At 37.8% G+C, this 65,192-nt stretch overlaps 1 protein-coding gene, 1 non-coding gene and 1 pseudogene across 3 annotated transcripts; all 3 read left to right on the forward strand.

The window, feature by feature from the left end:
* The first annotated feature begins 6,040 nt into the window (after positions 1-6,040).
* On the forward strand, positions 6,041-24,607 carry LOC117794644 (interleukin-7 receptor subunit alpha-like; annotated as a pseudogene).
* A 3,117-nt stretch (positions 24,608-27,724) lies between these two features.
* On the forward strand, positions 27,725-52,142 carry LOC114093442 (interleukin-7 receptor subunit alpha). Of its 2 annotated transcripts, XM_071612660.1 has the most exons (8): positions 27,735-27,897; positions 31,836-31,986; positions 40,127-40,284; positions 44,143-44,300; positions 46,021-46,189; positions 47,038-47,131; positions 48,193-48,268; positions 48,641-52,142. In XM_071612660.1, exons 1-8 carry the CDS (start codon positions 27,816-27,818, stop codon positions 49,142-49,144), a joined length of 1,392 nt encoding a protein of 463 aa, XP_071468761.1. In that variant the 5' UTR covers positions 27,735-27,815; the 3' UTR covers positions 49,145-52,142. The 2 variants fall into 2 exon arrangements, with proteins under 2 accessions (XP_071468762.1, XP_071468761.1); XM_071612661.1 differs by lacking the exons at positions 47,038-47,131; positions 48,641-52,142 and having other exon boundaries at positions 27,725-27,897; positions 48,193-48,272.
* On the forward strand, positions 47,517-47,589 carry Trnaa-agc (transfer RNA alanine (anticodon AGC)). Its single transcript has one exon. It is a non-coding gene; the product is annotated as a tRNA-Ala (tRNA).
* Positions 52,143-65,192: the final 13,050 nt, after the last annotated feature.

A 65,192-nucleotide genomic window follows, 5' to 3' on the forward strand; every position in this document is an offset into this window, starting at 1 on the left:
ATACTTCAAATATGTTAAAACATACAATATGGTACAATTTTTGGAATTATGTGTTTGCTACTAATTCTCTTTTGTGTTATAACAATAGGATGCCACATTTTCTAGGGAGAATTATGACAACTCTAAATAATAGCTCTTCACTTGCATTTAAAAAATAAAAAAGGGGGAGATGTCAGAAGTGGTGATTTAAATTACCGTCTCTGATTCTCCTGCAACAGGAGTATGCCTGAGCTGGGAATTCCCGATGCAAAGGCACAGTTGAGAATGCTCAGTTGCTATGGTGATACCCAGTTCAAAGGAAGTTCTATGTTTCCCAGAGAACTATCAGTCTTGTCCCTGATTTTGGACACTAGCTGCTGGGTGGAGAATTATGAGCACAAAAAGATAATAGCAATTGGTTTCACAGCAAGTCAACCTTGGTCCTGTGTACTTTGAAGAAAGTTTTTCACATAAAATCTTTCTGATGTTAAAACCTATATAATAAGCGTGCAGAGTAAGCTCTAGGTCATTACATCTCCATCAAGGTTTGAAGAATTACCTGGTCTCAGCTTTCTTTTGTGTGTCTGTTTGTCTTTTCTAAACAACCATTGCCTCTCACCAAATATCTGAAAAGATGGCCCTGAAGGGCGAAGCACCCGTGTTGTCCACCTTCCCTCATACCTCGATTCTAGGAGTATTAATTGATTGTGGGATGCTCTCTGAGGCCCTTTGGCATCTCCCACCCTTTTCAAAATGGGTGAGCACACCAGTGGAAATCTCCTGAGCAAACTAGCACATGCTGTACCAAAATATTGTGTCTTCATTTTGTTCTTTTACATCTTTACAACTAAATAAAAGATATACTATCAAAATGACAGCCCACTTAAGTGATAAACAAGAGAATTTAAAGAGACATCACCCAATTATTCATCCACCAACTGAGAATCTAGGAACATTTTATGACATCTGGATTAGTGGGAAGATAGAGTTTGTGATGTATCCTTAAACATTTGCTTAGTTCATGGGAATTGCAACTAGAGCTTTCTAAAAAGGGTATTCAGCTGAGTGCATAAAATCTACCAATATTTGTGAATAAAGTTTACTTAAAATTTTTCTAACCAAGTATTCTAAACAAGATTAGACATGAGGACACAAATGATTATCTGATAAAAAAAAAACATCATCACCCTTTATTTGTTTTAGGGAAGTGTTTTGAAATGCCAAAAGAAGGCCCAAACAGATGGGGGAGATTGGCTATGTCCCCGTCACTTGGATTCTTGCTCTGAAATCCCCCCTGGGTGTAGTGTCTGGGGCATGCACTAAAACTGATACAGACCATGTGTCTCTGAGTCTGCCTCAAAACTGAAGAGGAGTCTCCAGACTGGTACAAACACCCCACCGCCTCTTTCTCATTTTATTAGATCATCCCAATAACTACAATGATGAGACAGGTTAACTCATTCAGCTTTCAAATTATAAAGTGCAGAATCGTTATTTAAATCAAAACTCACCTCAAATAATCAATTGATTAGATTTGTAAGTTTATACGTTTATATTGTGATCCTTTTAACTAAGGATCACTTAGGTCTGTAGATCCCCTTGAGTCTAGATATGAAATCTACCACCTTATTCCAAAGCAGACACAGTGAGTCTGGGTCTGCAAGGAATACCAGAGAGATGCATGCAGGGGTTCTGTGTTTGGGATTGGGGTCTCTGATGAACTTCATGATTATGGCCTGCATGGTGGCTAGCAAGTTACTGTGCAAAGGTACAGAATGCCTGGCTGCTGAGAAACTTCCATGTAAAAGACAGGGATGCCTGGCCTCTGTAGCAATGTTTTTCACCAAGAAGCTCTGTGTTAAGAGTTTTATCAGTTTCCACCTTGATCTTAGGCACATAACTCCTGGGAATAAGGAACTTGATTCCTAGTTAACTAAAATGCTTCACCAAGCTCTAGTGCTCCTGATCTGCCTGCTTAACAGTAACTTTAGATAATTAATGGACTTTCTTGAGAGCTGCACAAAGCACCTGACATTGCATACTGTAATTGGGAAATGTAAGTTCAGAATAAGCAACTTTACTGATACTGTAAACAATAATGTAGTTATGGTACTAATGACCTAATGTAACCTATGGATATAAATAAAGGTGGCCGCTTGGACAAGGGGCCACTTCTTTTTCTATCTCTGCGTCTTGTCTCTGTCTCCTTCTTATTATTCCTTACAGATGCAGTTACTTGAAATGTTCTCTGTTTCCTCTGTCTCTGCTTTCAGCAGCTCTACTTTTACTCAGACTTCCTGTTCCTAGCATTAAACTTCTTTTATGCTGTGATTATACTTCCCCATCTGTGGTTAAGTAAGTATAGAGCTGTGGACTCTCTTCTCTTCTTCTTCTTCTTCTTCTTCTTCTTCTTCTTCTTCTTCTTCTTCTTCTTCTTCTTCTTCTTTCTCTCTCTCTCTCTCTCTCTCTCTCTCTCTCTCTCTCTCTCTCATTCATTTTTACACACAGCCTCACACTTCAGCTCTCTACTCTCCTGTCTCTCAGAATGACAATTCTAAGTACAGCTCTTGGTACGGTTTTCTTTTTACTTCAAGCCGTTTCCGGAGAAAGTGGCTGTGCACAGGATGGTGAGTCATTTCTTACTTTTTTTTTTTTTTTAAGGATTTTGGATTATCTCTAGCATAAGCTTCAGGTTACTCAGTTCCCTGACAAACCTGAACTGAGCACTGGGTTGGTATGGAGCTCAAGAACTTAACATGTCATCGGTCATTTTGTATGTTCTAACCACCAGCTTGGGAACGATACTGTGGGTGGCATATAAGGCTTCAGAATTGTCAAGAAGGAATGCCTTGAATCTCAAAATGCAGACCTCAAAATTGCAGGTCAAATCACATTGACTAGTACGATGCCTCTGTTCTTGGAACACTGCTGTAGATGATACAAGAGGCTTGTTAAAATATCTCTCAGATGATTTTAGTTTGTCAGGATATTGAGCTGAATTTATTTCATTTGATTTTGTAAGAGTTTCCCAAAGCATAAACTTTCCTGAAATATAATATGCAGAGACAATAGTTTTGTCTGCATTGACCAGTGCTATATCAACAACACCTCAGTGTCTAGAACATAGTAGTCAACCAAAAACATGGGAACATTTCCTCAAAATACTTTGGCTTGACAGATTCATTTAGATTCTTAGTGAGTAACATACAGATCTGAGTGTGTTGGCTCATTGAAATACACATAATTGCCTCCATGTTCAATAATTTAATCATATGGAATAATTTTCTTTGGAATGCCAAAAGTGCTCAACACCTACAAACAGATTCTGGCTTCTTAATAAATACATTGTAATGACAACCAAACTATAGATGAAATTGTCTAGCAATCACAGGGAACACCCAGGAACTTGGGCCACCAAATTTTTTTCCCAATTAAATTCTTTCACTTTAAGACTTAAAAAGTATGTTCTGTAAGGAAAAGTATTTTCCTTAAAGACAGTATCAACACATCAACCTAATGACTCAGATGTTTCTGGTCATGTTTCCTTAGTCATGCTTCCTTGGTTTAGCTATTTTGAGTCAATTTACTTAGTAATTGCCAAGGATGGAAAACCCTTGCATTTTCTCATTAAGGGAAGAGTCACAGGGGTGACATTTTCACAGCGTGACCAGTTATGAGGGATGATCATTATCAGTTTGATCAGCCCATGACCTTTTCCTATGAAGAATATTCCCTTGGGTTTGCACAGGGACAGAGGAACACTTTATTGTCCATGGATACAAAATACCCCACTATCCCTTCGTGATGGCCATCTGTTTTCACAAAGAAATAAGAACTCTAACTTATAAAGCTGAATTTTCACTTCAACTTTTTAAATTTCAGGTTTTTTGAGATATGTAACCATCCAGCGACATGATCATATGAAAATATGTGCCAGTTTGAAATATAAAGAATTCACATAATAAGGAGCTGTTCCTTATTGAAGGTCAGCTTGATCCTTTGATAACCACAAGGATGATCATGATAGAAAAGAATATTTTTAAAGGTCCAAACTATTTAAACCACTAATCAGCTAATTCCACTCAGTAGGAAGAGGTCTCTAAGTCTCACTACCTTGCCTATAATACATATTCAATTACCTTTCTATGCTTAGAAAATGTCAATGTATATCCTTAGGTACTTATTTAAATATTAATGATATAAATATTTAAAAGAATGTTAGATAACTCTGTACTCACAAGTTCTGTGGAATTTTTAAACCATAGTGATAAAACTGCTAACTTTTTTAAAAGAATTCCAACTTTTTCATGTATATTTTCAGAATCAGAATTCCAATTTTACCTTTTCATTACTTCTTTCTTCAAAAATATGACACTGGTCAAAATTAACCCTTGATGAGTGATTACAGAGTTCTAAGTATAGATAGATCCATTCAGTGACTCCTACAACCATAAGCCCACATATCAGAAGAGTGAGGCTCAGGGAGGTTGTGTGACCTGACAGAGACCACAGCTACACAGACTAGACAGGGTTAAAATCACATCTGTGCATCAATGACACCAAAAGTTTTAGCTTTTATGTACATTGCTTTTACCTAAGAATTGAAAAATTCCTATCAAGAACATTCTCTCTGCCAAATGCCATGCAATTTTACAAGTCATTGAAGGGATGTTTTGTTGTTATGGTGGTGGTGGTTACAAAGCAATCCCACCCAATTAAAGAGTTCTGTCTTAAAACATAGTCACTTTAAGTGAAGGAAAAACTGTAAACTGTAAGTGCAGTGATTTGTATATTGTGGGTTTACTATACAATAAACCTCCCTTAGCCAGACTGGATCTGTGAGGTCAGTGGAAGTCCTGACTGGTGCCTGTCAGTTACTAGTGTATGCTCTCTCTGGCTTATCTTCTATATTGAAAAATTAGAAACAAACCTGACCCCTGGATGTCTGAATCCAAACAGTGACATATGTTCTATTGTATAGAAATAGTGGAAGGACCAAAGAGAAAAGATCAAGACAGTGTGAAAACTGCCTATAAAAGTAGGTTCAAACCACCCAGAGCCATTTCATGTAGAAAGGGGCCAGCTCTCAGGGAAGGAGATCGACATCTGTGAAATTAGAAATAATCGTGGTCTGGAGTGCAAGCCCTAAATGGTGAACCACATCACTGCTTAGCACTGTCATCAGGAGGAGGACTATGGCCTGATGAAATGATGTAGGACCCTTGCTGTTGTTAGAATTGTGAACTGGACAGACTCTGGGGATGGTCAGAAAGGTATGCCTGGGGTGGTGAGCAGTACCCACAGCTCTTGTCTAGCTGGCTATTGGCGACTGGTCTCTTGGCCTGAACAGACCTGTCACTCACCTGATTGGTCCATTCCTAGCCAGATGGTTAATTTTCCCCACAGAGCTACTGGGTTATTTAAGTAGAGAGGGTACAGTTTGATCAGCCCATGACTTCTCACACTCTACCGAGGCTCGATTTTGGTAGACTCTGTACAGATTTTAAAGCCATAGAGGCATCAAATTTCTAGCACAATTAAAGTAAAATATCTCAGTCATAGACTCACACTTGGTCACTCTGGGAATGGCTCTGATAATTCTGGATTTCCTCAGGTCTTAGCGCAAGTATATTTTGTGGTAGAGTTCTCTAGCCTCACTTTTCTATTAAATATTGTGAAATATGCATACAAAGTATCTATTGAGTCCTAGGGTCCAAGAGCTAGCTTAGGATATCAGCTCTCTGACACACTGTGCTTTCCAAAAGGAGCTACATTAAAAAAAAATCCTTTGGTTCCCAAATTTCTTGCAGAATTTTGCAAATATCTCCAAGAAACACTATGAATAAAAAAATTATCTATAAGGGAAAAAGTAATACTTAGAGCATGTCTCCCACAAAAGTCTGTCATTTTACTAAGGTCATGCCATATATTAAGAGGATGCATCTATTGGCCTCATTAACAGCTGCATAATTGTCCTTCCCCAGGAGATGTGGAAGATGCAGAGCCAGATGACAGCTCACTCTTATTGTCATTCTCATGCTGTATAGTCAGTTGGAAGTGAATTGGACCCCTGCACTCGCTAACCTGTGCTTTTGACAACCCAGACATCAACAGCACCAATTTGAACTTTGAAATATGGTGAGAAACCTGGTTTCTGTAGTGCTTAGAAAAAAAGCCCTCTCTCTTTCCATGGGTTCTCTTCATTCCTTGAAAAACAAAGAATGTCTCACCATTTGTCATCAAATATTAAAGTCTAAGGAATTTCCAAAAGCCTTCTCAAATGCCTTCCTTTCCTGATAGAATGAAGCAAAGCAGTGCTTACTGTTCATGTGTCAGGTTCCAAGAAAACAGGAAATGATGCTGTGGATCTTGCAGATTCCTTATTCCTCCAAACTCCACACCAGAACTTAAATCCTGCTTCCTCTAGAATATTGCCTTCAAAAAAAATCTATTTGCCCAATATGAAGCAGTCTACTATCTTCAAGTTGCTTTCTGCAGTGAAATTGCCTGCTTCCTAATCCCAATACCAGTGCTTACTAACTTTTTGACCTGGAACAAGTTATATAACTTATGTAAGCCTCAGTTTCCTCACCAAAAAAATTAAGGTAACCAATCTCATAGGAAGTTGGGGGTGATTAAACAGTCTAAAACACATACAGCCTTCAGAGTGATCACCCAGTATGAGTGATGGATTAGAAATTAAATCATAATTCTGTGAATGTACACTTTCATCCTCTTGACACAGTTTGACATCAGATGGTTTACTCAATGTAAATTTTGCCAAAATCCACAGGAATAACTTTGGCTTTTGGATTCAAAAGGCTTCCGTTTGAAAGTAGGAAAGGAGCCCAGGGAACTTAATCTTCTTCCTCCCCAAAAAGTCATCTCCTAAGATTGAGTGTTACTATCTCTGTGACTTGAAAACAAAACAAAACAAAACTCTAATGAGAAATTCTGACTTGTGGCTACCTCCAAATTCATATCACATGACCTAATTTTTAGCTTCCTAGTGAGGAAAGTAATTCAAGATTCATCAGTAGTAAAGGAGAGTTTTTAAATGTATAGACTCAAATGACCAAATTACATTATTATATTGTGTACATATATAAATCTGTAATGACAAACTACACTATTATGCATTATTATGTTGCATTAATTAAAAAATACTTTTGTTTAAAAAAAAAAGCCCCCCAGCATAAAAAAAAATACATACTTGAGGCAGTCTCTTACCATGTATACAGTCAAGATAAACTCTGAAATTTATCTTACTTTAATTTATGGGTACTTCCTGAATCTATTTAAGAAGTCATTGGATAAATATGGTCACAGACTTAGAAAACCTTGCAGTATTCTCAGTATGCTCTTATTAGTTCACTGCTAAAACACTCTACAGAGAGAGAAAGAACCTACAAAGTCCAGAATCTGTGCCACAATTAGACTATGCTAAAACAGCCAAACTGTTTATTCAAATGATATGCTCATTTTTATGGGCAAAACTCTACCACAGAGGTTTAACTTTCAGTGCTCCAACCAGTTACTTGGTGGGCTGCTGTGAACACCTTGATTTCTCTTAACCACTCCAGGCTGACCATCCTATCCACTTTCACTCAGTGTCTGAACACTTCCTTGCCCACTTAAGCAAACCTGACCACTGCCCTCAATAAGTCTCTTGATTTTGCCTGTCCACAGCCTGCATTTGACTTTTCCAGTTGAACTCAGGTATTGAAGTTGGGAAGGGATTATCTTAAGACATGAATGGGAAACAGTAAATAATACAAACTCCTAAGTAAATAAAGTAGTGCTAAGTGAGCAGCCAATTTTTTAACAAGTATCTACACCTGAAGCTATAGATTAGTGCACCTCTAAAGTTAAGTGAAGACATTGAGAATCAGGAAAACAGAGTGGTGTATTACGGGTCAAGCTAAGTTTATGTTCCACAATTAAACTATTTTTGTAGCATTTTTTTCAGTTAATATGATTTATTAAAAAGAAATTGGTATTTACTGACAATGGTACATGCTGATGTTCTTATACCTGTGGAATTGTTGGTAGATGCCAGGTGCCATCTTTCAGAAGGCAGTGGGTCTACCACCTGCCCTGGGTGTGGCCACTACTTTCCTAGACTGAGAAACTGATTGACTTACTGTTCAGTGATCTGATCTCAGGCATGGGCTTGGATTAACCAAGCTCACAGTGCCTCAGTACCAGCATGAAAATTGACTAGTTCACATTGACAGATGCAACTCTCATAAAGATCTAAAGATTCATACAGGACTCAGAACCTATAGGAGTTGGTATTGAGGTAAAGGTTAAAGGACTAAGAGGCCCAGTAGGTGGTATATCAATATATATCTACTTTTACTGGCATGAAGAAGCAGGTAGATCCTGAAAAGGTTTTCAGTCACCAAAACTCTAGCCTGATCTCTGATGACTGAATGGAAAAGCAGAGGCTCTACATAGCAGTGCCTAGGACAGAATCCCAACAGTAACACTGAACTAGCTGTGTGACAGGCGTCACTTAGGCTGTCTCATCATGAATATTTTCTTGCATGGGGATAAGGACTGAGTGTCTGCTACATGGCAGGTGTCTGTAAGTGGTGCTTAATCTTAGAGTGTGGTTCTATTTTCATAAAGATATGATCAAAGGGTTGTTCACATAGAAATAGATATAGAATTTGTTGATTTTAGGACTCGAGGTATTTGGTTTATGTCTCCATGCAATTCTTTTTTTTTTTTAATGGGGGATTTAATCTCAGTCCTGAAGTAGGAGTCCTTCTCTCATTGACTTTATCAGATAAGACTCCATAATCATTTTTTTTGGACCCCTACACTTTCCTGTGTGCATAATTTTCACAGTCAGCTCTCCCAAAGTGATCTTACTTCCTTTATTTCCAAATTCTTGGAGCAACACAATCACTGCCACATACCACCTACAAATACTACCTCAAATATGTCACTGTTTGTTCTCATCAATTACTGTCACAGTGGCAGGCTGCACCCTGATTATCTAAGTTTAACTATCGATATCTGCCAAGGCTTGTGAATTTAGCCCTCTGTAAAATAAGCTATACTAACCCTTAAAATTGCTTAATGACTTAGAGATAGATTTTTTCTTTCAGGGCCACGTGAGGAATGAAAGCAACAGGTTTTGTTTGGGTTTTAATTTGCTTTTTTCAATATTTTGCATGTAAATATCTCTTTGCCTCAGCAGGAGATATGCATCACCTATACTGAACTATATGCAAGATTTGTAGGATTATGTAAGAGTTGTAGGATTATGGATTTGGGTGAAAAAAATCAGATCACATAATCTCCAGCAGTCTCTCCTTACTTTCAGAATAAGAAAATTTGTGCTAGTGGATTAGGGTTGATGTTCCCTCAGAAGGCCCTAGAGGATCAATTTCACCAGTCTATAGGGCTACTTTGGTATCTGTTATATTCTTTCTTCCCCCAACCCTACCCCCAAATACCCTAGAATAGTTCTGTTCAACCGAAATATAATGCACTGTGCAAATCTGTGAGCCACATCAGTAATTTAACATTTTTGTAACCACATTTATAAAAAAGGAAAAGGAAATAGGTAAAATATTAATTTTAACAATATGTTTTATTGAGCTCAGTATATTCGAAATGCTGTGGTTTCAACATTTAATCAATATGAACAAAATAGAGATATTCTAATTCTCCTTTAAACTCAATATTCAAAATCTGGTATATAGTTTATACTCAGATCTCATTGTAATTTGAACTAACCATACTTCAAATGTTGAAGAGTCCCTGTGGGGCAGTGGTTATTATGCTGAACTAGAACATAGCTCTATCATTCCTAACTCAAGCAACACATCAAGTAAATTGTTTTAACAATCAAGTAAATTGTTTTAAGGCTGGACATGGTGGTGTATGCCTGTAATCTGAGAGACACAGGAGACTGAAGCAGGAGGATCACAAGTTCAAGACCAGCTTCAGTAACTTAGTGAGACTCTAGGCAACTTAGCAAGACCCTTTCTTAAATTAGAAAATGAAAGGGCTGGAGATGTAACTCAATGGTATAGCTCCCCAGCTCAATCCCCAGTACCACCCCCCCCAAAAAAAAATTTGCCAAGTAAATTGTTTCTATTGAGTTAGACTGGATTGCATTGAGGAGGACTACTCACAGAGAAACTATTTCCTTCAATCACCTGAATTGAAGGTCAACATCACTAAACACACTGCCTCTTCTAATCTGCTGGATTTATTTAACCTCTCAGCAGGACTTTCCTTCCACATGGGGCAACTTCCAGCTTCAGGAGTTGAGACCCACTAAAAGTTTGCTCAGCCTCACAAGACAGTCATATGGTTGTCCTTTGTTGCCCATTGCCCACGGATCTTATTCTCTGAAAAGTTGCAATGAGCTAAGAATACCATTTTGGATTCTTCCTAAATTCTGAAAATACCAGAAACCTGCTGTAGATTTAGGATCTTGAGGTGTATAAGTTGGTTTTTGTTACATATATCTATTGTGAAATAATCACCACTGTTAAGCTAATTAATATATCTATAATGTCTCATTGTTACCGTTCTTTTCTTTTATATGTACATTTTGGGTAAAAGCTTTTGTCAAATAGATGAATTGCCACTATTTTCTGCTAGTTAGAATCATTTCATTTTTTTTCTTTTTCTTTTTCTTTCTTTATTTTTTTTTATTTTTTTAAATTTATTTTTTAAATTTTGAGACAGGATCTCACTCTGTTGCCAAGGCTGACCTAGAGCATGCACTACATCTGTCAGCCTCACTATGAGTACAGGGGTTTGCCACCCCACCCTACATCTTTTCATTTTCTTACTGGTGTATTTTAATAAGCAAGACCTTTTTATTTTAATGAAGTCCAATATCTCTTTTATGTTTAATGCTTTTTGTGTCCTCACAACTCCCAAAATTGGAAATATATTTTGTTTTCTTTTTTTTTCTAAATGTTTCATAATTTTAGCCTTTACATGTAGGTGTATCATTCATGTAATTGTGAAGAACTGAGTTTTCTATTGTCCACACATTTACTTAGTTTTTTCAGGGAAATTTGCCAAAAAGACTTTCCCTTCTCTCATTGAATTTATTGGGTCTCTGTATTCAAAATCATTTAACCTCATACTTGAGCATGTGGGTCTATTTTAAACTCCCCTTTCTATTCATCAGTTTATCTGTCCTTATGTGGATAGTACATTATTCTGATAATCACAGTTTGTTTTAGTAAGTTTGAATTAAGTGCTCTGAGTCATCCATATTTGTTTTATTTTGTTTCAGTTTTACTTTGGCTATTCTAGTTTCTGGTATTTCCACATAAGATTCAGAATCAACTTATTAATATTTTAAGTTTCTTCTAAGATTTTTATTAGTATTATATGGTCCAATTTAGGGATCATTCCATTTTATTGATTTTGAATTTGCCAACCCATCAGCATCTCTCCATTTATTAGTTTTCCTGTAATAGCTCTCAGCAATGTTTTGTAATTTCCTATGCAAAAGCCTTGAACAACTTTTATAAATTTTTAAGTTTTATGTTTTCATTGTTATTATAAATGGAACGGTCATTTTTAAACTCCTTTTCTAATTGTTTGATATTAACTTATAGAAATAGAATTAACTTTTGTCTAATGGCCTTGATGAATTTATTAGTTCCTACAGTTGTATTGGATGTTCTTTATAGATTTATGGGAATAAATATGCCCTGTGCAAATAAAAGAAGTACGTTTTTCCCTTTCTAATCAGGATACATTTTGTTTGATTCTCTTGTCTTAGGAACTGGCTAGAACTTCTGATATACTATAAATTGAAATGTAGACACCTGCAATCCCAGCAGCTCAGGAGGTGGAGGCAGGAGGATCCTGAGTTCAAAGTCAGCCTCAGCAATTTAGTGAGGCGCTAAATTGAGACAGTGAGACCCTGTCTCTAATAAACTACAAAATAGAGCTAGGTATGTGGCTCAGTGGTCAAGTGCCCCTGAGTTCAATTCCTGGTACCCCCAAAAAAATTTTTTTTAAAAAATAAAGAAATGTAGAAAGGGGATCTCTATTGCTTATCCTGATCTTAGGAGAATATGTAATGTTCACAATTTCACTATTATATATGCGATGAACTATATATATATTTTTTAAATGCCCTTTACTATTGAGTAAGTACCCTTCAATTCCTTGGTAGCTGAGAGTTTTTGTCATGAATGGATGTTTGATTTTTTTCAAGTACATTTTCTTCATCAGCTGAAGATGAACAGATTATTTATGTCTTTTACTCTATTGAAATGGTGTTTTATTGATTAATCTGTGAATATTGAACATATTTTGGTTTCCTGGGACTCACCCCTACTTGATTATAATTTGTTAACATCAATATGTTAATATTTTCTTGAGGAATTTTGCATACATTTTTAATTTTAATAATTTAAAAGAATTTTTGCATACATTTGTCTACCGATTTCCTTTTGTATAATATTTTTGACAGGTTTTGATTCCATGTTTAAGCTGCCTTCAAAAAGTAAGTTGATTTTTAAAAATTGCCTTAGACAACTTTGCTATTGTCTACTGTAAATTGTTTCTAAATTTGCCTACTTTTAACACACAGAATGAACACCTCTATTTTCTGGAAGAATTTTTGTAACATTGGCACTATTTCTTTCTTATACACCTGATAGAATTCACCAGCTTATAATCAACAAGCTCAGAGTTTACTTCCTAGGGAAGTTTGTTGATAAATTATAATTTATTTTAAAGAAATAGAATTATTCAGATCAATTTGTATGTAGGTCAGTTTTACTACCTTGTATTTATAAGAATTTTTATGTCGAAGTTTTACATGTATTGGCATAAATTATATATGTATGCATATATTTATATTTTTAGTTGTAGATGGACACAATACCTTTGTTTTTATTTATTTATATGTGGTGCTGAGGATCATCCCCTGTGTCTCACCTGTACTAGGCAAGCACTCACCACTGTGCCGCAAACCCAGTCCCAATAGGCATAAATTTTTAAAATTTTCTTATTATGCTTCATGAACTATAGTAATATCGCCTGTTATTTCCAGATATTGGTCATTTATATCTTTGGGTTTTTTTTCTTGATCTGTTTTGTTTAGGGTTCATCATCCAAAATTACCTACAAAAATCCCATCAGTTACCCATTAAGTGTATGTTCTTTTATGTACAGAATTCTTAGACTATTGTAGCATTTCCTTTAACTTCCCCTTTGTTCATTCTCTTGGTTAATGATTCTCAGCCCTTACATCTAGCTAGTATTTCTGGAGGACATCACAAAAGCATCTTCATATTTGCCTAAACAAAGTGTTTATTTTTCAATAATCTATTATAAAAATATAGGAATTTGGGGGCATGATTGGACTATTTCAGGTACATCTGCATCTAATGTCTAAGTAAATCATTGAGAATAATAGTGACAGGAATCCACCTCAATTTAGTTTATTCTTTTTCTCTCTTGAGTGTGCACTCACCCACCCACATCCCTATGAACAGGGAAGCTGAAACATACCTATAATATTATTCTCTTTGATACACAATTCCTAGCTAAATTAACACAGATTGCCTTTTTGTTTCCACAGTGGTTCTCTTCTGGGGGTAAATTGCCTAATTTGAATAAACTACAAGACATATACTTTATCAAGAAAAAGCAGTTTTTACTTATCGGAAACAGCAGTATATGTGTGAAGCTTGGAGGGAAGAATTTAACTTGCCAAGAAGTGAATATAGCCAAAATAGGTAAGCAGCTGTATAAGGGAATATGGTTGTCCTTTGTGGGATACCTGTAGACACTGGTTTGATCTTCCTGTGTGTTTAAAGTAGGGCAATTGTGGAGACAATTTATAATAGACAATAGCAAATTCTTTAAGACAATTTTTAAATAAATGTAAACTTGACACTTATATGATTTTTTTCTATTTGAGAATTCTGTAGATCTTCAAGATGAGCTATGAAAGGGTGTTCAGTTTCTGAGGGAAGAGTAATTCAGTATGTAGTGTCCAACTGTGGCTAAGGCTCCTGTTTTCCACCCATATATGCCCTTTACTTTTTCTCCTTGTCTTCTCCTTCTTGATGTGTTTTGCTCAATTATCCATCTATTTGTAAAAGTAAATATGCCTTCCATAATAGCCACAGTTCTCCAATGGAAAGAGAACCAATAAGTAGGTAGGTAGGTAGGTAGATAGATAGACAGACCGACAGACCGACAAGTGTTTGGATGACAGGAGACAGGTTTCTTTTAAGAAGTTGGATTACATGTGCCTGGGGATTTGGCTCTCTGGTAGAGTACTTGCCTAGCATGCATGAGTCCTGGGGTTCAATCCCTGGAACCACAAAAAAAGGAAGAAGTTGGCTAATGTGATTGTGGAGGCTGGTAAGTTTAAAATCTGCAGGCTAAACCAGATGCTGGGAAATCACATAAAGGGCAGATGTTATAGTCGTGAGTCCAAATTCTGCAGGGCACAAATCTCAAGCAGATTTTCTTCTATATTGTATTATTGAAACAGACTTACTTCCTTTTCAAGAAACCTCATTGTTTGTTCTTAAGGCCTTCTACTGATTGACTGATCCCTATCACATTGTGGAAGGTAATCGAATCAGGTCTTTTAAAAGACAATTTTACTTGGTATTTGATCAAACAATGGAGCAACATTGCCCAGCCAAAATGATGTAAGAAGTATCACAACTTCATAAGAGGCTTAATGAGGAGGGAAGCATGGAAAATCTGATTTGACACAGAATAGATATATTACATTTTGCTAAAAATGAATGATTTGAGTAAAGTTGCAATTTGAATTGGTGCAGTGGAAAATTAACTGTATTATTTCGACCTCTGGGGACTTATAAGAGAAACTCTTTCTATGTATGAATATATAAAAACATACATATTGATAAAATACATATATATGGGGTTAAATGTTCAAAATTATTGAACACATACACTCTTTTGCTAAACTTAAATGCTATAGGTCTTTATTTCCCTCTCCTCAGACACCTTTCACGAGCAAAAGGCAAATCAATGGTAAGAAAGCAGTGCTCATTAGAGATAAGAAAGAGTGACAAGCCTAGCTCAGATTTGTTTCAGTCAGGTGGAAAAATAAAGATTAAAAGCAGAAGTTCCATGTGTGAGCAATTATCTTGGGGGTGGGAGTAAATATAGTGAAAAGGAAACATTAGTAGATGGTTGTGCCGTTGTCCAGACAGTAACATTGGCCACATCAGTGAGAGCACTCTCTAAGGTGAGGATACCAAGAGGACATCTCTGAGTTAGGCATAAGCCAGCTGGGTTTTGGTCATTTGGAGACCAGACTCAAATGGATGGATATTCACTTGGTGCAGTGCACAATGGCGCCATATTTAAAGGCTCACCATTTACATCCCAAATGTGAATTGCCATCTTTGAAAGACAGAAAAGACAGAGATTCTTGGTCTTCTGACACAGGGCTCAACACCAGGGGAGAGCTCATTCTTATACAAAGCCATGTCAGCACCCAAGTCCCTGCATGCACATAAAGGCTCACAGCACACCCACATTCAGATCCAAATCTCATGTGCTCAATGCCAAAGAGTGCCACATTCAGCACAGCCCCAACAGCAGACTGCACACCTGACAATTCTCATCTGAGGAGGAATGGGAAGTATGGTGGGTACACAGCTGATAACACAGGATCCTGAGAAAGGGGTGATGTGTCTTTCTTGGGGCTTTGGAAAGTGCTCCTGGGCAAGCAGGAGGGAAAAATGGTGAAGACTTACATCTTCTCCTAGCTCCTACTGTGACATTTCAGTTTAACTGAATTTAAAATGAATGCTCCTAATTATGCCCCAGAGTCAAAGCACCTCTGTAACCACCAGCTGCCTCTCTTACATCCTTCCCTTTAGGTGTCCCACACTGAATAAGTGACAGCATTCTGCCTCCCACTGTGCTTGGCAGCATAGATTGACATGTTCAGGTTGTATAAGAATAACTTAATTTTTTAGATATTGCTTCGGGAATGAACACCTTTTCCTCCTTTGGCCATAGATCCATTTTGGCTAAAGGCAAAGCTGTCTGGAGAGTCCTTGGGGGACAGTGACCAGCAGGGCCTTAGTCTCAGAAGCATTTGCTGAGAATGTGAATGAAGGCAGGTGTAAGGGGGTCACAGGGATCCTCTGTGGGGCTTTTCTCTGCACACACTTTCTTTCCTCCTGACCCTCTCTAGGTCATCTTTGCTTTACACAGTGTAGATGAGGGTTAAATATAAAGTACCCTTCTACAAAGTCCCCAGGGTAAAGAAGAAGCCATCTGTTTTTCAGTCCCTCTAAGGCAATGTCACCCCAGTACCACAAGTTAATAGAATATCTGGGCAAACTCCACCACAAGTGTTTACTTGATTGGCCCAGGAGCCTGGCTTATCAAGACTGGCTCAGAGAGCTCCACAGTGGTCCACACACCCTCTCATTAACAAGAGGATCAGGTCATTCATGCAGGAGTAGTGGCCCCATCCTCAGAAAGCTGAATTCCCTGACTCTAATAAAGGAGAAACCAAGACACAGCAGTCTCACATCAAAGATGAGGAGGAGGTCCAATGCTGATGCTTTCCTGGGAAACCAGTACCTTTCTCTGGACCTGTTCTGCCTGAAATCATCCCTAGCGGCCTCCAGCAGCTAAACTTACATAGCACATTTGATCTTAAGAACAACTGTGTGAGGCAGGCAGGCCAAAGGAAGAGGCCCAAGAGGAGCTCAGAGTTAATGCAGCTGAGGTTGACAAAGAAGAGCTTCTGAGGCCACTCTCTAGTTACAAGCAAGGCCCAGCACGCAGCTACTTCACTCTGTGTAGCCAAGATGAGGTGCAAGGTCCCAGCCATCTCCTAGTCTTACTGGAAGAATGAAAAATCAAAGTGTAAAGACTTCTTGCTTGAGGATATTTAGTAATACCTTCTCTGATATTCCAAAGGTAAAGAGAATAGGTTTTGCAAATATAAAATTTACACTGGATGCTGTAACAAATAAGTCCCTACACATGATATCTGACACCCTAAGTCCATTGCATACTCACATCAGAAGCAAAATCACATCCCATTTTGTGAATGGTGCTCCTCTAAGCAATATTCAGGGGTACCTCCATCCTGTAGCTACACCATCTTGAACATATAGGTCCAAATGACTGAAGGGGGATGCCACACAAGAATCACACGGGGGAGGGAGAGGATGTTTCTGGGCCAGGACTGGAGCTGGTATGGCCACTTCCACACATTACTCAGTTCATACCCTGCCACAAGGGTAGCTGGGAAATATAGTCTGGATTTGAACCCAGGAAAAATAAGAAATAGCTTTGACTGGTTAACTAGTTTCCTACCTGCAAATGGTCAGAATGATATTCAGTATAGATGGATTTTTGAAATGGTCATTATTGGGCTGGTTGTCATGGTGCACAATTCCAGCAACTGGGGAGGCCAAGGCAGAAGGATTATAAGTTCAAGGCCAGTCTCAGAAACTGAATGAGGTCTTAAGCAACTTAGTAAGACTCTGTCTCAAAATAAATAAGTAAATAAATAAAATATAAATATAAATATAAAAAGGGCTGGGGATGTGCCTCAATGATTTAATTCCCCTGGAATCCATTCCTGGTTCATACACACACACACACACACACACACACACACACACACACACACACAGAGTCTCTCTGTCTCTCTGTCTCTCTCTCTCTCTCTCTCTCTCTCTCTCTCTCTCACACACACACACACTCACACCCATATATATGATTTTTATTTCTTTGATGACTCTATAGACATACTTCATTTCTTTTGTCCCTTCCCAGTTAAACCAGAAGCTCCTTTTGACATAAAAGTCATCTATCGTGAGGAAGCCAATGACTTTGTGGTGACTTTTCATACGTCACACTTGAAGAAGAAGTATGTAAAACAATACATAGCCTACTGCCAGGAAAAAGATAAAAAGGATTGGATGATATGTAGATCAATCATGTTTGTACAATAAAAACTTCTAAATGTTATATATGTTATTGTTGCAGAAGTACATTTGCTCCAGGAAGTCTTAATAATTTTGTTTTCAGAATATACCCTTTACTGAAAGAAGCTCCCAATATTGTGCCAGCTTTGGGCCCCATATGCATGCACCTTTCCTAGCCTGTCCTTCTCTTGTTCTGATTTTCCCCCTTACTCTATTTTTTGTCTTTATAACGTTTCTAACTCAGTTAGGTAGCCACATAAATGGAGACCAGATGGATCTTCACAATGCAAAGCCCTCAAAAAGTGCCATGCCTAGTACCACACTCTTAAGCAAAACACTCTTTGAATAGTTAGCAAGAAGATGTGACCACCATTTGATTTGAGAATTTGGGGGAGCATGATGAGGTAAGGAGAAGAAGGGCAGATTCATCTCTGTTTTCTTTTTATTTTCAAGTCTGAGGTCTTAGTCATTGAACTTAGTATTCATTCTTTATTATCTGGATGGTTATTTAGCCTCTTTCTTCATGGTTTTCTGAGGTTGGACTATCTGGGTGTATTGTAAGGAAGTGGAAGAAGTGTAGAAGATTCCAGGTATTAGGTTCATCTTAAAGCACTACCTAAGGATGCCTTCTCTTTCTGGGGACTGAAAGAATGCCTACTTACTGCCACTGCCCTCCTTGCTCAGGCCAGGATCACCCTTGTTTGTTTGCAGTATGCAAATAACATTGCACAAACATACTCCCTGCCCCAAACACTGGCTCCCTTCTTTTATTCACCCCATACACACATGGAGAGAGACTGAATGACATTAATCCTACAGTTTTCCATTATTCATCTAAAAATCGTACAAATGGAAAACAAATATTGTGGAGAAAAGAAGAATTTTAGATAAATGCCTCCAAGACAATCAGCTTCCTGTCTGGGGGAAAAAAAATAAGTCAAAAGTCTACCCTCTGTCATACACTTATCTATGTAAACACACAATAATAAAAATTGTAAGGCAATTTAAAACTTTGGATTATATTGCCATGTATACAGCTGATGGATCACTAAAATCTATATAAAGAGCTCTTATAAATCATTAAGAAAGAGACAAATATCACCATAGACAAATGAATTAAAAATTGGCAAATTGCATATATAAGAAATATATAAATTTGGTAAATATAAGAAAATTAATCCAACATATATAAATGTAAATAACAATGCAATATGACTTTCAATCAAATTTTTCCTTTCCTTTATTTTTCCTTCCTTAAGGATAGTACACAGTGTTGGGAATACTATTGCCTCTGTATTGCTATTCAAGATGTAAAATCTTATCTTTCTAGAAGGAAATTATCTTGCTCACTAAACTATACTGTCATCTCCCCTTGGCACATGAAAAGGGAAAGAAAGAAAAAGAAGATACTGAATTGTGAGGAGGAACTGGGAGCCTGGGACAGACCTACCTCTTCCCAAGCTTGGAGACATCACCACCTGTATAAAGACCTATTCTATCACTGTTCTCTTTGGCCGCTCATGCATCACTTATGAGCTCACAATCTCTGTCCCTAATTCTGCTGCTGAGCCCTCTATGTATTTAAGCTCCTTAGTCTGACAAATATGAGAGAACTTCAAGAGGGTGCCTATGTGACTCAAGGAACTGAACTTGAAGTGATTTGAAAGATCTAGGCAACACTTCATTTTCCATCCTAAAAATATATTGGCACATTTTTCTCCTTAGCACGTGAATTTATCCAACACAAAGCTGACTCTCCTGCAGAGAAAACTGCAACCTGATGCAATGTATGAGATTAAAGTCCTATCCATCCTGTATAGTGAATATTATGAGGGTTTCTGGAGTGAATGGAGTCCAAGTTCCCACTTCAGAACTCCATGCAGGTGAGGATGACTGTAAGGAGTCCTTGTCCCCTACAATGCTTTGTGTGTCAAAGTGTGGGCAAGAAAGTGAGATGGAGTTAGTGCAGATAACCACAGGTTAAGACTCCACCCAGAGGGTGTGTTTCCACTTTCTTTGTCCCTTCTATGAAGAATAAGGGAACAGGGGAAACTGGATCTTTAGTAGCTCAGAAATGGTACAGCTTGTCTTAATGCTACTGCCTTGGGCGTTTCTGCTAACTCCTGATATTTCTCAACAAAATACCTACTTACCACCTCCCATTTACCATTTTTGACTGGGATTTCAATGCCTGGTCTCTCTAAGACCCCTCTAGGGAAAACTTTCTCTAAGGTAGGTAGGAAGGACAGTTAAGTTGTCTCAGGTCTCCTTTCCCAGAATAACACAGTTGTCCTTGGGGTGTAGGAGGTAATATGGATCAGAAGAGTCAGAGAACATGACTTGGGAATGTGCTCAAAGCACCAATGTAGACCTTTCATTTGGGAGATTGGGGAAGCTATGCTACTAAAACACTCTTAGGCACACTGGAACTCAATTAGTCTAGCTTGATCCTTCCTATACCGCACCCTAAGTGCCATCTCTTGTCTTCCAGGACCCTGATGCTCTAGGAACACCATGGGGACGGCCACATCCCAGCATGCAGGTAATAAGTGAAGCCTGGTATTCTAGCATCCCCCAAGCCTACCTTGGGACTTGCTCCCTCTCCTCTCGCAGTGCAGCAAGATGAGGGCTCCATCTTATAAGTGCTTGTCAACATTCAAGGCTGTTCTCTGTGACCCCTTTTTCCCTCTCCCTCCTCAGTTCAGGAATACACACATGCACTTGCACGGGATGTCTTGCCTCAAACACAGTTGCCCTTGGGGTGTAGGAGGTAATATTGAAAGTTCTAAACTTTCTTTTCTTTAGAGTGTGTGGCTTCTGAACTTGAAATCCATGAATTTAAATTGCTTTCTAATATGAACATATTAGAAAGCTGTGGATACCTGGTTGGAGAAGACCAGGGTGTAAAAGTCAATGTGAAGAGGGGAACACATGGTACAATATCTTATAATGTCACTTGTCATATTTGTTATGCTCTTGATGAAAAATCAGACAGTAAAGAAACTTACATGCACTAAATCCCTGTGTAATGGACACTGAGCCATGTACTTTAATTGCAGAATATCCAGCCAAATTAAATATTCCCCACCCACTCCCCTTTTGCAGACCAAAAAAATGCAGATAAGAGGCACTGGCAATCCCAAAAATCCAAAGACATAATGTTCTCTCTGATTTCTGGATGCTAATTCACAATAGATTGAGGGGGTGGAGGGTGGAGGTTCACTGGATTGGGCAGGAAGGAGTGGGGAGCAGCAAGGGGATTGGAAATAGAAAAGACAGTCCGAGTGAATTGGGAATAACTCTCCTATATTCATATATGAATACACTACCTATGTAACTCCACATTATGTACAAGCACAAGAATGGGAAGATATACTCCATGTATGTATGATATGATTCCAGGACCATGCCTCATTCCTTAAAATTCAAAGCATTTAGAACTTACTTATTTTCCACACAAGATCCTACATAGATTACTATGATAAATAACAAATTTAAGAACTGACCATCCTCCTGGCTCAGAGTACTTCCATGCTGATTTCCTCAGTCCCTCAAGTGCAAATCCATGGTGGAGATAAGGACAAGGGAGGGTTTCCTCTGCCAAGGCCTCATTCCTGGATCACTAAATCAGGAACCATAGGGGTGAAGGGGGGTGAAGAGAAGACAAGCAGACACACGTAGAGAAAAAGTGGAGCCAGGTGGGTAGCCAAGCCCTGGTGAAGCTTAACTGACTCCAGAGCTAGATCAGCCCATTAATTATATAGGTTTTTCACCAGAAAGTTGTTTGTGAGAGGGCTGAGGCTGTGCACAGTGGCAAAGTGCTTGCTGAGCATGCGTGAGGCCCTGGGTTTGATCCCCAGGACCACATACAAATAAACAAATAAATAAAGGTATTGTGTCCACCTACAACTAAAATATATTTAAAAAGAAAGAAAGAAAGAAAAATAATAGCTATTTTTTTAAAAAAAAAAGAGTTGTTTGTGAGAAAGTTTTAGCAAAGCAGGCCAACTGAAAGATGCAGTGAAAGATAACCTTGAGACATCTTGTTGTCCCCAGAATACCCTATCCCTGGAGTTGGTTCCTGAATCCAAGGTTCTGACTATTAGAGCCAGGAGCCTTCCTCAATAGTAACTCTTGGCTGGTATTGTCATAGCAACTGCAGCATCTTGACAAGTACCCTCAGAAAGGCAGCCCCCGGGGCAAAAACAGCCACAAGGGAATCAGAGGGCAGGGTTGCAGTCACTGCTCTCCACATTTCTCTTCTTCATTCCCAGCAGCATCTGAATGTCCAAGGCTGCACCTTTCTTCTCTGGGACTTAGAAATTACCTGAAACTTTGTTGGGGGAGGAGTCATATTGAAAGATTGCATACTTATACTTTTGAGAGTATAAAAAAATAAAACAATCTTTTCCCCTTACATATTACTTAGAGTTTCAGGAGACTCACAGATTACCCAATTTGGGATATTGGTTTTAGAGTTTTGATGATCTTGAAAACATCCTGGGATCAGAGATCTGAGATGAGGAAAAATGGCTATAATATAAATATGAATAATCTTACCTCCTCACTGGCCAAGTGCAAGCTCCATCCTAACCAGATCTAGGTTCACTCATCCCTAAATCCCAAGGTCAAATGTCTCCTCCATCCTTCCACAATTGAAGGCAGCTACTGCTGCCTGTGGTGTCCACAAAACTCATACGTACATCACCCCTGAGAGTACAGTTCTTGCATAGGTTGTTCTCCCAACACACACTCTCCCCTCCTTCCTCTAAGTAATAGAACTCAGCCTTAGTTGGGCACATAGCAACTCCTCTTCGATGGCATTTACCTTCCTACCTTGAAGCTAAAGTGGCCATGGGGTTTCTGTCCATTAGGTCATGAGTCAGAAGTAACTCCCAATCATCTCCATAAAAGAAAAGTTGGCTTCTCCCCAGTTTCTCCCTTGACATACTTCCCACTGACTGGAATAGGATCATGGTGCTCCTAAATCAAACTCAAGACATGAGCAGTTGCCCAGGAAATGAAAGAGACTGGGTTTCTGAATGAAGGCACTACCTTAGAGCTGTCTTTCTTCCCTGGATCATATACTATGAAAAACCAATACATTTGCATCTTTTTGAAAGCCACTGTTCTGTGTCTCCTTGTTTCAACAGCAGAGCCCAGGTAGTACATGCAACAGCAACAAAAGGCTGCATTGAACCCCAAAGGTTCCTAAGGCTGACAATAAAATAAAATCATAAAGGTTCACATGAGGAAAACAAAAGTCAACGATACTCTACCATTTTCTTGGACCAGTTCTCACAGTGACAATTGTATATAACAACATAACAAAGGTGGATATATTATAACATCAGACAGACCCCTTGCTCTTTCTGTTTTAGAGTCATATGCTGAATCTCTGTGGCAATTTCATGAAGAGTATCACTCAGGGTCGCTTCAAATCTTGACTTTGCATAGTTTGTTCAGGAAAATATAGAACAGTAGAGCTTATTGATGGGACCTTCAGTGGCACATAGGTCTTGGGTTCCAAAAGGACAAGAGGAGGTTTGAAGTTGAAGTGAGGCCTCTGCTGATGTTCCCAGGGGTCTGGGCTGGGATATGGCTGGTAGAGTGTGGATTTCAGCTGCAGTCTCTCAGAACAGACTGTAAAGACAGGTAAGAGACTCTGAGGAGAGGAATAGGCCTGGGCATAGCAGGTAGTCACTTTGTCCAGACTTCCCCCAAACCACTGGGGGCCTGGGGGCCTGGGGGCCTGGGGGCCTGACACCAGGCATATTCCAGGGCTTGAGTCTGTGCTGGGAGAAGCTCAGAATCACAGAAGCACCCAGAGTCAGCTTTGCCAACAGGCACATCACTCTCCCCAAGGATCAGTGTGTGTTGTTCAAACCTTTATCAAAAGTTGGGCATGTTCTGAAATCAAAGCACTCACTTTCTCATAGCACATCAAAGAGGACAAGGTTGGTGCTCAAACATTCCATTCTTGTTGCATCAGAGATCGAGGCTGAAATCTTGTAAAAGCAAAACAACTGTGACATTTCAAAATCTGCCCAGAAAGAACACAGACTACACCAAGACATAGGACTGAAGAGCTGGGGTGAGGAGGAAAGGGAAATGAAAGAAGAGCCACAACAAGGAACATATTGTGCTCCTGGAGATGAAACATCACAATGCTGGGACTCCCCCTTGAGCCCTAGAGACTGACTCAGCACCTATTGATAAAATGCTGAAGACATTAATGTAGGACCAGAACTGCAGGAGGTTTCCCTACAACCATCCTCACCTACTCAGTGCCTGGGGTGCTTTTCTCTTTTTCCTTAGCTCTGGATTGACACCATTCACTGCGGTGAGCAGGCCTCCCAACCTCCAGGAAGATGGAGGCCAAAAATTGTTTTTCATCTTAAGAATACAATTGCTTAATTAAAGAAGGTAAGTTGACTGCAGCAAGGAGTAGTCAAGACAGATTCTGAAGACTGGGTATTGGAAATTTTTGTGTATTTTTCATGTATCAGGTTTTTTCCAGAATATTCCTATTGCAATAGGCTGCTGCTGTGTGTCACTGTTCTGTCCTTCAATACACAAGCACAGGGCGAGTGGCTTTTCAATACTCTTGTTCTGGACCAACTACTAAATGTGTAAGGGCTATGTAATAAACTTCATTTAAAAACTGACTCAGAACTTCTTTTGCTCTGGAAATAGTTTGTTTCCCATGAGTGCTGAAAGAGAGAATGCTCTGGTATCTATCTTACTCGATTTATAATTTCTGTAAAGGATAGAAATGAAATTTCTGTTCCTAAGAGATGTGTCCAAGTAGTAAAAATGAGTAAGTAAGTAAGTAAGTAAGAAGTTAAGACATTCAGCCTGAATTTACCCAGGAAAACTTCTGCCCTTTCTGTTTGGCAAAAAGATGGAAGGCTTGTATCTTTCTGGACTGGGCTTTAATAGAGTTAAAACAAACCACAATCAAATAAAGAATTCACACAGTCTTCTCATTTTAACACTACAGGATCTGAAATCTCACTAATAGGTTAGATTTTCAAACTCTTTTGGTCTCTACCAGCTATACAGGAGCATCATGTAGTCTTTTACAATATGAAAATAAAAGAAAATCTTTTTTATGTGCTTTGTCTATTTCACAAATGGCCTGGATAATCACTGGGGTGAGCGGGGAAGAAGGCAGGGGAGACTTGGAGCAATAGGGGTCTGAGCTCGAAATCAGGGTGTTCTGCTTGCAGATGCGAAACAAGAAAATTGAGTGTTTTTCAATGATTCACCACATCATAGGAACTCATGAGAGTGAAGAAGACAATGTACAACAGAAGGAAGAGGAAAGGTAGAGATAAAAGGAAGTCTTGAGAGAAGAGCACAACCCGGGTGAAGTCAGATGGTCCCAGAAACTGCCATGCGGGGACTTGCTTCACTCATGGTCAGATACGCGCCTCCTGACCTCAGGCTGGGATGCTCAGGTGCTCTGCAGGCTCTTCCTAACTTTCCTTTCTTCTCTCTGTTTGTTCTTGTCCGACAAACAATAATGACAATGCCATATATGAAATGTCCCTCATCTGAGGAATAGGTGGAGCAAGGTCTTCCTCAGCTTTTCCACGTTTCAAAGGACCAACAAGATGAGTGAGGAAAGAGAGAAGGCACCATTCTTGTCTGCCATCCCCCACAGTCTGATTCTAGAAGGATTGGTGACCCTTCTCATTGTCCGTGGAGCGCCACATGCTGAATTTAGGTTTCTCTCTGAGGCCCGTTCACCATCTCCCGCCCCACCCAAAGTGGGTGAGCACACCAGTGGAAATCCCCTGAGCAAACTAGCACATGCTGTACCAAAATATTGTGTCTTCACTTTGTTCTTTTACATCTTCACAACTAAAGGAAAGAGATACAATCAAAATGATAGTCCACTTAAATGATAAACAAGAGAATTTAAAGAGACATCACCCAATTATTCATCCACTAAGTGACAATCTAGGAACAATTTATGACATCTGGATTGGTGAGCAGACAGAGTTTGTGATGTATCCTTGAACATTCGCTTAGTTCATGAGAATTTGCAACTAGAGCTTTCTAAAGAGGGTATTCAGCTGAGTACATAACATCTACCAATATTTATGAATAAAGCTTACTTAAAATTCTTCTAACCAAATATTCTAAACAAGATTAGACATGAGGACACAAATGATTATAAAAAGCATTATCACTCTTTATTTGTTTTAGGGAAGTATTTTGAAACACCAAAAGAAGGCCCAAACAGATGGGAGAGATGGGCTATGTCCCTTTCAGCTGGATTCTTGCTCTGAAATCCCCCCTGGGTGTGGTGTCTGGAGCATGCACTAAAACTGATGCAGACCATGTGTCTCTGAGTCTGCCTCAAAACTGAAGAGGAGACTCTAGACTGATATAAACACCCCACCGACTCTTTTCTCATTTTATTAGATTGTCACGATAACTACAATGATGAAACTGACTAAGTCATTCAGTTTTCATAAACTCTAATTGGCTTCCCACCCTGGGAGATGTTTTTAATCTCTATTAACTTAGCCATTTTTACAGGCCAATGGAACCAATCTACCAACAACAGGGAATCAAGACAGAAGTTTATAACTCAGCTTCTCTAGACTCACCATCTGACAGCCTTATAGTTTCTTTCTAAAACTGTGAAGCCCAGTTGCTTTATGAGTGAATGCAGGTTCCATGATTCCTATGAAGATATGAGCAGAAGTATGTCTTCCAGGAGTCACAGTCTGTGCTTTACAGAGAGGACTACTATCAGCCTGGTAGTAATCCTGATAATTGGCTTAAAAAAAAACTATTCAACAATTACTAAGGAGTGAGCCAGACTTTACAAATACCACCACCTTAACCATGAGGCCAAACTGGGAATGATTTTGATTGACATACAAGTTTTGGGAGAATCTGAGCTAGCTATCTCATTGTCTTAGGCTGCTGCCCTGTATACATAGGTACTGGCATGGTCTGTATGTACTCTACATTCCTGAGATGTAGTGTGGAAATCAGATTTTTCCAAATAGAACCCCATTTAAATACACTAAGAAAGTAACAATTTTGTCTTTTTAATGAGACTGGCAGATTTTCCATAAACAGTCACATGGAAAAGATTTTACTATATCATAGAGTCTCTGTCTTGTCTCCTCAACTCAGCCCCTGTGGCAGAAAATCAGCTATAGACATTGCACAAATGTGTTGTACCATCTTGGTATGTTATTCATGAACACAGACATTGGGCCAGATTTGGTGTTGGGCCAAAAACAGGTGTTAGGCCATAATTCACCAACATTTGCATTAAATTAATAATTATTGAATGCTTAGTATAAGGGGCAAAATATGGATAAGTACTAGGGATACACGGAGAACAAAACAGAAAATCATATTCTTGGGAAACCTAGAGGTTGGCTTTCAAAATAAAACCACAACAAATTATAAAGTGCAGAATCATTCTTTAAATCAAAACTCACCTCAAATAATCGATTGATTAGATTTGTGGGTTTAGATTTTTGGATTGTGATTCTTTTAACTGAGGATCACTTAGGTCTAGATCTCTTGAGTGTAGCTGTGAAACCTACCACCTTATTCCAAACTAAACACAGTGAGCCTGGGCCTGCAAGGAATCCAGAGAGGTGCAGTTACTTGAAATGCCCTCCCTCTTTCTCTGTTTCCTCTGTCTCTGCTATCAGCAGCTCTACTTTTACTCAGACTTCCTGTTCCTAGCATTGGACTTCTTTTATGCTGTGTTTATACTTCCCCCTGTCTGTGGTTAAGTAAGTATAGAGCTGTGGACCTCTTCAACCTCTTTCTCTCTCATTCATTTGTACACACAGCCTCACACTTCAGCTCTCTCCTCTCCTGTCTCTCAGAATGACAATTCTAAGTACAGCTCTTGGTACGGTTTTCTATTTACTTCAAGCCGTTTCTGGAGAAAGTGGCTATGCACAGAATGGTGAGTCATTTCTTACTTTTCTTTTTTCTTTTTTTTTTTTTTTAAGGATTTCTCATCATCTCTAGAGTATGCTTCAGGTTACTCAGTTCCCTGACAAACCTGAACTGGGCACTGGGTTGGTATGGCGCTCAAGAACTTGTTGTATGCTCTCCCACCAGTGTGGGGATGATACTGTGGGTGGCATAAAAGGCTTCAGAATTGTTAAGAAGGAATGTGTTGAATCTCAAAACACATATCTTAAATGTTGATTGATGCCATGCCTCTGTTCCTAGAACACTGCTGTAGATACTACAAGTAGGCTTGTTAAAATATCACTTAGATGATTTTAATTTGTCAGGATATTGAGCTGAATTTGTTTGGTTTTATTTTTTAAGAGTTTCCCAAAGCATAAACTTTCCTGAAATATAATATACAGAGACAATAGCTTTGTCTGCATTGACCAGTGCTATATCAACAACACCTCAGTGTCTAGAACGTAGTATTCAACCAAAAACATGGGAACATTTCCTCAAAATACTTTGGCTTGACAGATTCATTTAGATTCTTAGTGAATAACATACAGATCTGAGTGTGTTGGCTCATTGAAATACACATAATTGCCTCCATGTTCAATAATTTAATCATATGGAATAATTTTCTTTGGAATGCCAAAAGTGCTCAACACCTACAAACAGATTCTGGCTTCTTAATAAATACATTGTAATGACAACAAAAGTATAGATGGAATTGTCTACCAACAGCAGGGAACACCCAGGAACTTGGGCCACCAATTTTTTTTTCCCAATTAAATTCTTTCACTTAAAAAGTATGTTCTGTAAGGAAAAGTATTTTCCTTAAAGACAATATCAATATATCAACCTAATGACTCAGATGTTTCTGGTCATGTTTCCTTAGTCATGCTTCCTTGGTTTAGCTATTTTGAGTCAATTTACTTAGTAATTGTCAAGGATGGAAAACCCTTGCATTTTCTCATTAAGGGAAGAGTCACAGGGGTGACATTTTCACAGCGTGACCAGTTATGAGGGATGATCATTAGCCTACACAGGATGTTCCCTTGAGTTTGCACAAGGTCCAAGGAACACTGTGGAAAACATGAAGAATTTACATGAAGACTTTGATGCAATATATTCCACTATTACATCTATATCTATGAAATTAGAAATGATTGTGGTCTAAAGTGCAAGCCTTAAATCTCTTCTTGGTGGCCATCTGTTTTCACAAAGAAATAAAAACTCTAACTTAAAGCTGAATTTTCACTTCAACTTCTTAATTTCAGATTTTTTTTAGATCTATAACCATCCAACTACATGATCATATCAAAATATTTGCCATTTTGAAATGTAAAGAATTCACAAAATAATGAGCTGTTCTTTCTTGAAAGACAAGTTAGTTTTCTGACAACCTCAAGGGTGATCAAGATACAAAAGGATACTTTTAAAAGTCCAAACCATTTAAATTGTTAATCAGCTACTTCCACTTAGTAGGAAGAAGTCTTCAAGTTTCACTACCTTGCCTATAATACATAGTCCAAAAAAGTTCACTTTTAATGCTTAGAAAACTTTAATATATATCCTTAGATACTTAAATATTTAAGTATTAATAATATTAATATTTGAGCATTAAAGGAAAATTAGATTAATTCCTTCTATTAAAGTTCTGTGTAATTTCAAAACCATAATGATAACACCACTACATGTTTTTTCAAAAGAATTTTCCAAAAGTTTTATGTATATTTTCAGAATCAAAATTCTAATTATTGTTCTCCAAAAATATGACACTGGCACAATTAACTCTTAATGAGTGATTACAGTGTTCTGATCCATTCAGTGACTCCTACAACATAAGCCCACATATCAGTACAGGAAGGCTCAGGGAGATTGTGTGACCTGACAGAGACCACAGCTACACAGACTAGACAGAGTTAAAATCACATCTGTGCATCAATGACACCAAAAGTTTTAGCTTTTACGTACACTGCTTTAACCTAAAAATTTTAAAATTCCTATCAAGAACATTTTCTCTGCCAAATACCATGCAATTTTACAAGTCATTGAAGGAGATGTTTTGTTGTGGTGGTGGTGGTGGTTACAAAGCAATCCCACTCAATTAAATAGCCAATGAGTTCTGTCTTAAAACATAGTCACTTTAAGTGAAGGAAAAACTGTAATCTGTAAGCGCAGTGATTTGTATATTGTGGGTATATTATATGATAAACCTCCCTTAGCCAGACTGGATGTGTGAGGTCAGTGGAAGTCCTGACTGGTGCCTGTCAGTTACTAGTGTATGCTCTCTCTGGCTTATCTTGTATATTGAAAAATTAGAAACAAACCTGACCCCAGGATGTCTGAATCCAAACAGTGACATATGTTCTATTGTATAGAAATAGTGGAAGGACCAAAGAGAAAAAAGATCAAGACAGTGTGAAAACTGCCTATAAAAGTAGGTTCAAACCACCCAGAGCCATTTCATGTAGAAAGGGGCCAGCTCTCAGGGAAGGAGACATCTGTGAAATTAGAAATGATCATGGTCTGGAGTGCAAGCCCTAAATGGTGAACCACATCACTGCTTAGCATTGTCATCAGGAGGAGGACTATGGTCTGATGAAATGACGTAGGACCCTTGCTGTTGTTAGAATTGTGAACTGGGCAGACTCTGGGGATGTTCAGAAAGGTATATGCCTGGGGTGGTGAGCAGTACCCACAGCTCTTGTCTAGCTGGCTGTTGGCGACTGGTCTCTTGGCCTGAACAGACCTGTCACTCACCTGATTGGTCCATTCCTAGCCAGATGGTTAATTTTCCCCACAGAGCTACTGGGTTATTTAAGTAGAGAGGGTACAGTTTGATCAGCTCGTGACCTCTCACACTCTATCTACCAAGGCTCAATTTTGGTAGAGTCTGAATGGATTTTAAAGCCATAGAGGCATCAAATTTCTAGCACAATTAAGTAAAATAACTGAGTCGTACACTCACACTTGGTCACTCTGGGAATGGCTCTGATAACTGGATTTCCCCAGGTCTTAGCGCAAGTATATTTTGTGGTAGAGTTCTCTAGCCTCACTTTTCTATTAAATATGGTGAAATATGCATACAAAGTATCTATTGAGTCCTAGGGTCCAAGAGCTAGCTTAGGACATCAACTGTCTGTCAGATTGTGCTTTCCAAAAGGAACTACAAAAAAAATCTTTTGGTTCCCAACTCTCTTCCAGAATTTTGCAAATATCTCTAAGAAACACTATGAATAAGAAAATAATCTGTAAGAAAAAAGGCAATAGGCATAGCAGTTACAGGATCTAATTTTCTAGTCACGTTTGCCTTGTTCAGTGGGTTAAGACAAATTGCCTTAAATTGTCTCACAATGCAGATGCCAATACTACCTTTAGTTGGGATGCCTTTTGGTGAAAGAAAAAGAAACCCTTTAAAAGAGTGAACTTCTAACCATAAGATAGCCTTCATCTTTTCATTTGAAAAAAAAATTCTTGGGAGGAAATAAATGAAGATAGTAATAAAGTCAAAGGTTAGATTAAGAAACACATGAATGGTGGTAGTATAGTATCTCATTTTGAGAACTTTTTCAATGTAACAAATATAAGATATAAAATATTCTTATATTTTAACTATAAGTTAAAATAAAAGAAATAGTCTGTTTACTGCATCATAGTTTTATGATATACTGATTCCATGATTAAAATATTTAGAAATATTTGGAAGTCATTAACTGTAAGGAATTTTTTTTTCATAGAAAACTCTGTATATTGGATTTTCGTTTCTGTTTCAAATTTTTATCTTGTTTTTGCCTTTGGAATTTCCTTCTTTAGAAAAAAATCCTATCACTCCTTCATGTCTCCCACAAAAGTCTGTCATTTTACTAAGGTCATGCCATATATTAAGAGGATGCATCTATTGGCCTCATTAACAGCTGCATAATTGTCCTTCCCCAGGAGATGTGGAAGATGCAGAGCCAGATGACAACTCACTCTTATTGTCATTCTCATGCTATAGTCAGTTGGAAGTGGATGGACCCCTGCACTCGCTAACCTGTGCTTTTGACAACCCAGACATCAACAGCACCAATTTGAACTTTGAAATATGGTGAGAAACCTGGTTTCTGTAGTGCTTAGAAGAAAAGCCCTCTCTCTTTCCATGAGTTCTTTTCATTCCTTGAAAAACAAAGAATGTCTCACCATTTATCATCAAATATTAAAGTCTAAGGAATTTCCAAAAGCCTCCTCAAATGCCTTCCTTTCCTGATAGAATGAAGCAAAGCAGTGCTTACTGTTCATGTGTCAGGTTCCAAGAAAACAGGAAATAATGCTGTGGATCTTGCAGATTCCTTATTCCTCCAAACTCCACACCAGAACTTAAATCCTGCTTCCTCTAGAATATTGCTTTCAAAAAAAATCTCTTTGCCCAATGTGAAGCAGTCTACTATCTTCAAGTTGCTTTCTGCAGTGAAATTGCCTGCTTCCTAATCCCAATACCAGTGCTTACTAACTTTTTGACCTGGAACAAGTTATATAACTTATGTAAGCCTCAGTTTCCTCACCAAAAAAATTAAGGTAACCAATCTCATAGGAAGTTGGGGGTGATTAAACAGTCTAAAACACATACAGCCTTCAGAGTGATCACCCAGTATGAGTGATGGATTAGAAATTAAATCATAATTCTGTGAATGTACACTTTCATCCTCTTGACACAGTTTGACATCAGATGGTTTACTCAATGTAAATTTTGCCAAAATCCACAGGAATAACTTTGGCTTTTGGATTCAAAAGGCTTCCGTTTGAAAGTAGGAAAGGAGCCCAGGGAACTTAATCTTCTTCCTCCCCAAAAAGTCATCTCCTAAGATTGAGTGTTACTATCTCTGTGACTTGAAAACAAAACAAAACAAAACTCTAATGAGAAATTCTGACTTGTGGCTACCTCCAAATTCATATCACATGACCTAATTTTTAGCTTCCTAGTGAGGAAAGTAATTCAAGATTCATCAGTAGTAAAGGAGAGTTTTTAAATGTATAGACTCAAATGACCAAATTACATTATTATATTGTGTACATATATAAATCTGTAATGACAAACTACACTATTATGCATTATTATGTTGCATTAATTAAAAAATACTTTGGTTTAAAAAAAAAAAAGCCCCCCAGCATAAAAAAAAATACATACTTGAGGCAGTCTCTTACCATGTATACAGTCAAGATAAACTCTGAAATTTATCTTACTTTAATTTATGGGTACTTCCTGAATCTATTTAAGAAGTCATTGGATAAATATGGTCACAGACTTAGAAAACCTTGCAGTATTCTCAGTATGCTCTTATTAGTTCACTGCTAAAACACTCTACAGAGAGAGAAAGAACCTACAAAGTCCAGAATCTGTGCCACAATTAGACTATGCTAAAACAGCCAAACTGTTTATTCAAATGATATGCTCATTTTTATGGGCAAAACTCTACCACAGAGGTTTAACTTTCAGTGCTCCAACCAGTTACTTGGTGGGCTGCTGTGAACACCTTGATTTCTCTTAACCACTCCAGGCTGACCATCCTATCCACTTTCACTCAGTGTCTGAACACTTCCTTGCCCACTTAAGCAAACCTGACCACTGCCCTCAATAAGTCTCTTGATTTTGCCTGTCCACAGCCTGCATTTGGCTTTTCCAGTTGAACTCAGGTATTGAAGTTGGGAAGGGATTATCTTAAGACATGAATGGGAAACAGTAAATAATACAAACTCCTAAGTAAATAAAGTAGTGCTAAGTGAGCAGCCAATTTTTTAACAAGTATCTACACCTGAAGCTATAGATTAGTGCACCTCTAAAGTTAAGTGAAGACATTGAGAATCAGGAAAACAGTGGTGTATTACGGGTCAAGCTAAGTTTATGTTCCACAATTAAACTATTTTTGTAGCATTTTTTTCAGTTAATATGATTTATTAAAAAGAAATTGGTATTTACTGACAATGGTACATGCTGATGTTCTTATACCTGTGGAATTGTTGGTAGATGCCAGGTGCCATCTTTCAGAAGGCAATGGGTCTACCACCTGCCCTGGGTGTGGCCACTACTTTCCTAGACTGAGAAACTGATTGACTTACTGTTCAGTGATCTGATCTCAGGCATGGGCTTGGATTAACCAAGCTCACAGTGCCTCAGTACCAGCATGAAAATTGACTAGTTCACATTGACAGATGCAACTCTCATAAAGATCTAAAGATTCATACAGGACTCAGAACCTATAGGAGTTGGTATTGAGGTAAAGGTTAAAGGACTAAGAGGCCCAGTAGGTGGTATATCAATATATATCTACTTTTACTGGCATGAAGAAGCAGGTAGATCCTGAAAAGTCTTTTAGTCACTCTAGCCTGATCTCTGGTGACTGAGTGGGAAAGCAGAGGCTCTAGATAGTGGTGCCTAGGACAGAATCCCAACAGCAACACTGAACTAGCTGTGTGACAGGAGTCACTTAGGCTCTCTCATGAATATTTTCTTGCATAGGGATAAGGACCTACATGGCAGGTGTCTGTAAGTGGTGCTTAATCTTAGAGTGTGGTTCTATTTTCATAAAGATATGATCAAAGGGTTGTTCACATAGAAATAGATATAGAATTTGTTGATTTTAGGACTCGAGGTATTTGGTTTATGTCTCCATGCAATTCTTTGTATTTTTTAATGGGGGATTTAATCTCAGTCCTGAAGTAGGAGCCCTTCTCTCATTGACATTACCAGACCAAACTCCATAATAGTTTTTCTTTGGACCCCCACACTTTCCTGTGTGCATAATTTTCACAGTCTGCCCTCCCAAAGTGATTTTACTTTTCTTTATTTCCAGATTCTCAGGGCACAATAATCACTTCAAAACACCACCTACAAATACCACTTCAAATATGTCACTGTTTGTTCTCATCAATTACTGTCACAGTGGCAGGCTGCACCCTGATCATCTAAAGTTTAACTATTGATATCTGTCAAGGATTGTTAATTTAGACATCTGCAAAATAAGTTATACTAACTCTCAAAATTGCTTAATGTTTTTGAGCTAGATTCTGTCTTTTAGCGCCATTTGAGGAATGAAAGCTACAGGTTTTGTTTGGGTTTGGTTTTAATTTGCTTTTTTCAATATTTGCATGCAAATATCTGTTAGTATCAACAGAAGAAATGCATCACCTGTACTGAACTATGCAATTTTGAAGGAGTTATAGAATTATGATGGTGAGGTGAAAAAAAATCAGATCACATGATCTCCAGAAGTCTCTCCTTGCTTTCAGAACAAGAAAATTTGTGCTAGTGGATTAGGGTTGACTTTCCCTTGGAAGGCCCTAGAGCATCAATTTCACCAGTCTGTAGGGCGACTTTGGCATTTGTTATATTCTTTCTTCCTCCAACCCTACCCCAAATACCCTAGAATAGTTCTGTTCAACAGAAATATAATGCACTGTGGAAATCTGTGAGCCACATCAATAATTTAACATTTTTGTAACCACATTTATAAAAAGGAAAAGGAAATAGGTAAAATATTAATTTTAACAATATGTTTTATTGAGCTCAGTATATTTGAAATGCTGTGGTTTCAACATATAATCAATATGAACAAATATTAGTGAGATATTCTACGTTCTCTTTTAAACTCAATATTCAAAATCTGGTATATAGTTTATACTCAGATCTCATTGTAATTTGAACTAACCATACTTCAAGTGTTGAAGAGCCACATATGGAGCAGTGGTTATTGTGATGAATTAGAACATAGTTCAGTCCTGAAGTAGGAGTCCTTCTCTCAGTTACTTTACCAGATTAGACTCTATAATCATTTTTCTTTGGACCCCCACTCTTTCCTGTGTGCATAATTTTCACAGTCAGATCACTCTAGATCATAACTCAAGCAACACATCAAATAAATTGCTTTAACAATCAAGTAAATTGTTTCAAGGCTGGACATGGTGGTGTATGCCTGTAATCTGAGAGACACAGGAGACTGAAGCAGGAGGATCACAAGTTCAAGACCAGCCTCAGCAATTTAGTGAGACTCAGGCAATTTAGCAAGACCCTGTCTTAAATTAGAAAATGAAAGGGCTGGGGATTAACTCAGTAGTATAGTTCCCTGGGCTCAATCCCCAGTACCTCCCCCCAAAATTTGCCAAGTAAATTGTTTCTATTGAGTTAGACTGGATTGCATTGAGGAGGACTACTCACAGAGAAATTATTTCCTTCAATCACCTGAATTGAAGGTCAACATCACTAAACACACTGCCTCTTCTAATCTGCTGGGTTTATTTTACCTCTCAGCAGGACTTTCCTTCCAAAGTAAAACTGAAAACAAAAATAGAACAAATATGGATGATTCAGAGCACATCATTCAAACTTACTAAAAAAATCTGTGGTAATCAGAACAATGTGCTACTGACACAAAGACAGATAAATTGATCAAGAGGAAGAACAGAGAGTTTAAAATAGAATCCTACGTACTAGTATAAGGTCCTTCTCTCATTTACTTTACCAGTAAGGCCCTGGGTTTGATTCTCAGCATGATAAATAAATAAATAAATAAATAACTCATTAGGCCCTGGGTTTAACACTCAGCATGACAAATAAATAAATAAATAAATAAATAAATAAATAAATAAAGGTCCATTGGCAACTAAAAAAAAAGAAATTTTCAAAATTGCCTTAGACAATTTTCTGTTGTCTGCGTAAATTGTTTCCACAATTTGCCTACTTTTAACATCTCTATGGGGCAACTTCCAGCTTCAGGAGTTCAGACCCACTAAAAGTTTGCTCAGCCTCACAAGACAGTCATATGGTTGTCCTTTGTTGCCCATTGCCCATGGATCTTATTCTCTGAAAAGTGGCAGTGAGCTAAGAATACGATTTTGGATTCTTCCTAAATTCTAAAAATTCCAGAAACCTGCTACAGATTTAGGATATTGAAGTATATAAGTTGATTTTTGGTACATATATCTATTGTGAAATAATCACCACTATTAAGCTAATTAATATATATATATATATATATATTATAGATATATTACCGTTCTTTTCTTTTATATGTATATTCTGGGTATAATTCTTTTGTCAGATAGATGAATTGCAACTATTTTCTGCTAGCTTGAAGCTTGTTGTTTCATTTTTTTTTCTTTCTTGTGTGCGTGGTTACTGGCAATTGAACCCAGGAATTCTTTATCACTTAACTACATCCTCAGACCTTTTCTTTCCTTATTTTTTTTTTTTTTTTTTGAGACAGGATCTCACTCTGTTACCAGGCTGACCTGAACCATGTGACCCATCTGTCAGCCTCCTATGTCACTATGATTACAGGTGTTCTCCACCCCACCCTGATTCTTTTCAATTGTGTATTTTAGTAAGCAAAAGCTCTTTATTTTGATGAAGTTTATAATATCTTTCTCTTTTCTGTTTAATGCTTTTTCTGTCCTCACTACTCCCAAAATTGGAAAGTTATTTTCTTTGGTTTTCTTCTAAATATTTCTCAGTTCTAGCCTTCACCTGTAGATGTATCATTTTTATATAATTGTGTGGAAGTAAGGTCCATATTTTCCATAAATTTACTTGGTTATTTCAGGGCAATTTTCTGAAAAGATTTTCCCTTCTCCCACTGAATTTGTTGGGTTTCTGTATTTAACATCAGTAAACCTTATACTTGAGCGTAGGATTCTATTTTAAACTCTCTGTTCTTTCTATTTATCAATTTATCTGCCTTTGTGTCAGTAGTACATTTTTCTGATTACCACAGATTTTTTTAGAAAGTTTGAATGAAGTGCTCTGAATCATCCATATTTGTTCTATTTTGTTTTCAGTTTTACTTTGGCTATTCTAGATTCTGGTATTTCCACATAAGTTTTAGAATCAACTTATTAATATTTTAAAATTCTTTCTAAGATTTTCATTACTACCATTTAGACCAATTTAGGGAAAATTCTATTTTATCAATTTTGAATTTACTAACCCATCAGCATACCTCTCCATTTATTATGTTTCCTGTAATATTTCTCAGCCATGTTTTGTATTCCCATGCAAAACCTTGAACAACTTTTATAAATTTTTTTCTAAGTATTTTATGTTTTCATTGCTATTATAAATGGAACTGTCACTTTAAACTTCATTTTCCAATATTTCATTCTAACCTACAGAAATAGAATCAATTTTTGTCTAATGGCCTTGATGAATTTATTAGTTCCTATAGGTATATTGGAGGTTGTTTATAGTTTTAAATGTGAACAAATATGCTTTTTGCAAATTAAAGATTTTTTTTTCTTTTTAATCAGGATTCTTTTTGTTTGGTTCTCTTGTCTTATGAACCGGCTCAAACCCAGTTCATAAGTTCTACTATTAAATAGAAATGTAGAAAGGGCCAGTCATGGTGGCACATGCCTGTAATCCCAGTGGCTAGGGAGGCTGTGGCAGGAGGATTGAGAGTTCAAAGCCAGCCTCAGCAAAAGTGAGGAACTAAACAACTCAGTGAGACCCTATATCTAAATAAATTACAAAATAGAGCTGGGGATATGGCTCAGTGGTAGAGTGCCCCTGAGTCCAAAGTTCTATTCCAAGTACCAAAAAAAAAAAAAAACAAGAAAGAAAGAAAGAGTTTCCCTATCTCTGGTCCTGATATAAGGATAATTAATGTTCACAATTTCACCATGCTATGAACTGTAGATTTTTTTTTTTTTTGTAAATGCGCTCTGAACTATAGTTTTTTTTTTTTTTTTGAGGAAGAGATCTTCAAACTATAGATTTTTTTTTTTTTTTTGTAAATGCCCTTACAATTGAGGAAGTGACCTTCAATTCCTTGGTGGCTGAGAGTTTTGTCATGAATGGATGTATAATTTTTTCAAGTATACTTTCTTCATCTATTGAAGATGAATAGACTATTTATGTCTTTTTCTCTGTTAATATGGCAAGCTATATTATTGATTCTCTGTGAATATTGAACCTATTTTGGTTTCCTGGGACTCACCCTTACTTGGCCATAATTTGTTAACATCAATATGTTAATATTTTCTTGAGTAATTTTGCATATACATTTTTAAGGTATATTTCTCTATAGATTTCTTTTTTTGTTTAATATTTTTGACAGGTTTTGATACCATGGTTAAGCTATCTTTATAAAATAAGTTGTTTTTTTTTAAAATTGCCTTAAACAGGACTGGGGTTGTAGCTCAGTGGTAGAGCACTTAGCATGTGTGAGGCCCTGGGTTTGATTCTCAGCATGATATACCTATAAACTGAAGGGGAAACATACCTATAAATAAATTACCTATAAATAAATTAATTAAATAAAAGTCCATTGGCAACTAAAAAAAGAATTTTTTAAAATTGCCTTAGACAATTTTCTATTGTCTGTTGTAAATTGTTTCCACAATTTGCCTACTTTTAACAGACAAGAAGAACATCTCTATTTCCTGGAAAAATATTTGAAACACTGGCACTATTTCTTTCTCATATACTTGATCTGTCTACAAACAAAGCATAGGCGGTTTTTTTAGTAGGGAAGTTTATTGATAATGAGCATAATTTATTTAAAAACTAGAACCATTCAGATTAGTTTCTATGTGGATCAGTTTTGCTAGCTTGGATTTATAAGAATTTTTACTATGCCAAAGTTATTACAGGTATTGACATAAATTTTAAAATTTCCTTTTTATAATTCATAGCCTATTGTGATAGTTCAGGTTCATTCCAGATATTGGTCATTTATACCTTTGTTTTTTGTTCTTGATCTGTTTTGTTTAGGGGTTTATCAACCAAAATTACATACAAAAATCACTTCAGTTAACCATTAAGTGTATGTGGTTTTACGTATATAACTCTTGAGGCTGTTGTAGCATTTCCTTTAACTTCCCCTGTGTTTGCTCACTTGGTCAAAAGTTTCTCAGCCATTACTTCTATTATTTTTGGAGGACATCAAAAAAAAAAAAAGTATTTTCATTCCTGCCTCAACAAAGTGTGTGTTTTTCAAAAAATATAGGAATTTCCTTTATCTTCCATGAGCCTGATTGAAGTATTTCAGGTACATCCTCATCTAATGTCTAAGTAAAGCATTGAGAATAAGGGCTGCAGGAAATCCACTTCAATTTAGTTTATTCTTTTTCTCTCTTGAGTGTGCACTCACCCACCCACATCTCTATGAAGAGGGAAGCTGAAACATACCTATAATATTATTCTCTTTGATACACAATTCCTAGCTAAATTAACACAGATTGCCTTTTTGTTTCCACAGTGATTCTCTTCTGGGGATAAAGTGCCTCAATTTGAATAAACTACAAGACATATACTTTATCAAGACAGAAAAGTTTTTACTTATCGGAAACAGCAGTATATGTGTGAAGCTTGGAGAGAAGAATTTAACTTGCCAAGAAGTGAATATAGTCAAAATAGGTAAGCAGCTGTATAAGGGAATATGGTTGTCCTTTGTGGGATACCTGTAGAGACTGGTTTGATCTTCCTGTGTGTTTAAAGTAGGGCAATTGTGGAGACAATTTATAATAGACAATAGCAAATTCTTTAAGACAATTTTTTAAATAAATGAAAAATTTGACACTTATACAAATTACTTCTATTTGAGAATTCTGTGGATCTTCAAGCTGAGCCATGAAATGGTGTTTAACTCCCGAAGACTGAGGGAAGAGTAAATCAATATGTTGCATCTAACTGTAGCTGAGCCTCCTGTTTTTCATCCACATATGTCCTTCCCTTCTTCATCTTCTTTTCTCCTGACTTCCTTCTCTTATTATCCCTATATTCACTTCATATTCTTAGTGTGTTTTGTTAATTATACATGTATTTTTAAAAGTAAATATATATTAAATATTAGTATAGTTCTCCAGTGGAAGAGAATAAATAAGGAGATAGATAAATAGATGGATGGATTGATAGATAGATAGTAGAGGATTGGATGATAGGAGACAGATTAATTTTAAGAAGTAGGCGTATGTGATTGTGGAAGGTGATAAGTTTGAAAATCTGAAGGCTAAACCAGAAGACTGGGAAATCACATGAAGGGCAGATATTACAGAATTGAGTAAAACTTCTGCAGGGCATAAAACTCAAGCAGATTTTCTTCTATATTGTTTTCTTGAAACAAACTTGCTCCTTTTTCAAGAAACCTCGTTGTTTGTTCTTAAGGCCTTCTACTGATTGAATGATCCCTATCACATTATGGAAGGTAAGCTGCATCACTCAAATCAGGTCTTTTAAAAGACAGTTTTACTTGGTATTTGATCACCTAGCCAAAGTGATGTGAGAAATACCACAACTTCATAAAAGACTTAATGAGGAGGGAAGCAAGGGAAATCTGATTTGACATAGAATATATATATTACATTTTGCTAAAAATGAATGATTTGAGTAAAGTTGCAATTTGAATTGGTACAGTGGAAAATTAACTGATATATATATAAATGTGTGTGTGTGTGTATATATATATATATACACACAAAAATGTGTGTGTATCTATATATATATATATAGATACACACACATTTATATTGGCTAAAAACATGTATATGGATAAAAATGTTTAAAATTATTGAAGAGAAAGAGAATTTAAATGCTATAGGTCTTTATTTCCCTCTCCTCAGACACCTTTCACGAGCAAAAGGCAAATCAATGGTAAGAAAGCAGTGCTCATTAGAGATAAGAAAGAGTGACAAGCCTAGCTCAGATTTGTTTCAGTCAGGTGGAAAAATAAAGATTAAAAGCAGAAGTTCCATGTGTGAGCAATTATCTTGGGGGTGGGAGTAAATATAGTGAAAAGGAAACATTAGTAGATGGTTGTGCCGTTGTCCAGACAGTAACATTGGCCACATCAGTGAGAGCACTCTCTAAGGTGAGGATACCAAGAGGACATCTCTGAGTTAGGCATAAGCCAGCTGGGTTTTGGTCATTTGGAGACCAGACTCAAATGGATGGATATTCACTTGGTGCAGTGCACAATGGCGCCATATTTAAAGGCTCACCATTTACATCCCAAATGTGAATTGCCATCTTTGAAAGACAGAAAAGACAGAGATTCTTGGTCTTCTGACACAGGGCTCAACACCAGGGGAGAGCTCATTCTTATACAAAGCCATGTCAGCACCCAAGTCCCTGCATGCACATAAAGGCTCACAGCACACCCACATTCAGATCCAAATCTCATGTGCTCAATGCCAAAGAGTGCCACATTCAGCACAGCCCCAACAGCAGACTGCACACCTGACAATTCTCATCTGAGGAGGAATGGGAAGTATGGTGGGTACACAGCTGATAACACAGGATCCTGAGAAAGGGGTGATGTGTCTTTCTTGGGGCTTTGGAAAGTGCTCCTGGGCAAGCAGGAGGGAAAAATGGTGAAGACTTACATCTTCTCCTAGCTCCTACTGTGACATTTCAGTTTAACTGAATTTAAAATGAATGCTCCTAATTATGCCCCAGAGCCAAAGCACCTCTGTAACCACCAGCTGCCTCTCTTACATCCTTCCCTTTAGGTGTCCCACACTGAATAAGTGACAGCATTCTGCCTCCCACTGTGCTTGGCAGCATAGATTGACATGTTCAGGTTGTATAAGAATAACTTAATTTTTTAGATATTGCTTCGGGAATGAACACCTTTTCCTCCTTTGGCCATAGATCCATTTTGGCTAAAGGCAAAGCTGTCTGGAGAGTCCTTGGGGGACAGTGACCAGCAGGGCCTTAGTCTCAGAAGCATTTGCTGAGAATGTGAATGAAGGCAGGTGTAAGGGGGTGTGGGGCTTTTCTCTGCACACACTTTCTTTCCTCCTGAACCTCTCTAGGTCATCTTTGCTTTACACAGTGTAGATGAGGGTTAAATATAAAGTACCCCTTCTACAAAGTCCCCAGGGTAAAGAAGAAGCCATCTGTTTTTCAGTCCCTCTAAGGCAATGTTACCCCAGTACCACAAGTTAATAGAATATCTGGGCAAACTCCACCACAAGTGTTTACTTGATTGGCCCAGGAGCCTGGCTTATCAAGACTGGCTCAGAGAGCTCCACAGTGGTCCACACACCCTCTCATTAACAAGAGGATCAGGTCATTCATGCAGGAGTAGTGGCCCCATCCTCAGAAAGCTGAATTCCCTGACTCTAATAAAGGAGAAACCAAGACACAGCAGTCTCACATCAAAGATGAGGAGGAGGTCCAATGCTGATGCTTTCCTGGGAAACCAATACTTTTCTCTGGACCTGTTCTGCCTGAAATCATCCCTAGCGGCCTCCAGCAGCTAAACTTACATAGCACATTTGATCTTAAGAACAACTGTGTGAGGCAGGCAGGCCAAAGGAAGAGGCCCAAGAGGAGCTCAGAGTTAATGCAGCTGAGGTTGACAAAGAAGAGCTTTGAGGCCACTCTGAAGTTACCAGCAAGGCCCAGCACGCAGATACTTCACTCTGTGTAGCCAAGATGAGGTGAAAGGTCCCAGCCATCTCCTAGTCTTACTGGAAGAATGAAAACCCAGAGTTTTGAGACTTCTTGCTTGAGGATATTTAGTAATACCTTCTCCGATATTCCAAAGGTAAAGAGAATACATTTTGTTATGAAATTTGCACTAGATGTAACAAATAAGACCCTAAACATATGATATTTGACACCCTAAGTCTATTGCTTACTCACATCAAAGGCAAAATTATATTCCTAACTTGTGAAGAGTGTTCCTTTAAGCAATAATTAGGGCTTCCCACATCCTGTAGCTACATCATTGAATATACACATGCAAATGAAGGAAGAGGAGTGCACTCAGGAATCACACAGGGGAGGGTGAGAGTGTTTCTGTACCAGGGTTGGAGCTGGTGCAGTCACTTTCACTCATCATTCAGGTCACTCCCTGCTACAAGGGTAGCTGGGAGATAGATTCTGGACTTGAGCCCAGGAAAAAGAAGTGATGGCTTTAATTTGTTAACTGCTTACTGAACCACATATGGTCAGAATGATTTTCAGTGTAGGTGGATATTTCATACGATCATGGCTGGATGTGATGGTGCACACTTGAAAAACAGCATCTGAGGAGGCTAAGGCAGGTTGATGGAAGTTCAAGGCCAGTCTCAGCAACACAAAGAGGCCCTAAGCAACTTAGTGAGACTCTGTCTCAAAATAAAAAATAAAAATTGCTGGGGATGTGGCTCCATGGTATAGTTCTCCTGGGATCAATCCCTGGTTTTATATACATACATTATATATATATATAATCCTTCTTTCCTTGATGACTTTATAGACAAACTTCATTTCTTTTTCCCTACTCAGTTAAACCTGAGGCTCCTTTTGACATAAAAGTCATCTATCGTGAGGAAGCCAATGACTTTGTGGTGACTTTTCATACATCACACTTGAAGAAGAAGTATGTAAAGCAATTAATGCATGACATAGCCTACCGCCAGGAAAAAGATAAAAAGGATTGGATGGTATGTAGATCAATCATGTTTCATAGTAAAAACTTTTAAATGTTATATAAGTTATTGTCGTAGAAGTACATTTGCACCAGAAAGTCTTAATAATTTTGTTTTCAGAATATACCCTTTACCAAAAGAAGCTCCCAATATTGGGTCAGCTTTGGGCCCCATATGCATGCACCTTTCCTAGCCTGTCCTTGTCTTGCTCTGATTTTCCCCCTTACTCTATTTTTGTCTTTATAATGTTTCTAATTCAGTTAGATAGTCACATAAATGGAGACCAAATGGATCCTCACAATGCAAAGGCCTCAAAAAGTGCCATGCCTAGTACCACACTCTTAAGCAAAACACTCTTTGAATAGTTAGGAAGAAGATGTGACCACCATTTGATTTGAGAATTTTGGGGAGCATGATGAGGTAAGGAGAAGAAGGGCAGATTCATCTCTGTTTTCTTTTTATTTTCAAGTCTGAGGTCTTAGTCATTGAACTTAGTATTCATTCTTTATTATCTGGATGGTTATTTAGCCTCTTTCTTCATGGTTTTCTGAGGTTGGACTATCTGGGTGTATTGTAAGGAAGTAGAAGAAGTGTAGAAGACTCCAGGTATTAGGTTCATCTTAAAGCACTACCTAAGGATGCCTTCTCTTTCTGGGGACTGAAAGAATGCCTACTTACTGCCACTGCCCTCCTTGCTCAGGCCAGGATCACCCTTGTTTGTTTGCAGTATGCAAATAACATTGCACAAACATACTCCCTACCCCAAACACTGGCTCCCTTCTTTTATTCACCCCATACACACATGGAGAGAGACTGAATGACATTAATCCTACTGTTTTCCATTATTCATCTAAAAATCGTACAAATGGAAAACAAATATTGGGGGAAAGGAAGAATTTTGAATAATGCTTCCAAGACTATCAGTTTGCTGTCTGGAGAAAAAAAATAAATCAGAAGTCTACCCTCCATCATACACTTATCTATGTAAACACACAATAATAAAAATTACAAGGCAATTTAAAACTTAGGATTATATTGCCACATCTACAGCTGATGGATCACTAAAATCTATATAAAGAGCTCTTATAAATCATTAAGAGACAAATATCACCATAGAACAATGAATAAAAAATTTGAAAAAATTGCCTATATAAGAAATATGTAAATTTAGTAAATATACAAAAACTAATCCAACATATGTAAATGTAAATAACAATGAAATAAGATTTTCAATCAAATTTTTCCTTTCCTTTATTTTTCCTTGCTTAAGGATAATACACAGTGTTTGGGGAGACAATTGCCTCTGTATTGCTATTCAAGATGTAAAATCATCTTTCTGGAAGGATATTATCTTGCTCACTAAACTATGCTGTCCTCTCCCCTTGCCACATGAAAGGGGAAAGAAAGAAAAAGAAGATACTGAATTGTGAGGAGGAACTGGTAGCCTGGGACAGACCTACCTCTTCCCAAGCTTGGAGACATCACCACCTGTATAAAGACCTATTCTATCACTGTTCTCTTTGGCTGCTCATGCATCATTTATGAGCTCACACTCTCTGTCCCTAATTCTGCTGCTGAGCCCTCTATGTATTTAAGCTCCTTAGTCTGACAAATATGAGAGAACTTCAAGAGGGTGCCTGTGTGACTCAAGGAGTTGAACTTGAAGTAATTTGAAAGATCTAGGCAACACTTCATTTTCTATCCTAAAAATATATTGGCACATTTTTCTCCTTAGCACGTGAATTTATCCAACACAAAGCTGACTCTCCTGCAGAGAAAACTGCAACCTGATGCAATGTATGAGATTAAAGTCCGATCCATCCCGTATAGTGAATATTATGAAGGCTTCTGGAGTGAATGGAGTCCAAGTTCCCACTTCAGAACTCCAGAAGTCAACCATGCAGGTGAGGATGGCTATAGGAAGTCCTTGTCCCCTACAATGCTTTGTGTGTCAAAGTGTGGGAGAGAAAGTGAGATGGACTTGCTGCACATAACACCTTAGGACTCCCCCTGGAGGGTGTCCTTCCCCTTTTTTGCCCCTTCTATGAAGAATAAGGGAACAGGGGAACTGTGTCTTTAATAGCTCAGAACTGAGACAGCTTGTGTTGATGCTACTGCCTCAGGTGTTTGTGAGAGCTCCTGATATTTCTCAACAAAATCCCTACTTACCACCTCCCATTTATCACTTTTGGCTAGGATTCCAATGGCTGGTCTCTAAGATCCCTCTAGGGAAAACTTTCTCTAAGGCAGGTAGGCAGGATAGTTAAGCTGTCTCACTTCTCCTTTTCAGAATGTCCTTGGCATGTAGGAGATAATAATGACCAGAAGAACCAGAGAACATGACTCAGGAAGGTGCTTGAAGCACCAACATAGACCTTCCATTTAGGAGGTTAGGGGAGGTTTTCTACTAAACCAGCCCTCATCCTCACTCTGGAACTTGTTGCACCTGCAGGATGAACATTCATCTCATCACTCTCTGCTTTGTCTTCTTCCTCTTGATGGTGGGCATCAGGCAAAGAGTGGTGGTATCTTTGATGCTCAATCACTTTTATATTTCGAGTGACTCATGTTCTTGCCCTGGTCATCCAAGTCTGTGCCACATAAACCTGGCACATCAATTTATTTACTAAAGAACCACTTACCAAAAAATAATAAATAATCCTGCACTACTAAATAAACTCAAACCATCCTGAAAAATCTATCCCAATGTATGCTTACTGAATACTAACCCTTGTCTATGCTTGTGTTTCAGGGGAAATGAATCCTGTTTTACTGATTATCAGCATTGTCAGTTTTATCTTGGTGGTTCTGTTGGTCATCTTAGCCTGTGTGTTATGGGAGAAAAGGTAACTTTCTTTAACTAATCAAGAGGGTGATTATGTGGGATCCTAAACAATCAGAGCTTGAGTGCCACTTATTATTGAGAAAACGGCAGAGGGGAAGCAGAAACTTCAGAAACCATAACACCCAGTATCCTCTCCCATCTATAGGTGATAGTAAATTTCCAGTTGATTTCCTAAAAGGCAAAAATACATAAATAATCATAAGGCAAACTCTCTTCCCAATAAGAATTCTTTAACCAGTGTTTCCCAACCTTTTCCTCCAAGGTCTCCTAAGGAGCATTGAAGCCATCAACCCTGGCAATGCAGAATATTTGTGGCCCTTACTTTCCACACTCAAATTCACGAGATTTTTATATTCTACCCTATGAAAGAGTCATGGTATGGGGGGTGGGGTTGTGGCTCAGTGGTAGAGCGCTTGCCTAGCATGCGGGAGGCACTGGGTTCAATCCCCAGCACCACATAAAAACAAAAATAAATAAATAAATAAATAAATAAATATATTGTGTCCATCTACAACTAAAAAAAAATATTTTAAAAAAAGAAAGAGCCATGGTTGTTTCTTCATAAAAATGATTTTTTAAAATATGCTTGAGTTCTTACTTAATGTTCTAGGAAGACATTTTCAATTTAGGAGCACATATCCTGGCATTACAAATATTCTGATTTGAAAAGCAGTACTTTAAAGCAATTTCCCAAAGTAACTGAGAATATATCCCCACTTCCACAAAATTTAGGGAAAAGAAATTACTGCTAGTAAAGAAATGGAATAAGATGGCAACATCTATATTGGGAATAAATGATCAGGTCAAATTTCATTCCTATAACTACATTGAAACTACCACCTCATTGTTAGCCTCATGATTCCTCCCTTCTAGGGCTCTTTTCCAGAGGTCTTTCATGGTCATGTCCTCTTCACAGAGTTTAATACTCTGTCCATGGTACTCAATAAGTACAGCATAATTATAAAACTACTCTTCTGATTCCTGGCTCAGAATAAGTAGAAAGGCCTATTGTGTCTTCTCCCTCTGCCATTCATTTCATATATCAGTGTCCTCTGATTGCAGGATTAAGCCTATTGTATGGCCCACTCTCCCTGATCATAAGAAGACTCTGGAACAACTGTGTAAGAAACCAAAAAAGGTAAGTGCTTTTGGTGCTCAAAGAAGCACTCTGTCAAGAATGATTTTCTAGGGAAAATAATATCTGAACCTCTACTTTTGGTCTTTAACACATCCCATAAGATTCCTTCTAAGATCCTAGGTGTATCTCCCAGGAGGTAGAAAACCAAAATGAACTACATGTCTCAGAATTTGTAAGGTTCTCAAGCTAGGGGGCACCACAAGTGGTCACTTCAATTCCTGAAGTGTCCCAGCATCTCCAGAATAAAAGGATCAACTGAAGAACATTTGGCAAACTCTTCAAAAAGTCCTTTAGGCATTTATTTCTCTGAACCAATCATTTGGTGGCACATCGCTCTGTGCCATTCTAATGCCTCTCTCTTTTTCTGTGCAGAATTTGAATGTGAGTTTCAATCCCGAAAACTTTTTGGATTGTCAGATTCACGAAGTGGATGGAATTCAATCTAGAGATGAAGTGGAAGGCTTTCTGCAGAATACTCTTCCTCCACAGCTAGAGGAGTCTGAGCAGCAGGACCTTGGTGGGGATGTGCATGGTCCCAACCAGCCCTCCAGGATTGCAGCCATTACCCCAGAAACTTTCAGAGGAGATTCATCCCTCAGATGCCTGGCTGGGAATGTTGGTGCATGTGCCACCCCATTACTCCCCTCCTCCAGGTCCCCAGACTGCAGGGAGGGTGGCAAGAATGAGCCTCCTGTATACCAGGGCTTGCTTCTTAGCCCTGGAACTACAAACAGCACCCTGCCTCCACCGTTTCCTCTCCAATCAGAAATTCTGACATTGAACCCAATTGCTCAGGCGCAGCACATCCTCACTTCCCTAGGACCAAATCAAGAAGAAGCCTATGTCACCATGTCCAGTTTTTACCGAAACCAATGAAGAGTAAAAACTCCAAGTCTGTCCCATTACACCTAACAATGGTTTCTCGGAGGGAGAGTCAAGAGTTTCTACTCCTCCTCATAGCACAGAGAGAACAAAGTTAATTTAACCCCACTACATCATCCACAGAATTTTGAGACATCACTTTGACCAGATGATTCATAACATTCAACATGAGGCGACAACATTCTTCTTCTAACATGTTGATTTGGACATTAGGTTTTCAATGACCCAATGAATTAACTATTTAAGGGGAAAAAAACAGGAAAGAAAAAAATAAGAATGAAGGAAAGGATGGAGAAGGGAAGGAGGCATGAAGGAAGGAAGGGAAGGATATTATATTATTGTTGATTATTATGCTACTATATATCCAATGCTGCACTATGTGCCCTGCACATCTTGTCTCACTTCATCCTCACAATAATCCTGAGGTGGGTACAATTATTTTTTTTATTATCCTCTTTTTTATAAATGGTAAAATTGAGAATGAAGGGTTTAAGTAACTTGTCTAAGTTGCCCACTTGGTCGGGGGAGGGAGCCAAGGTCTGATGCGATCTCCCTGAGCCACAATCCTTTCTCTTAACTAGGGATTACCCTGTTCTTGAGTGCAAACCTCACTAATAACTGGGGGGTTAAATGATTTATTATCCAACATGGGTCACTTTCGAAAGGGAAAGGGGAAATTATTAAATAATCACTCCAGAACAATAAGCATAAACTGGGACCATCCAGACAAACTTAGACCCATGATCACCTTCATGTAAATGGCTCTGAGGAAGACAGTGGGGAACAATGTGAACTATCATGGCTGTCATTCCTGTCAAAACAAGGGGAAGAAGGCAAGAAAAAAAGCTGCCATGCCCATTGGATTTTGTTTTTCTGAAAATGAGCTCAGGAAGGAATAGACTTGAAACCCAGAATTTCTATTGTTCATTGTCAAGACCATGAGCCTCTTTCCGCCCCACCCAACTCCAACTATCCAGGATGGCAGAAGAACCTATTGCTGGCCCTGGACAGTAGGACATTTTACCAATGAGTTGGGGAATGGCCCCCTTCTCTGTGTGTAGACCCTGCCCAGATTGTTCCCAGTTCTACAGCTCTGGATGTTGCCAAGAACTTTAGGGAGACGAGGCCCCCCGCTGAGGATGGAGAAGAATAGAATGTGAACATTTGACATCCGTTCCATTTCCTTTCTTGGTCTGGATAAATTTCTCACAACCAGATCAAACCAAATCAAGGAAGCTGAACAACGTCAGCAAACCCCTCTCCCACATGCCCCTGACCCTGTCTATGGAATCACACAAGGCAGAGGTGGCCCAGGGAAGTGAAGGACATGGGTTCAGGGTTTTGTTTAGGGTTTATAGTTGTTTGTGTTTTGAATTTTCTTTTTTGTTCTGTTTGTATTTTGTTTAGGAAAACTAAGAGTTATTTTTTTTTTAATTTTTGTGTTTGTTCCGTGCTGTCTGTGAAGGGGGTTTTAAGTTGTGGACTAATGAATCCTATCTATTGGCTCATTAACTGGCCTGACTATTGGCCTACTAATATATCAAACCATTTTATTCTTCTGATAACTGTTTTTCCCTTCTTTCCTCCACATTAGTAGGAATGACTACAGTATCATAAATACCATGACCATTTAATTTTGTGCAGTGTTTCTGTGATTTTAAAAATACTTCTATAATCATTCACTTTCATCTCCTTGACAAGCATTTATAGAAAGCCTTCTATGTGCTAACCAGAGTGTTAGGAACAGGAGCTCTGAGGACACATAAGAATGGGTCCCTGCCTCCTAGGATGCAAAATTTAACAAAGGTTACAGCTTGTAAGCAAATGCTTATTTGCAAAATTCTAGAACAGAGGCAGGTTGGAAGCACTCTTTTGAAGACAGGGAAAAATGCTACCAAAATGACATAAATTTGCATAGAGGAAAAGTAGAATCTGCCTGGTATATAAATAGCAAAAGACGTTTACAACAGGTGGACGGGTGATATGTACATTTTGTAAACATGGAAGCTGAGCCTCAAAGAGGAGGTCACACAAAGTTATGCCAACCTTGATCTCTAATATCCACAAAGGTTCTTTGAAGGATTTATTATTATCTTTGGCTTATGAGAAAATTGGGACACAAGACAGAGAGGACTGGTAAATCTCTCAAACTTGCATGATGAGCTAGGACTAGGAATCATAATCTTGTATCCCTGATGTAAATAGACAGTCTTTTTCAGAAAGGAAAAGATAACTGTAGAAAATCATCAAAGTCCTTCTCCAGCTTTAAAACCCTCTGTTTCTATGTTGTTTGGTATTTTGTTATAACTTGCATTTAATGTGCCTCTCTGTAATTGAAGGTATTGAAAATCCACGTATGATATAATCACAACTGCTGCTAATGCTTGATTATATATTCAGGACTATATAATGCTAGATTGCTGATTGGTTTTCCCTGATGCCGTCTTTCATTAAGAAAGAAAAGCAAGTCAGAGACAATGTATAAATCAGAAAGTCAACTGCCAGTTCCATATAGCATAAAAGGAAAAGACAATTGGGAAATAGCCAACTGATTTGATCAAGCACAGATCCAGGATGCCCTGGACTGTTCAATCTATTTTCTAGCTTTTGTTTCTCTCTGTTCAGTATAGTTTCCATGGGAATTGGCTTCAGAAAAATCCAAGTATGGGCTATTTCAGATGTGTTGTGTGTACTTGTGTTTTCTTAGCTCTTCTGAAAGTGATGCAAGACTTGGAACTAGTCAAGAAAATGGTGAGAATATATAATGGGGAGCCTGAAAATGATACCCGTGAGATGGCATTTTTATCAGCTTAGTGGTGTTTCTTTAGGGTTATTAAAAATATCCATTATTCACTACAGCAAAGGTCTCTGATTAGACAGTTTATTTTCACAGGCATTACTAACATTTTGTAGAACTGCTACATCTATAAATGTAAGATGATGTAAGATGTTTGTTACCATCTCATATTTAATTAAATGCTATGGAACTCTTGCTGACTGTACTGTGTTCTGTGAAGACTGTAGATAGAGGAATGTTAGAGTCTGTAAACAAGTCAAGAATGGTGCCTGGCATTTTGCAGAGGGAGTGGTTTGTGAAGTAACGCCAGCGAGCCATTAAGTGTGGAAATTCCTTATTGGTTGACTGCTGTATCTAGTTTATGTTAATTAAGATAAGCTGTGTGGAATGTATATATACCCCTCCGGTCCTACAATAACTCCCACTCCTGCTGTATCAATCTACACAAGTTGTTTGTCACCCTCCGGTTATTTTGCTGCAGCCGGACTGCGCAGAAAGGACCACAGGTCTCAAAGACACTGGAAACATCCTGTCATTTACTGTCATTTTACAGGTTTGGATTTCCAGAGAAATATTTTTTACACCAATTAATTGTCAACTCACAATTAATAGCAATTTGTTGAGGACTCACACTGGACTGTTCTACATACTGCTGGATCCTGAGGTTAGAGAGATGAAATGGGACACAATTACATCTACATGCAAATTTACAATTACATCTGACATTTTTATATGTAAATGCAATTGTGTCCCACTTCATCTCTCACAATTACAGGGAACAAAAGATACATAGGACTGGTTACAATGTCATACCACTGCTTTAACACAAAATATCTGTCAGAATTCTTAGCTTTCAGCAATAGAAACCAATCTGGGCTAATTTTGAGGGGAAAAAAAGAAGTTATTTTTAAGGGTTACTAGAGAGCTTATGAAATATCTAAAAGCCAGTCTTGGAAGCCACACAGACACCCTGCATCTCTGACACTGGAACCTCCAGAAACTGAAAAGAGCCACTTCTGCGGCTGCCGCCCCACCTCTGAGTGTCGCAGCATCCAGCAGTTTTACACCACTGTCTGGGGGGTGAAGGCAGAGCTGGGGCCTGTGTGGACCTCAACAAAGCCTCGCCCCTGTGCTGGGCCCTAGCAATGGGAGCAGAGAAGAGAGCCACTGGCATTTGTAACTTCTACAGGAGGAGGCAAGCACTTCTTTGGAGATGGACATTCCCTAAATATACAAAGGAGGTTGTGCTCTGGGTGAGGGGGTGGGGGGGAGGACACAAACAGATGAAGGATGCTTTAGGGAAGAAGTGCCAAGAAGGGACAACACAGGAGAGGTCACACTGACATGATGTTGTAGGAGAAGCCAGATGCCAGGCAGCCTGCTGTGCAAGGATAAGCTGGGGTGAGCAGGGGGGTCTTTCCTGACAGAGGTTCAGCCTCATGGAGCTGTGAGAAAGGAACATTTGGGAATTACAAGCACAGCAGCTGATTCCTCCTTAGCTGTCTCATTGGTGGATTCTCTAGAATGTCAAAAAAAAAAGAGTGCTTTCAATTAAAAAAATGGATATTCAACTTGAACTTTCACTCTAATTTAAAACATATGCTCGTATATTCATTAACCATTTACTTGTTCTGTCTTAATCCACTTAGGCTGCTGTCCCAACATACCACAGTCTGAGTAACTTACAAACAGAAATTTATTTCCCATAGAAATTTTAGAGGCTGGGAGTCCAAGATCAGGGTGTCAGCATGGTCTGGTTCTGAAGAGGACTCTCATTCAGATTGCAGACTACTAATTTCTCACGGAGTCCTTAAGTCGTGGGAAGAGTGGAAGGGTAAGTTTCCTTGTCCTATTTCATGAGGTCCCACCTCTTAATACCAACAACTCAGGAGCTGGAATTTCTAAATATTAATTCTGAGGGAACACAAATATTAGGCCATAACATATTACAAGGTCATTGATTACATTTCCCCTTTACCTTTCTTAGGTAACACGAACCAATAACACATCATCTACTATTTCTAGTTTGCCCTTCTTTAAAATTGGAAAGAATTTTAGGAACTCACAAAGCCAGACACCTATGTTTTTAAAGATTATCTACCTCTAGATCATCTATTATCATTTTTCCACATATTTGTCAGCAATATTCTTTCAATATGCCATTATCAAGTCTTTTCAAATCTTTCAAAGTAGTTCTCATAAATCAATAGCTGTCTTTCCTTGCATAATCATATTTCATCAACTTGTATAATACAATCACAAAACAAGTTCTAATGACTCAAACAAATTTGGGGACAGACATCACTGAGTTGGTGAGTTCACATTTCAGTTGGTGGGGGCAGGGGTACATTTAAGGACAGTGTGCTGGCAGCCGAGTCTCAAGGCAAGTGTTAAAATATTTAAACAGACAATGAACAGTGCCAATTCATCAGATGATTCAGTGAAATATTCCATGGGTCTCTACCCAACTCAACATTCCTAATCCAGAGAGTCTGCAGAGTTGTGGCTGGAGATAAGGCTTGGCCGAGTTGGGGCCCACAATTATATGTAAGTTGTGACAATCTAAGAAACTGTTATTTAGTTGGAAGAGCCTGGGAGTACTTGGAAGAAGTTTAATCAGGAGTGTGGCATAATAAATGTCATGTGAATATCAGATTTTATGGGGGAATCATGTTTATGGAGAAATCTTAGATTCAGTAAATATAAACATGAAACAGGTTTGATGTCTCCCTAGTCACTCTTCTCAAAGGTGTTCTATTGAATCCTCCTTTGTGAATGAGATTACTTTCATTGACCAAATCCTAATTCAATTTTATTTGACAATGTAGTCTCACATTTATGTCAGTTTCATACACATCTCTATCATAGGCTTATGATAAGAGAGACTTAGAAAGAAAGCGAGAAAATAGCTTCTGTTTCTCCACTCCTCACCCTTTTCCTCCACCTTTTTTTTTTCTTCCTTCCTCTGCTTCCCCTTTGGAACCTCCTCCTCCTTAAATTTTTTTTAGCATCTTAAAATACCACACATTTCTTATCTCACAGTCTCTGTGAGTCTTACGTGGTTTAGATGAGTCCACAACTAAGATGTTGCTCAAGGGTTGATTCTCTTCTGGAGGCTCCACTGGTGAAGGGTTCACTTCCGAGCTTACTCAGGTTATTGGCAGAATTCATTTCCTTGTGGTTGTAAAACTGAGAACTCCTTGCTGGACTCTTGCTGGCTGTCACTCTCAGCTCCTAAAGATCCTTACCATGTGGGTCTCCACAAGTTCTCTTACCACATGGCTGCTAGCTTCTTCAAAGCCAGCAAGACAGAGTGAGTCTACTAGCAAGACGAAGCCTTAGACAAGCAATGCAATCACAGGAAAGGCATCCCATCACCTTTCCATATTCTAGTGGATGAAACTAAGTCAAAGTTCTCACAACGTTCCCCGGTGCATGTTTACCAGAAATTGGGAGACATGGGAGCCACTGTGAAGACTATTAAGACACAGGCAACTCATCATGCCATTTTTCACCCAGCCTCTTGGTTAACTTTTCAGTCAAATTCAGATTCCTTCTCCTCCCATTCTCCTGAGGGCTTTATATATACAGTGTTATGGGTTGGATTTTGATGCCCCCGAAATTCACGTGTTGAAATCCTAACACCCAATAACTCAGAATGTGGCCTTATTTGGAGATTGGTTCTTTACAGAGGTAATCCAGTGAAAATGAGTGTAATAAGGTGGGCCCTAGTCCAATATGATTGATGTCCTTATAAAAAAGAAAGATTCCGGGGACACATATGCATAAAAGGATAAAACTATGTGAAGATGAAGGCAAAGATCAGGGGTGACATTTCTGCAAGACCAAGAATGATAAAGATTGCCAGTAAATCACCCGTGGCTAAGAAAGAGGAATGAAATAGGCTCTTCTTCATACCTCTCAGAGAAGCCAAACCCACCAGCACCTCCATCTCAAGATTTCAGCCTTCAGAACTGTGCAACAGTAAATTTGTCTTGCTGAAACCAATTTGTTAATAGAGCCTTAGAAAACAAATATAAGTAGTACTGAGGGAGAGGCATCTGTAGTCACGTGATATCTCTGGGCTCCCCCAAGCTCTGGATTCCTTGTCTTGTCTTTGGATATTGTCATTTTTATTGCACCTAATGCTGAATGAAGTATGAGGAGACATATTGTCCTTCTGACTTGCATGATCTGCACACTATTAATGTGTCTCCATGTGTTGTCCACAAGGCCCTTTTTAATCCTCCAATCATCTCTACCCCTTGAAGCATGGAAGGATTTGACTACTCCTTGCGTCACTTAGGAGTATCCATTAATCTCTGAGAATACCCAAGTCCATTCCTTGACCATTGCTGCCTTATCCCATGGCCAATGCTCATTGAGAAGTTTCTCCTTAAATTGAAGCCTTTTCCTCCTCCCTCCCTCCTTCCTTCTCTTTCTCTTCTCTCTCATTCTCCTCCTTTTCCTCTTCCCCCTTGTTTGGTCTAGATCCTCCTGGACTAGGAATTAGAAGACTAAACAATGTATTTATTTAGTTTACTGATTGTCATTGCTTCTCTAATACTAATTGGCCATCAGTACAATTTTTGTTCCTAAAATTAAACACTAGTTGGACATGTATGTGTGGTGTGGTATGTTGGTATGTGTATGTGTATGTATATTAGAAGGATTGTCCAACAGACGCCACCATATGTTTCTTGGCCACCTGCCCTTCCTTAATGCCCTCCCTGGAAGGGACCCTACCCTCCCTACTTTTTTTTCTTAAGGAGATCTCAGGGCATCATGCCTAAGGGTGAGATTTAATTCATCTGGTGTGAATAGCGGGTGCCCATATTAATTTCAAAAGTCCTCCAAGTGATTCAAATATGCAACCAAACCAGAAAACCACTTTTACAAAGACTGGGAATTTCCTGCAATTTGAGCATATATCTGAAATTTTAGTGGCAGCCATCAAGTTTGTGGTGATACCTGGAACATAGTTCTTCATTCAGATGTTGAATATTAATGGAAAATAAACACAGAACCTACATCATGCACAATTCATGATTCATCAATTGACAAAATATTAAAACTAGTACCAGCATTTTCATTTCACTAACAAAAAATGATAATGTCTAAATTAATGACTGCCAGAACTCTGGCCTACATAAAAGTCCACCTCCTATTCTTCAAATATTAAGAGGGTTTCCAGGACTGGCATTGTGGCTCAACGGTAGAGGGATCGCCTTGCAAGTGCAAGACCTGGGTTCAATCCTCAGCACCACATAAAATAAATAAATAAGTAAATACATACATACATACATACATAAGTGAAATAAAGGTATTGTGTCCAACTACAACTGAAAAATAAATATTTTTTTTAAAAAAAGAGGGTTTCCAAACACAAGGCTTCTGCATTCACTGTACAATGACTGCCTCCTCCTTATCCTCCAGGTCCTTGCTTCCATGTGACCTTCTCACAGAAGGGGTCATCCTGTCAAAAACAAGACCCTCCTCCTGTTATTCTCTACCATGAGACCCTGTTTATTACTTCTAAAACCTCTTTCACGATATTAATTACCTTATTTTTTGTTGATTGTTGTCATTGACTTTCTTCATATATAAACTCCAAGTTCTAGGCAAGCTCTGCCATCTTTTATTCTTAGAATAAAATGGGTGTTTAGTAAATATGAGTAGATGGAAGCAAGAAAGCAAAGGAATTCCTTCTCTGACAAGAGAAAGTTGACACAAGGACTTACTTTGTCTTGGTCTTAGGCTCACCTTGGACTTGATTGTCTCATCCAAAAAGTGGGTAGAGAGTTTGCAAAAGTTCCTAACTCTCCTGAAATCTACACTCCTGTCCACGGGGAAGTGTGGAGTCATTCTAAAGAAGAAATCTGATAAAGTCACTCCCCTAGCTAAAACCTTCCAGTGGCTTCCCAAAATGGCAATGAAGCCTCTGGGCAACCTTGCATATTAATTTCTTATGGCTGTTGTTACAAATTATCACCAACTTAATGGCTTAAAACAACACAAATGTATTCTCCACAGATCAGGGAGCCAAATGTTCCAAATGAGTTTTAGGGAGTTAAAACGCAAATGTCAACAGGACTGTATTAGTCCTGGAGGCTCCAGGGGAGAATGCATTTCTTGGTTTTGTTCATTACTAGAAGCCACCTGTATTCCCTAGCTCATGGCCCCTTCCCCCATCTTCAAAATGAATAACTGTCATCATCACAGTGACGTGTCTAACTGAAACCCTATTGCATTACTCTTGTGATTACATTTTTGGGGGTTCACCCTAATAATCAAGGATAGTCTCTCTATATTGAAACCCTTACCATATCCTATCTGCAAAGTCCCTTTGGCCATGTAAAGTAGCATATGTATATGTTTCCTAGATTAGGGAATAAACTTCTTGGGACGGGGCATTGTCCACCCTACCCAATCTAGTTCCTACCTACACTTCTTCCTTCACCTCTTGCCATGTTTACATTTAGCTCAGGTATCTCTCAGTCACTGAACTTGACACTTATTATTCCCATTTCCAGCATGGTATATCTCTCAAGACTACTCACAGACATTGATTGCCTCTTCTGGAAAGGCATCCCTTGACAAGCCAGGATGGCTCAGCTGTGTATTCCTACAGTACCTTGCACCTACCTCTAAGTCACCACACTGATTAGTAATTACTTAATTCATCTGACTCCTCTATGGACTCTTAAGAATTCTGGCATAGAGGACTATGATTGCTGGGTCTCTTGCTAAACACAGTACCTAAAATCTAGTAGGCATTCAATCATAACATGGAATAAATTTTTAAAATGAATAAACACACTATCAAATAATACTTAATAGCCAAATTGTTTCTTCATTACCTTGAAAGAGAGAACAAAACCAAGCGAAGCTGATCAGACGGTGGCAGGCACCACATCCCTGAGAGAGTAGCACATCTGGGCAGCCACGTGCAAGGAGTCGGTTGCCTTCCCTATCCACAGTTCCCTCCCCAGCTGCATTCTCAACCACCGTAACCACAAAAGTGGGGAAATTATAGAGTGGGGTGGGTCAGGCGAGAATTTTCCAAAGCTTCTTTTCTCTGATGAATATCTGTATTTAAAATTTTGTTTGTTCATATATTTAGTTTATGTTAGGTCCACATTGAAGTCCACCTCAACTTCTGAATTTTAATGACAAGTGGCATTTGTATGGGCATTGTGTATAGCTTGAAATGACACAGCTGTTCATACCAAGAAAGTGTGTTGTGTTAGACTTGGTGGGTCCAGGGAACACATCAAAACTCCTTAAGACACTGTTAAAAACCAAATGGAAAGTCAACAAGAAGCAAAGCCCCTGGAAAATACAGTTTAATATATTGAAAAATAAAGTTTAAATGCTGGATTCTGCTGAAACCCTTGAATTGATCTAGAGGACTCCTCAACTATAAATTATTTGAGCTAATTTTCTTCTATTCTAGGTAAAGATTCCTCATCAAGAAGAGCAGAAGAATTCTTAGAGGCTAACAAGGACATTTTATGCTTTTTGTCCTGCAAAGTGTTAACTGCAGTAAGCATTAGGTTGAAAAAAATACAGAATAATCAAAAAGCATTTTAATGTTAAGTTTATCCACTGATAGAACCAAATGTGACTTTTAGAGCTTAAGGAATCATCAGCTTAGTTACACAAAAATCTAATATCAAAACCTTATAGCATGAAACTGATAAACATTTTATAAAATCCATTTTTATACAATAATAAACTTTCATGAATTCAACAGTAATCAATGTAGATTTGAATGATTTTATTTTTTAAGCATAAACCTTGGTAAAATAATAATAGAATGTAGCCACCATTGTGTTCAATGGGGTACTGTTAAAAGTACTCCATTGAGGATGGAACTAGAGACCATTATGTTAAGCAAGATAGCTTAATGTTCCTGTGTTGTCGCTCACATGCAGAAGCTAGACAGAAAAAAAGGAAAAAGGTGGGGGTGGATCTCCTGAAAATCACAAGGAGATCAGTAGAAGAAAGGGAACAAGTGATGGGAGGTAAGGATGGAAGAGGGAGGTGCTAGAGAGTGATATTGGTCAAATTATATTGTTATATTGCATATTGCACGCATGCATGCACAAATATGTAACAAATTCCATCAATATGTACAACTATAATGCACCAATAAAAAAAAGTGGGAAAAAATACTCCATTAAGTTTAAGACAAAATAAATTTTAAAACAACAGCTAATATTGTTCTAGAAATGCTGGAAAATACAATTAGATTAGAAGACAAAGTAAAAGCATAAATATTGAAAAAAGAAAACCAAATTATCATTTTTGGCAGATTAAATTATTGTAAATTGAAAAAAGCAGGGGGTCAAATTAAAAAATAAATGAAAGATTTCATTACGGTCTTTGATCACAGTGGTTATATTTATTTATTTATTTATTTAAGTCCTTACTATATTTTTAATATTAAACTAATATTTGATTGTACCCAAATTTCAAGAAACATAGATATGTATACTGTAGCAAGTACAAGATGTCTCTCTCTAATTTCACTCCTCAGAAATAATCATATTTAATAATTGATATGCAACCTTCCAGATGCTTTTCTATACATATATTGTTATCCTAAATATAATTGGGAGAAATCAATGTTCAAGAATACTCTGTATAATTTCAGAGGAAAAAAGAATACAGAAAAAAGTAACTATACAAACATTTTGAAAATTTGATAAAATAGCAATCAAAACAAGCAATGGCATAGAATAGAGAATCTATGAATCCAGATCCAAGCAACTACAAAAAAATTCACCTATTTATGATTATCCCAGGGAGGAGTAGACTATTTAACCAATAAAAGTGGAACAATACACTAACCAGTCACAAAAATAAAGAATAAAATATATGACTTCTTGTTACAAAATAAATTCCACATGGATCAAAGATGGAAATAATTTTTAAAACAGAAACAAATATACTAGAAGACATGAGCAAATCATAATTTTAGGATGTGGAAAGTATTTCTAAATAAGACATGAAACACAGAAGTCATAGAGAAAAAGATTAATATTTTACAAAGTTTAGAGTGCTGGTAGTTTCTTAAGTTTTTATAACACATAACAAAAAGGAAGAGATTAAAATAAACTGAAAACTATAGTAAAGTTACAATAGAAAATAAAATGCTAATATTTTTAAAACTCAAAGAGTCTTAAAAGATGAAGAGTCCAAGAGGAAACTGATAAAAGCATTTTTCTTACAGGAAAAATTAAAACTGGCTATAAAAATACAAAAATACCATCAATCTCATTCAAAATAACAAAATGCAAAAGACATAAATGGGATAACAGTTTTGCCTTTCAAATTGTGAAGATTAAAAACAAGAGTAAACTTCAGTGCTGGGAAGGGTATGAGAAAGTAGAATTTCTCATATATACTGGTAAAAGTATAAATTAATAAAATTTATAAAAGGGTAATTTGAAAATATACCATAAAAGTTTAAATGTGTACACCCAAAAATTCTATTTTTAAGAATTTTTGCATAGAAACAATCTAATAAAATATATATGTATAAAAATATTTATATAGCATTGTTTATTGTCATCATTCGGATTTGTAGTTCTCCCAGAATCTCATGTGTAAAAAGCTTGGCTACCAGCTTGGTAATGCAATGAAGAAGTGTTTTAAACATTAGGAGGTGGGGCTCACTGGAAGAAGGTTGTGTCATTGGAGACATGCCCTTGGAGGAGTTATTAAGATTCCAGTTCATCCCTCTCAGTCTTTCTCTTTGCTTTCTGGCAACCATGAGGCAAGAAGTTTTGCTCTACTATGCCCTCCCTGCCATGATGTTCTGCCTCACCACAGGCCTAGAAGCAATGGGGTCAGTCAACCATGGACTGAAACTATAAGCAAAAATACATTTTTCCTCCTTTTAAATTGATTCTCTCAGGTATGTTGTCACAGAGATGTAAATCTGACTAACACACTTACATTTAAAAAAATGTAAATTCTAAATAGATTGTAGTATAACCATACTATGCAATACTAACAAACCATTAAAAGAGCTTTGGTATTTACATACAATATATACTTATAAAGAAAAGTGTCTGTGCCATTTTTTAAAGCTTCTACTAAAATGAAAGTTTCCAAAGTATCTCTTTATTACTCCTTCTCTATCATTTTCATCAAGAGAAAATACCAGAATGGGCAGTGTATCCATTAGTTATGGCTACACTGATGTTCAATAATGAATCAAAATCCAGTAGCTTTAAGAAACATTTATTCTCATAAATTGTTGCATGAGAGTTGAATGATCTAGTTTGGTCTCTACTAGGTGGTCATCTGCTAAGATGACCAGGTATCTCCAACTGTAGGAAAGTCAGCTGAGCTCATGTGGGTTCAGCTGGGAATGCTTCTGCTGCATGAGTTTTCTTTCTTCTGAAAATATCAGGCCTATTTGACTTAGGAGTTTTTTTTTTCATAGCAAAGGCACAAGAAGGCAAGAAGAAAAACACAAGAGTGGCTTACCCATCATTTCTACCTCATTTTCTTGGCCAAGCAAGTCATATAGACCAAGTTAGAATTAAGGGATGAAAAACAAATGCAGTCCCTCTTGTGAGGACATTCTGAATCACTGGCAAGGCAGGTGGATAGGGGAAGGGGGAAGAGTTGAGCCATTATGGAACCACCTACAGGAAGACTAAAGAACAGCTTAGGCCAGGTTTACAGGAGAACACAAGCACTGCCCCATCAGAGGAAGCTCATTCCTGTCTCATCCACACTACCGCAGACCAAACCACCTTCTTTACATTACTTAATGGGATGACTTTTTCCTCTACTTGTGATGGAAAAAAATAATAGTTGAGCTATGGAAGGATTTTAATATTCATGAGTCTTTAATAGTAAAAGTATAAATCATTTATTATAGAAACCCTGAAGTTAAAAACCCAACTACTCCTCTCCTAATCATGAAGTAGATTTTTTTTTCTCTCTTTAACATGACTGATCCAACTGAAGCATGCACCAGGATAATGTCATGTACTGATGAGCTTGAAATGACTTACTCTGGGATGAGAGATAGGTACCTGGTCAAAATAGAGGTGATATTCTTGAAACTCTAGCCAGAGCAGTTAGACAGATGAAAGAAATTAAAGGGATTATGAACTCCCATTTTTAGCCCATATACAGATTGCAGAATCACATCAATTACACATCCATTGATTTACATATTGCCATACTAGTGTCTGTTGTATTCTGCTAAGAAAAGTGTGAAAGATGATATATCAAGAACTATGTAATGTTTTGAACAACCAACAATAAAAAAAATAAAATAAAATAAAAAAAAAAAAAAAAGAAATTAAAGGGATACAAGTAAGAAAAGAAAAACTCAAACTATCATTATTTGCCCAGAATATGGTTATATACTTACAGGATCAAAAATATTACACCAGAAAATGTTCTAGAATTAATAAATGAATTCAGAAAAGTATCAGGATATAAAATCAATACCCATAAATCAAATGCATTTCTGTACATCAGTGATGAATCTTCTGAAAGAGAAATTAAGAAAACTACCCCATTCACAATAGCCCCAAAAAATAAAATATTCAGGAATCAATTTAACAAAAGAGTGAAGACCTCTACAGTGAAAACTACAGAACACTAAAGAAAGAAATGAATAAGACCTTAGAAGATGGAAAGATCTCCCATGCTCATGGATAGGCAGAATTAATATTGTCAAAATGGTCATGCTACCCAAAGTGCTATTCAGATTCAATGTGATTCCAATTAAAATCCCAACATCATTCCTTATAGAAAAAGCAATCATGAAATTCATTTGGAAAAATAAGAGACCCAAAGAAATCCTTAGCAAGAGTAAGAGAGGAGGCATCAAGATACCATAGCTTAAACTACACTACAGAGCAATAGTAACAAATCTGGCATGATATTGGCACAAAAATAGACATGTAGACCAATGGTACAGAATAGAGGACACAGAGACAAACCCACATAATTACAGTTATCTTATACTAGACAAAGTCACCAAAAACATACATTGGAGAAAAGATAGCCTCTTCAACAAATGATGCTGGGAAAACTGTAAATCCATATGCAACAAAATGAAATTAAACCCCTATCTCTCACCCTACACAAAACTCAACTCAAAGTAGATCAGGACCTAGGAATTAAACCAGAGACCCTGTGCCTAATAGAAGAAAAAGCAGGCCCAAATCTTCATCATGTTGGCTTAGGACCTGACTTTCTTAAAAAGACTCCTAAAGTACAAGAAATAAAATTAAGAATCAATAAATGGGATAGATTCTAACTAAAAAAACTTCTTCTCAGCAAAACAATGAGGCGAAGAAAGAGCCTACATTTTTGGAGCAAAGTTTTGCCACATGCATGTCAGATAGAGCACTAGAGAGAACAAAGATCCTTAGGTTTCTAATCCTTGGGTTTCTAGTCCAGGCAGTTGGAAGAATAGGACAGAGGACAGAGACCTAGATGCACATTTGGTATAAGTGGAAGATTGGGAAGGGTCAGCAAAGGGCAGGGAAGGAACAGTGAATTCTATTTTGGATGTGCTGATGTTGAAATAAAAATAGGCGACATATACAGATGTCTAAGATCTGGGCTCTTATCACCAAAGAAAGTAAGATCCTCCATCCCACCTTTGTTAGTAATTGACAATATGTCTAAGATCTAATATCTTAATGATGATATGATTTTTCTAAATTTCCCTCTACAATTTCCCTCTTTATTCATATTCAACTTTAATTTCAGTTTACTAGGTTTGCAAACCCATAAGTCCCCTTTTCATGACTGATTAAATCCTCTTGATTAGTTATTCCAATTAATAATCTCCAGATAAAATTATTCTCTTTTTGATTGAGTTTTCCCTCTAACATAACAATGAAAAAGCATCCTATTTCTGTAGTCAGCTCATTGGGGCTACACTGAGTCATTACAAATGACATGGAAATAAGACAAAGTTCAGAAAAAGTTGCTGTGATAATTTTTACACAATGTTAAAATAGAGGCATCTTAGTCCATTCAGCCTTCTATAACAAAATATCATAGACTGGAGTAACTTATAAATAACACAAATGTATTACAGTTCTGGAGAATGGAATCCAAGATCAAAGTACTGGGTCATCTTGACGATTAAATTAGGCTGACAGTTTAATCTGTTTTTCTCAGGCCAGATCAAGGGTCTGTTTCCTAGTTGCCTCATCTTGCTGTGTGACCCATGGAGGCAAAGAACAAACT

Source organism: Marmota flaviventris, chromosome 5, assembly GCF_047511675.1.
Source record: "Marmota flaviventris isolate mMarFla1 chromosome 5, mMarFla1.hap1, whole genome shotgun sequence".
Classification (NCBI taxonomy): Eukaryota; Metazoa; Chordata; class Mammalia; order Rodentia; family Sciuridae; genus Marmota; species Marmota flaviventris.

Excerpts from the sequence above, each read along its gene's own strand:
- LOC114093442 (XM_071612660.1), top strand. The coding sequence starts at position 27,816 with ATGACAATTCTAAGTACAGCTCTTGGTACGGTTTTCTATTTACTTCAA. Across the intron at positions 27,898-31,835 it reads AAGTGGCTATGCACAGAATG|GAGATGTGGAAGATGCAGAG; the intron begins GTGAGTCATTTC and ends GTCCTTCCCCAG. Across the intron at positions 31,987-40,126 it reads AATTTGAACTTTGAAATATG|TGATTCTCTTCTGGGGATAA; the intron begins GTGAGAAACCTG and ends TTGTTTCCACAG.